The 72089-nt window shown below is 37.9% G+C and overlaps 2 protein-coding genes across 4 annotated transcripts in view; one reads left to right on the top strand and one right to left on the bottom strand.

Moving 5' to 3' along the window:
• OSMR (oncostatin M receptor) overlaps positions 1 to 17296 on the top strand; it is a 24031-nt gene extending 6735 nt beyond the window's left edge. The window contains exons 3-17 of the mRNA XM_009957900.2: positions 578 to 737; positions 2330 to 2611; positions 3215 to 3344; positions 4585 to 4742; positions 6787 to 6923; positions 7521 to 7680; positions 8191 to 8267; positions 8711 to 8927; positions 10072 to 10254; positions 11511 to 11612; positions 12042 to 12221; positions 13947 to 14111; positions 15627 to 15705; positions 15985 to 16057; positions 16847 to 17296. Coding sequence (XP_009956202.1) covers positions 578 to 737; positions 2330 to 2611; positions 3215 to 3344; positions 4585 to 4742; positions 6787 to 6923; positions 7521 to 7680; positions 8191 to 8267; positions 8711 to 8927; positions 10072 to 10254; positions 11511 to 11612; positions 12042 to 12221; positions 13947 to 14111; positions 15627 to 15705; positions 15985 to 16057; positions 16847 to 17296 — 2553 coding nt within the window. The remainder of the gene's footprint in view (positions 1 to 577; positions 738 to 2329; positions 2612 to 3214; positions 3345 to 4584; positions 4743 to 6786; positions 6924 to 7520; positions 7681 to 8190; positions 8268 to 8710; positions 8928 to 10071; positions 10255 to 11510; positions 11613 to 12041; positions 12222 to 13946; positions 14112 to 15626; positions 15706 to 15984; positions 16058 to 16846) is intronic.
• Positions 17297 to 24806: 7510 nt separating this feature from the next.
• Positions 24807 to 68138, bottom strand: RICTOR (RPTOR independent companion of MTOR complex 2). 3 transcript variants are annotated; one of them, XM_086480380.1, is made up of 30 exons: positions 68071 to 68138; positions 67065 to 67132; positions 64527 to 64609; positions 63802 to 63889; positions 62746 to 62836; positions 62545 to 62611; positions 62363 to 62443; positions 60415 to 60515; positions 57888 to 58050; positions 57391 to 57513; positions 54928 to 54974; positions 52488 to 52623; positions 51744 to 51943; positions 50565 to 50691; positions 43764 to 43928; positions 43230 to 43306; positions 43034 to 43112; positions 42070 to 42179; positions 39484 to 39571; positions 38636 to 38728; positions 37857 to 37963; positions 36974 to 37203; positions 35160 to 36186; positions 32104 to 32281; positions 30776 to 30860; positions 29242 to 29472; positions 27239 to 27391; positions 26381 to 26504; positions 25336 to 25474; positions 24807 to 25172 (listed from the first exon to the last, which is right to left on the bottom strand). In XM_086480380.1, exons 2-30 carry the CDS (start codon positions 67096 to 67098, stop codon positions 25098 to 25100), a joined length of 4302 nt encoding a protein of 1433 aa, XP_086336506.1. In that variant the 5' UTR covers positions 67099 to 67132; positions 68071 to 68138; the 3' UTR covers positions 24807 to 25097. The 3 variants fall into 3 exon arrangements, with proteins under 3 accessions (XP_086336506.1, XP_086336505.1, XP_086336507.1); XM_086480379.1 differs by having other exon boundaries at positions 57391 to 57492; XM_086480381.1 differs by having other exon boundaries at positions 29242 to 29358; positions 57391 to 57492.
• Between the last annotated feature and the right edge of the window lie 3951 nt (positions 68139 to 72089).

Genomic DNA, 72089 nt, shown 5'->3' with positions numbered 1-72089 from the left:
ATGTGTATATTACAGTAGTCAAGCATTTTGGGGAAAACAGCAGATATTTTTCTACTCTGCCTGTCACTGGTGGTAGTACTGTCCTCAGATGCTGTGCCTCAGAACTACAATGAGATCTGCATAAGTCCTTGCTGGCCAGTGCAGATTCCTGCCGTAATTCAGAGCCAGGGGTATGTAACCCAGAGCATTAGACAAGGTGTGCTTGCAGGCAGCAGCGTCCGTACATGGTATTGCTCAGGTAGTAACAGGTACAAATAACCCACTGAAAGTCTCTGAGAGCAAATCCATTTCATGAGAAGTGGGTCCTGACTCACAATACATTGTCAGAACCAAGTAGAACTTGCCAGCGCATCAGTCGCTCCACTGCTGCTAGTACAGATTTGTAAGTAGTTAGTTACTTTACTAGTTACTTAGTGTGAGATCACGTATAGCAAGTGGGATTTCAGAGATTTGTTTTTCAAAAGCATTTTCCTCCTTTGAGCTTTCTCTCTCTCTCAGTGCTTTTGATTGTACTTCCAAAGTGTCTACAGATCACACTGTGTTTTCAATAGTTTTCCTTGTGGGCCTTTGTTTGTAGGAGTTTCATAACATCACGCTTGATAAATCAGGAAAGCCTCTTCATTGGATATGGAATTCAGACTTACCTTTGGAGTGTATGTCACACTCAGTGAGAATAAGGAGCAAAGCAGAATCATCAAAAATCTGGAGTCAGTGGAGTGTGTGGGAGACTGTCCTGGGTAAGCAAAACAAGACTTGGCAATATCGCTTTTGTTTTTTTTTCCAGTACAAATCTAGATTGTAATTCACCGGTGACTGTAACGGTGAAGTCTAATTCAGGAGAGATGGCATCAAATCAAGAATCCATTTTGCACCCTTTCATCTCTAAGCACTAACCAACTTTTTTTTTTTTTTTCCCCTGGCAATAGTAGCAATGCATCAGCCATTGTTTTAATTTGCAGACCATCTTCCTAACCTAGTACACCAAAAGTTTTGCAGCTTCTCTTGCCCACTCACACATTAAAATAATGCAGTACATAGAGTGGCATGGGATCTTGGATGGGTTCTATCATCAGGTCAGACACAGCCCTGGCCCAGACAGGGGAAGAGGAAAGAAAGCACATAGCTATGGTTGCGTCGTCAGGTGCATGTGTTGCTTCTGTCTGGGGTTCATAGCTTTGGTTAGTATTAAAGAAGCAGGGAGAGAGGAGTGAGTGAGCTCCTTTTGTCACTTGGAATTAACTTCCATGAGTTACGTGAGAGTAAACAGGGAATGAACCAATAATGTAATTAATATCACAAAACCTTTTTTTTTTTTTTTTTTTTTTGGATTGCAATGTCTTAGTAGAACAGTTTGGTTTCCAGAGAATTTGGTTTAAAGAGTATGTAACTGCTTTAGAAAAAATGACTGTAGTGGTTTTGTAAAGAAATACTCTTCTTGTTTGGAGCAGCAAGGGCTTTTAGTTAAGGGGAGACATGATGGGTTGTAGAAGCATCACAGGTTGGTATAGTTGGATTGTGGCATGTAAATTGCTCATGTCTCTTATCTCATATAATGGGAAATAGGATGCAAGACTCCCTTTCTTTCTCACTAACCTCAATCTTGGAGAAATTTTTTTTTCAATTGAAATTGGATAGGGATCAGAAATACTATTTCTTTGTCACAAACTGATCCTGCATTACAGACCTGATTTAAAGTTCTCTGAAAGAGAGTGACTCTAGACTTCATCAGATTTTTGGATCAGATTCTTGAAAGTAGATCTTATCTCCAACCTGTGAGAAAGCCTGTGAGTCACTTAAATCCCACTAATTTTTGCCTCCAGCAAGGAGGACCGCCTTGAAAGCCATAGGAGTCTCGTTCCTAGTTGAGTATCCCCTTGCTGATCTGATACATTCAATGTTGACTCTTCTGAGCTGAGCTCTGCATGAGCTTCAGTACATGACATTTTTTCTAGCCCCCTGCTCATAATCTCTGAGAGCAGGCATTTTGACTGTAAGCATCAGCCTGTTCATAGGTGCAGGAGGTGGTGTTCATCTGTAAAGGCAGTTCTTGAACATACACTATTTGTTTCCCCTAAGTGAAAGGCAGTGAGATGGATTCAGCCTCTTGTGTAGTTTGTTGGATAACATGATATGTTTATGGGTTTAAGAGAAATATAGGTATTGTTACTTGTGAAGTTGATTTCTGTGTGGCAAAGAATACTAAATAAAAGGCCGTGAACGGGTACTGTAACATTAGCAGATTCTTGTGTAAATGCTTGGTTATGTGTTCTGGTTGAAGGCTGCTGCCATAAGCAGGTTTTGAAGTGTTTTGTTTTGTATTAATTTGCAGGCCTGGACACTTCAAATAACAGTAGACCACGAATCTTTCCAAATGAAAAAGTTGTAGAGGAAGGCTCTGACATCAGTCTTTGTTGCATTGGAAGGAAAGGTCAAATCATTAAGGAATTCTTTCTAGACCCAGCTGTTCATGTTTTCAGTCACACAAACAGTCAAGTTGGACTTCTCACTGTGAAAAATGTGGCACATCTAAAACGGCCTCACATCACTGTCTACTGTCAAGAGTCTTGCAGTGAAAAGCAATGCTATGATTATGCAGTTTTCTTTGTGGGTAGTAAGTGAATGCTTTATTACAGTTCTATTTTCCTGTTGTTAAGTCAAGAGCGGCTGTGAGGAACAGGGGTAGAAAATAAAAAGCTTACTGTAAGTTTTCATTGTCCTGTCATGTCCAGCTGAACTCTGTTTAATGTCTGACTTCGGATCTGTACACTTGCATATAGAAAGCATTGAAGAATAGCATTAAATGTGTTCAGATTAATCTCATTAGTTGATCCTAGGACAAGTGACTGATTTTTAAATATACCTACCCCTTTAGGAGGTCGGCTTTATTGTCTGTGGTAAAAACTCAGTACAGTCCCCCTTTTGAAGTCTGGTAGCAATTTTTCAGATAGAAAACAATACAGATTAAATTAATTAATGTATGAATATAACAAAAAATAATAACATGTAGAAGTGTTCAGATTGCAATTTCTGATGTTACCAGGATTTTCTGTGCAGAGTGGTCATTTAATAAGTATAATTGAAATAATAACATCTGTAGTAAACCAGACTTTGTGTATATCCATTGTTTCTAGTTTGTTAATATAGTAAAAAGGTTCATGACTTTTGCCTTGACTGCTATGCTGATGGTGGTTTTTTGGTTATTCCCTCTGACAAGAACCACCAGATACACCTAATGATTTTTCCTGCCAAACTCAAGACATGAGAATAGTAACATGTACTTGGAGCCAAGGAGGAGACACCTATCTTTATGGACGTAATTCTCCAAAGTACACCTTGTCTGAAGAGTAAGTCTCCTCATTCTTATATTAATTCTGGCCTGGGCTGTACAGAACAGACATGTTTTTCCTTTAAAATATGTGGAAATGTTTTTTATGTGTGTTGCAGTTAGCTGCTTGCCTCTTTCCAGCTCACTAATCAGCTTATTTAACAAAGTTTGAGTGGTGCAGATCTGCTGTGGATTAGACTATCTATAACAAAGTTGTGGGTCCGTCAGACCAGGTTCTGCTTGATGCAGCTTGCTCTAAACGTTCGTTTGGGATAATTTGTTTGGATATCTTTCTGTAGGTATGAAGATACCATGCAATCAGGATATAGATAACTTAAAAGTATAACATGATTATTGGGTCACACACACAGGCTAACTAGGATTTGATCAGCTGGTAGTCTGAGGATTAGTGTGTTCACTAACCATTGACCCTAATGCTTACTCAAACTGATGATTCCCAGCTGACCCTCAGTTAACTTGATTAGCCCCCTAGTTCTTTTTATTTAGGATTTTACAACTTTACATGTTGGTGTTTTCCTTCTTGAGTCCTTGAGCTACTGACAATCCTGTCTCAAAATTCCTGTAATTTCAGCCCCCCTTTTTTGGGGGGGCACTGTGTATAAAGTCTCTCTGAAGACTTTCTCACAGCTCGCTCTTAGCAGTCTGAGTCAAGGTTATGCAGCTGTGGCCTATCAGACCTGGCCCTTAGCTCCTTGCTGCAGAGACATCTAGATGGATGAGGCCTACAGAGAAAGGGGAACTCAGGACAGGTGCCTCATCATTACAATAAACTTTCATTGAAAGATCTCAGCAGAAGGCAGGTCATCATCGCCTATACCTTCATGGTCTCTGCATCATTCACTTCCATTAAGATATTATGATGGTGATTTAAAAATGGAAGGTTAGAAGATGCACTTGAAATTACTGCTTCATTTAAAAGCATAATGGTAGACATGTGAATGGTTTAATTCTTGGCAAATAATTCCCTAGTTTAGAATTTAGTAAATCACTAAAAGCAATTTAGCTGTATCTTAAAAGGGTAAAGTAAACTTAGACTTTGAAGAAAACTTTCGTCCAATTGTAAGAGTACCTATATTCATCCTACTTCAGGCTAGGGGAAAGAATTGGGTGGCTTCTTATAGTCCCCCTCAGCTTTATGTTTTATGATGCTGTATTCTAGTTGGGCATCAAAAATTGTACATTATGGAAAAATGTCTGTCTTTCTTTCCCTCCTCTTCCCCCCTGCCCTTCTTTGATAGGATTTCCCAAAAAACAGTTCCATGCGCAGTAAGTTGTTCCGAACAGTGCTCGTGTTCTTGGGATATAGGCCAGCAGAGGATCTGTAATATCACAGTGACTGTGGAAAACCCACTGGGAAAGAAAACTGCCACGGATGTTTTTGATTTAACTCACAGAAGTAAGGTCTTCTTTATGTCTTCATTGAAGGTTTTTTTTTGCTGCAGGCCTTGTCCTCCTTCTGATCGTGGTACTTGAGTGCCCTAGCTTGAAGTGTGGAAGTCCTTGATTTTTATTCTCACAGTTTTTGTGAATTATCTGTCCCTGTGCTACAGTTACCTGCTGGCTCTTCAGTTTCAGCTTTGCAAAGTTGTGTTAATGGTAGAATACAGATTCACTCCAAAGGTCAGATTTGATTATTCAAATGACCCCTTAATGCTTCAAAATCTGCTGCTTTGCTGAAGGTGGTTCGTAGTATAGGAAGCAACATGATAAAAGGATATAAAATGAGGAATTCAAGAAAAATATCTGTTTAGGTTACTTGGGAATTCAGTCCTTTCTCCAAAATATTGCTGATGTTACCATCTTTCCGAAATACAATGGAGGTACACATTTTGAAAAGTGGGTAAATAGAATTAACTAACACCTCTCCAAATGAGATGATATGGGTGTATGCAGCTGTGGCCAGGAAAGAGGTGATAGTGCTGTCTTGGTGCTAATATGGGACAGTAACATCCGCTGTGCTACTGTCATCAGTGAAATTAAGCAGGTTATTCTGTGAGCAGTAACTGATGGCTGTGGTTCCTTCTTCCCTGTTAGTTGTGTCCTCTGTCACAGTGTGCCCCAGGTCCCTTAAGTTCCTACCTACTCCTGCTTCAAAACACCTGGGTAGTTTCTGTGTCTCCAGCAGTTTTTCCAGTTCTCCTAGTGTCCTCTAGCGCCACCACATCCACCTCCGTGTTCCCAAGGTCCTGTGGCAGCCTTGCCTTTTTGAAGAAGCAGGAGGCAATACGTGCTTTGCTTAGTTCTGAAGCTGACAGGCTGATGGATGGAGAGGCTGCTGATGTAACTGCTGCGTTCTGGCAGCGTTTCCTTCCTCAGAGGCACTGATTACAGTTTTGCTAGACACGCTTTTTCATGTGACTTGTAGGAACATATGTTACATGCCTGTCTCTGTGAGAGGCATGAGAGTTCTGAAAGTTATTATATGATTTTTTGGGGATGGAAGAAATAGAGCAGGAAGAAGGTGGAGGAGTACACTGGCAGGTTGTAGTGAGACAACACGGTATTATAAACTAAGTTTTCATGGGAAATCAGGCTAAAATAGATTAGATTCAATGTGCTAAGTACGTTTAAGTTTTACTGCAGTTTTCTTTTTCCAGCTCTAGTGATAGTTACAAGTTAAAGAAATGATATGTGATATGTATGATGAGTTAACCTTTTAAGTAATGATTGCTGTGAATACCTTTGTGTTTTCTCTGATCCTGGACATACTTACAGTAGAATTTTTCTTACTTAAAGGGTGTCAGCCAGTAAAGGAAAACTGAAGTCCTTCATTTCCAATTCTGCATGTGGTAGCTGTGATACCTTCTGTATCAAGCACAAGACCTTTGAGTCTGGAAGTCCTCAAATTGTAATTCATGGTCATGAAGTTCTAGGATAATGGCCAAAGCTGTAAACATACCACTCGCTTGCATTGCTGTGTCTTACTCATTACAATTGGACTGATAATGCAGAGTTTGAGATCTGCTGCTCACTATGAATACTGCTTACATAGCAGTAAAGGATCTCAGAAGTCTTTTGAAAGCTGTAGTGTTGGCAGTGTTTACTAGAGGTAGCTACTGGCATGAGTCACTGTAAGAGTTGTGAATAAAATTTCTAGTGAAGAGGCTGGATTCTGGGGTGTAGAAATGAGGCAAACATTACTCACCATGCTACATCAGGAGCCTCTATCAGGTCCTAGATTAGAGAATTTTACTGTCTCTTTCTGTCGTTCATGATGTTCTAAAATATTTCCAAGTCAGTACAAGGGGTTTTTTTAATCTTGTATAACATTTACTTACATTTACATTCTGAAGTTAGTTTTTACTAATTTATATCTGCTTCTCCTAGACTGGCAGAAAAACCCCCTCTATTTCTTGCTTTTATTATTCAGCTAAAATACCTTAACATATTTCTGTGTTTTTTTTGTTTTACAAGAGCTAACTTAGATTTTCCATTGGCAGTTTATCCCACTGCACCTTTCCACCTGGCGGAAGACTGCAGAGATACAGAAGTCACATTATATTGGCAGCATCGAAATAAAGGAATTGAACTCTTTTGTCAGACTGAGTTGGTCCAGCCCGATGGGAAAGTAAAACTGGTATGAAACCTGACTTTCATACACAAAAACACAGCGAGTATCTTTTTGATGCAAGATTAAAAAATAACACCCTGGCATTATGAATACACTCTAAATCTTGTGAGTGTTTGATGTGTCTATTTTCTGGATTTGTAACCAAGCTCTACTGATGATGTGGCTGCATGGGTAGCCATTGCTGGCATTAATTCATAATCCCAACACTTTGTATACTGCTGGCTGAAGTGTGTGGTGTGACTGGTCTGCATATATGGCTCTGTCCTCTGGTGGATGGGTTCTGAAATCTCTGTAAATTCCCTCCTTGATGTAAAAGAGTAGTCATTTGACAGGCTGTGAGTGACTCCTACTCAGACAGTTACATAGAGAGGACTTGCAGACCTCTTTTTGGATCTCCCAGTCTTTTGATCTTGTGCATTTATTTTTTTTTTAAATTTTCCCCCTCTCTTTTTTTTTTGTTTACTATTTTTCCATGATTATCTTTTCCAAGTCAAGCTTAACTGGCTATCGTAGGATCTAGATGAATAATTATTTTTTCAGACAAAAAGCTCTTGGTAATGAAGCTGAACTGATCTCTGACTGTTCTGTTTTTCTGTCTTGCAGCATAATGTTTCAGGCACGCATCTCCATTCCGGCAGCATCACCTTGGGTGGGCTGCAGCCATACAGTGAATACACAGCTAGAGTACGCTGTGGGGCAGCTAAGCATTTCTGGAGGTGGAGTGAATGGAGTGAAGCCCGAACCTTCAGAACAAATGAAGCAAGTACGTCTGGCCTGTTGAGAAGGGGAGCTCGAAGGATGTTCTTCGCTTGCCAGCTCTGTTTGTTGTTTGTTGGTACTCTTCTGCTGTGTAGCTAAAGCAGAGGCCTGATGCATACACAAAAATAGAAGCATGCTAAGCAAACTTTAAGAAGGTGCCTTCTTAAACAACTCTCATCCTATCTGCCATTTTATCCAGTGTGGGCAGTGGGAAATCTGGATGGACAGACTGAGTTACAGTGTTCTGTGAGGGCTGGACGAAGGGTGGAGAGGTGGGAACAAGCACCTGGGAACTGTAAACAAAAAAAAGATTTTCTAGGGAAATGAACCAGACAATCATTTGGAAAAAAGAATGAAGGGAGAAAGAAATTAAAGGATAATTCTTTGGCAAGACCTAGGAGTGATGGGGCAAAAGATGTTTTGGGGTTGGGATTTCTTCAAATGGGAGGAAGCAATTTAAATGATTTATTCTTTCTGCACCTAGAGCATCTTTGTCTTGCTGTCTTTATTGCAGCTCCATCAGGGAAACTGGACATCTGGAGAGAAATTACACCAGTTCTCGGGGGGCGGACTGTGACCTTGTTCTGGAAGGTGAGGCATTGCTACAGAGGTGGAAACAAAGCACTTCATAAAGGAGTTGGAAAATTCTTCCATGAAATTTTAAAAGTTTCTGTGCACTTAATAGCAATTTGGTATGAAAATGTCTTTTAAGAATATAAGATATATAAGTATATATATATATATATACTATATATAACAGATTTCAGAACGTATGTAGCTGATGATGATGTGCTGTCCTGGCATTTCGAACATATAGTTCTGTTCTTGTAAGTATTACAAGACAAATCCCATTAACTGAGAGTTCTGCACTTCCATTTCAACCAGTATATGTATGCATGTGTGGCAACAAGTGTTTATATTCTTACGGAAATAATACATCTAATTAGTTACTTAAAGTTCTAAACACCGCTCTCGTATTTTTTCAGCAAAATCTACTAAGTAATTGGTGTCTAACCCCTTAACATTTTCCCCAGCAAGCCCCAAGTTTTCGAGCAAATGGAGGAAATATTTCATATGAAGTAACCTGGGAAAAAGTAAAAGATGGCTCTAAGCCTGAAAGCATCTCCTTTTCATCAGTCTACAATAGCACAAGGATTTCCATTGATAACCATTCCTACAGAATCAGTATCAAGGCAAAGAACAATGTTAATTATTCACTTCCTTCAGTATTGATCATCCCTAGAGCTACAGGTAACAGTAGGAGTATTTTCAGTTAGATTTCCATTACGAGAGTTTTGTTTCTACCTATTTTGAGTCAAGTGATAATTTATCATCTTAGGCGAATGTATTAACCTGGCCTGTTAATTCACATCACTGCTATCTGGAAATCATTACTGTATTTTTGCCTACGGGTTGGTAACTGTATGTATATTAAGCTTAAGTGCCTTGATCTGTCCTTTACAACAGAAATTCTGTTTTGTATAGAGAGTCTCTGCAGAGCCAAACACATTTAGCTTTAAACTGGGGCCTCAGGTGTGTGTCAGGTGCTGTGAAGGTGCAGCCAGTGCTTCGCAGGGAACTGTTGTGTGTGATTAACCTCTTGTGACTTTGTTTATAACTCCAGGTTTCGTAGAATCACAGAATGGTTTGGGTTGGAAGGGACCTTAAAGACCATCTAGTTCCAACCCCCCTGCCATGGGCAGGGACACCTCCCACCAGACCAGGTTGCTCCAAGCCCCATCCAGCCTGGCCTTGAACACTGCCAGGGAGGGGGCAGCCACGGCTTCTCTGGGCAACCTCTTCCAGTGCCTCACCACCCTCACAGGAAAGAACTTCTTCCTAATGTATAATCTAAGTCTACCCTTTTTCAGTTTGAAACCATTACCCCTTGTCCTGTCACCGCACTCCCTGATCAAGAGTCCCTCCCCACCTTTTCTGTAGGCCCCCTTTAAGTACTGGAAGGCCACTACAAGGTCTCCCCAGAGCCTTTTCTTCTCCAGGCACAACAACCCCAACTCTCTCAGCCTGTCCTCATAGGGGAGCTGCTCCAGCCCCCTGATCATCTTTGTGGCCTCTTCTGGACCTGCTCCAGCAGGTCCCTATCTTACACTGGGGGCCCCAGAGGTGAATGCAGTACTCCAAGTGAAGTTTCTGCAGTTGAGTTCTTTTTATGAATATATGGTAGTAATTACTGGATGCTTTTTGAGCTGTCAGCTTTCAGCATACAGAGAGATCAGCTTTCAGCATGTGAAAGATCCCATGTATCTGGTAGTGAAGGAATGCAACTGTTTTATTATTATTTTAACAGCTTAGCATAGAAATTATATTGATATTAATTTATGAATCTGAGGTTTTATGCAGGAAATAATAGAGACTCTGTTTTGTTCATTCCTAGGCACTGAAGAGCTTAAAGAAGAACAGGTTAATGGTACAGATGATGGCATTTTCATTTCCTGGGAGCCCAGACATACATATGACAGTTACATTATCGATTGGTGTAACTTTCCCATGTTGCAGCCTTGTGATTTACAGTGGAAGATATTTGGGCCCAACACTTCCAGTGCTCTGATCAACTCAGGTGAAAGCCGAACAATTTTTCTTTCTCATGTCTGTGCAGCAATCTTTCATGCTGTGGGCGTTAACCAAATTTAGGAAACAAATCCTGTGGAATATTGAAGTCTGTGCAGTGCAGGTGTAATTCTTCAATGGTGTGTGGCATCATGTTTTGCCTAACAAATGAATTAGATACCACAGATGTGCTGGTTCCATTAAACCCTGGAAGTCTGCATAGCATTTTAGAAAAGTCAGCGTAGTATTTTAGAAAAAAACCTCTTCTGAGTAGCTTGTGGTAACACCTTGAAGGAGCATGGTGAAGATAATGAAGGAGTTAAAAATCTTTTAGCAAGAGAGATGCAAAATGGAGCTCTGCATTATCTGTAACATGGGTCAGAAATTTAGACTTGGGCAATTTAACATCCACTGTGTAGTGAGATGTTTAGTGCTGTCAGTGTGCCACAAATAAAGCATCTCAGCCCCAGTCCTTGCTTGGGACCAGTTTTGTGGTTTTTATCCCAGTGGTGGCCATTAGACCTAAATCCTTTCTGGCTGTGTGAAGGTTCCTCTGATAAACCTCCGCAGCTGCAGGAATATAGCCTTCCTGGGGTTGCTCCAGCTGAGAGTTCACTTTGGAATGAGAGGCGGTTGAACAAAATTTCACTGAATGCATTTCAATATGCAATAAAGGAACAGCACTTAAATTCATACAAACACATGTGAGCCCGCATCCTTACTGAAGGAGTGTGGCAACACATGGAAAAAGTGTTGTCCAGTTCTTCAGTTGGACTGCACTTCGTTCATCCAAGTGCGAGTGAATGTCAGTGAGGACAACATGGAGTCCTGATGCCTGGGTATGGCAGGGGGCTTGGAGCTAGGTGATCTTTAAGGTCGCTTCCAACCCAAACTGTTCTGTGATTCTGTGATACATTAAACAGTCCAAAACTTGACCTTTGCCTGTGCCAGAAGTGGAAATGAAATTATCTTGCTCTCTGATGTATTCAGAGACTATGGTACACTCATCTTGAATACTCTAGGGCAACAAAAATATATTAACCACCCCTGTTATTTATCTTTCAGACAGAATAAATGTGTTCAATTCACATTATGCAGACTAAGAATTTGATTTACCCTGTGTCTTCTTCAGTTCCTTTAATAGCACGATAGCACACAAAGATCATTTCTAATGGATTAAAGACCTCTATAGAAAGCAGTTAAGTAAAAGCAAAACCAGAAGACAAATCATAACCTGTTTTTGTAATCAGTTTCACTATTTTCTAGCTGCTTTTGTTCCGGGGGTGAGATACAACTTCCACATCTATGGATCTGTTGCTAATAGAGCCTCCTTACTGGAGAAGAAGACTGGTTATCTCAGGGAGCTACGTAAGTTGGCAACATACTTTGGGTTTGTGTATTTGCTAAATTAATCTGTCACAAACAGATGAATTCCACAGCCTTCCCCTGCAACTAGCTAAAAATGTCTTTGTCATGTTGTTTCCATATCATCAGTGAAACATCTGAAAGTTGTAGAACAACATACATGGCCTTGTGTCGAGGGGTGTAGTGACCAGATGGAGTCCATGCTAATCAGAATAGCTAAACAAAGCTGTGGTTAGTAGTCACTGCTTTGTGTATAATGTGAACTGTGTGAAGACTATGTGAAGTTGACAGTTTTTGTGGAGTGCTTTGGCTTTGTTCAGCTTTTAAATACAAGATAGAAACACCATGTGGGAATTTAGATGTTTTTCAAGTGAGAAGATAAGTGTTCTTGAAGAATAATGGCAAGTTTAACTTTATTTTCCCTTCTTCTAGCTCCTCTGCTTGACCCCATTGTGGAAAAAGTTGAACTGACTTTCAATACAGTGACAGTATCTTGGGATTCTTATCCCACAAATGAGTCACAGTCTGGTTTTGTAAGAGGCTACCATGTTTATGTGTCACCTATACAAGAGGACTGCAGTTTGAAAGGATCCAAAAAACATGTTCTTCCAGGTAACTGAGCTCTGGGATTTAGGAAGTTGTCGTTGACATAGGTGAAAGACTTTGCAGCTGTTGCAGATATTTCAGCCTCTTGGAAAGTTCACATTAGGGAGGCAAATGGGCTCATTAGGCAGTACGTAGATTACAGCATCATCTGCTTTTTGTTCCTCTCTAATGCGTGAGGGGCTAATGGGCAGAAGTGGGTCCTGGCTTTATACGGATTAATAGTCCCCATCCTGTTTTCCGGAGCTCCTTTTAACTCCAGTGTGAGCTCGAGAAAATATTCTTGCAGTACTGTAGGTGGAGTCAAGTTTCTACTTCTTGTGATCTGAGTTCTGGATGAATTTCGAAAACATCTGTTTGCGGTCAGTCTACTTGGATGAGAGTCATAGGAAGTGTGTTAGTTTTACTAGGATTTGAGGTATTTTAGAAACAGATGGGATACAATTTATTTCCTTCAGAGTTGGAGCACTGTGTAAATTCCCTGTTTAAATTCTTTTGTAGCAAAAGTATTTGTGGCTGTGCTCTACAGTAGAGTTCCTTCAGCAGAACTGAGCTGTGGGGTGACACAAAGCCACATTTAAACTTTTGTATCTGATCTTCCTGCTCTGCACTCAAAACTGCTCCAGATGACTTTGGTATATTATAATTTTCAGATGCTTACTACATGTTCAAGGAATTATTTAATTTTTTCCTTGCCTCTTCTTCCAGTTGTGTCATATCCTGTATCAGATCCTTCTGCTGATTAGATTAATACCAGGCTGAAAAGCTTAGTTTGAACTGAAGGAGGCTTATGTAGGAGTTCCTGTCAGATACAACTGTCAGAACTAAATGAACCATAGAATTACCATAATTCTGCAAATAATCCCAGTTAGACTTTAAAATGTTTAAATTGAAGATTTCCTGCTTCCCAGTTTGTCTGAGCTAACAGACAAGGGGTGTGGCTGGGAACAGGAGGAATAAGCTAACTCTTTTCTCCCTGGGGTCTGGGAGTTGCACAGTAGAGAGGCAAAAGTGTGTTTTTTTTCAGGCAGAGAATTCTTGCTTTTGATTATTTGCGAAGAACTTGACTTAAGGGCTACAGGATTCTGGTGAAAAAGGAAATGGCAAAATCCAAATAATTCTGTTTAAAAGCTCTAGTAAAAGGATATTAATGTAAACAGTTGCAGCTTTTGACCGCAAGTTGTTGGGTGGCCTGCCAGAGGATAGGCAATACTATCAGCAGTCCAGTTAGAAGGGATGAGAGTTCAGCCCAGTGGCAATGAGTCAGGATGCATCATCCTTCTCAGAAGAAAGTGTGCAAATTACAAAGAAGGTGGGTTGCAAATGTTCTATTATTTCAGTCATTTAGTATTCTCAGTTAAGCTGATTTGTAACATTTTGAGGAGACCTTGTTGCAAGTTTTTAATACTTAAAGGGGGCTTATAAGAAAGATGGAGAGAGACTTTTTACCAGGGCCTGTAGTGATAGGACAAGAGGTAATGGCTTCAAACTGAAAGAGGGTGGGTTTAGATTAGATACAAGGAAGAAGTTCTTCACTGTGATGGTGGTGAGGCACTGGCACAGGTTGCCCAGAGAAGCTGTGGCTGCCCCCTCCCTGGCAGTGTCCAAGGCCAGGCTGGATGGGGCTTGGAGCAACCTGGTCTGGTGGAAGGTGTCCCTGCCCATGGTCCCTTCCAACCCAACCGTTCTGTGATTCTGTGATTCTCTGATTCTATCTTATCTGTTTCATTTTAGACGGTTCCGTGCTATGTAAATACACAATTAAAAACCCAGAAGAAAAGAGATACACTGTGAAACACCTGTTGTCAAACACAAAATACAAACTAGTGGTTAAAGCATATACAGGTGGAGGAGAGACTCCCGCTGTTAACTTTATATACGTAGATACACCGTTTAACTGTGAGTATTGGCTGTGGAAAGGATGGGATGATTTAAAAGGTTAAAATAATTGTCCTTTCTCAAGGGAAAACCTTTAATTCAATGTAACATGCACTTCATAAAGAATCTGACTGAGAAAAAAGAATGTGCATACCAACACAGCATTTTAATACTTTTAAGTAGCTATGTTTATTTTTTATTTTAGAATGAAAATAATTTTACATCTTTATTTCAGTCTTACATCTTTCTGGAAAATAGCTTAATATATGCACATTGGCATGACTAGTAAGTCCTGTTTGCTAGAATGCAGTGAAGAATTGCATTTGGATTTGACTAGTTTTCTAATTATGGCAAAAACTACACACCTGTGTGCAAACAGGTAATTTCTGTGTGGCTTCTTGAACTTCTGATGTTGATTCTTATTCTCATCAGTCTTTAAAGCTGTTGCCAAGTTAACTTCGTAAGTCAATAAGAAAGGGTTGTTGGCTTGAGCACTGTAGTTTGCTAACTGGGCAGATTTGATCATCAAAGCAGAACAGGAAGTCTCTTGCCTGTAGTTCTATTCCCTTGAAAATACCACTCAGCAGTCGTGGTTGTGGAACTCATGATCCAAATCAAGATGCCTGGTTTTGAAAAATTTTTTGGGGATGGAGGTGAAGAGGGAGGGGTAGGAAAGAGCGAAGCATTGGTTCTTGCAAGGAGACTTCATGTTTTAGGCTAACTGGCAGAACAGTATCTAAACTCTCATGTTCCCTCACAGAGGCAATTCTGCCTCTTAGACCCGTGTTCCAGCTCCCATTAGCCAGCCTTCTCTTGTGCAGGCACAGACATTTGTACAGTCATGCAGGGAATCAAAATGGGGGCTTAATTAACACAGAAGAGATAAAAGGAGAGTGTAACATGTCCATTCCCTGTTGTGGTGTGTGGCAGGGACACACAAACTCGCTGGTGCAGGGCAAGGGGGCACTGGCCAGGGCAGAGGGAGAGTGAGCCCTAACCAGTGTTCTCCCTCAGCCTGCTTACTGTAGCCTCACCGATTTGTGGGAAAGTAGCCCAAGGCCGTGTCTTCCAACAAGAAGGAAATACTGAGATTCTTGTTTTGGCATAAATCCTACAAGAGTGTGAACACTTGTGTATTGTCTCTCTTACTATGTTCTGTCAACACCTCATGGTGAAAATCTGTTTTCTTTGGGGATCTGAGAGAAAACGTGAAACAAATAGTTAAGTGAAGTTACCATTGTCTTAGCTTTTGGAAGTGTACCCTTATAGTTAAGATGCCAACATGAGAGGAAATTAAAAGCAATCTAGTAACAATTCAATTTTGGTAAAGAAAATGAAGGTCCAAAGAATTACAGCTGTATCCCAGAACTTCCAGCTGAAGTATCTTGCAACCGTGGACCACACAGTTTTACTGCTGAGTCAGTGGCAGGTACCCCATGTAGGCTTGATGTTATTTTTGTCCCAAAAACTCAGGCTGTATTGACTTTAACAGGTAAGAAGCTGAAAACAAATTTTTAAAGTATTTTTCTTTCACAGCTAACGTGCTGTACCTTCTAGTTCTGCTAGTGATAGTTCCGTCACTAGTAGCTGCCATGTGCGGCTGGAAGATGAAGTGGTGAGTTATAGTGCATTTTTCTGTTGTAAACAGAGAACGTAACTAGCGTAATTCACAAACCACAGCTGCAGCTTGTTGCTTCCAGCCTGTTGTAATGCCTCATTCATTTTTTCCTTTGGCTGTCGAGCTGTGGGGTTGTTTTAAGTATTTGGCTTGCAGCGTTTCTGAGACACGCATCATCTGCTGCTGCTTTGCACATGCCTAAGTGTGGCTTCTGCTAGTAGAATATACTTTGATGAGAGAACAAAAACTTCATTTGTTTTGCTTTCTTATTTCCAGGGTGAAGGAGTGCTGCTGTCCTGTAATTCCTAGTCCTAACAAGAGCAAAGTGCTGTCATTCAAAGAGTTTAAGGTAAGATCACTGAAAATCTAGTATTTTTAACTTTTCCATTCTTCAATTAGTAAAGTTTCAGATAAATATTTTTCTTGTGTTGGCTACATTTCAAAAGGAGTGACGCTTATACAGAAATTAACAAAATTTAATATCGTCATTTAATGGAAGATTCTCCTTTTGATATTCATGTGGCTGTGCAGTGATCAGTTTATTCTGCTGTCTGTTACTGCAAAAAGCAAAAGCATAACTGGAGAATAAATGAGATCATTTGATACAGTGGGGCTTCTTCCAGTATCAGTGTTCAAAACCCAGCGCTGTCTGAACACAACAGACCAGACCATACTGCACTTTGCTGCAGCCTGTGAACTGTATCTGCCCGCTCCTCCTGCTCCACACGCCCCTCTGCGGTTGGACACTGCAGAGTGATGCACTTGCTGGCCCTTGGGAGGATGCAGGGGGTTCTGCCAGGCACTGCCAGGTCTGGCTGGGAGGAAGAGACTGGCAGAAGGCCTTCAGCTACTTCTGGAGGCCCTTCGAACTGGGAGCTGCTGGTTTCGCTGCTGGTGTCCACTGAACACTAGCACCAGTGGGAGTCATCTGTACAACCCAACAGCCCCTGCTGCTGCCCTCCAGTTCCTAGTGGTTCCAGCTAAAATATATGTTTTCCTTCAAATTCTGTTCATTTATTTGAAAAATCTAAACCAAACAAATTTGAGACAATATTAGAAGTGCTTGAAGTAATTGCTCCCTTTTCTTTACCCTGGGCTTTTTTCATTGAGTAACTAACTGCTTTGTTTTCTGTTGTAGATCAGCTCTGAGGAAGTATTGAAAACAAGTGACTGCATTCCTGACATGCTAGCAGTGGACAATAAGGCCGAAGCCCAGAAATTACATCCATGGAGCCAGTTGTCTTCAACGCCAACGGAAGATAAGATCAGCAGTCACAATTCTTCCTGGATTTACCCTCATGAAAATGAAGAGAGGGACTTTGCACCCACACCTACACCTCAAACTCATACTTGGTTTGAAAATTTTGCTTATTCTTCTCATCTTGCAGTTGAATCTGATCCCTATCAAATACCGGAGACCCTAGAAGCAAGCATGCCAGAACTGTCAGTAGTGCTGTACCAGCCACACTACTACTTTGATATTTTTAATGATGATGCTGCCTCAACACCCAGAGAAACAGCTGGCAGAAAGACCAGTCTAAGATACATTTCACAAACAGATGTGCACTGCCTAGGCCAGGGGCTTTGATGTACTCTTCTCTAGTGAGTCCATCCAGTGTTTGGTTACACAATATAATTAAGAATTTCCCAAACCACAACTTCTTGTGATGAAGGCTTTCACAAGCCCAACTGCCTTACTTCTGGTAATGCTGCAAGGCTCTTCCTTCAGGACTAGCGTTAAAATATTGACTTTTGCACGTGGAATGATGCATGCTATGGTTTCATCACAAGTTATGGGCATTATATAAGATTTACAGGCTGGTTTGTGGCCCGTATTATGTAGAAGGCTAGATTGCATCAGGCTATGAGAAACTGCTGTGAAGAACTACTATATTTTGCAGAGATTAAAACTTTATTCAGAAAGTAGAGGAGCAAGTTAACCAAGGAGGTAGGTTGTTGTGCTCAAGGAGTGTATTGTTTCACTTGCAGTATTCTGTGTGCACTTAGTACATGCTGTGGCCACCCCTAGCCAGTGTGTATTGTGCAGCTGTGCGTGGAGCCTTACCCAGCTTTGGAGTCTGCCTCAGCCCAGTAACGTTGTGGGAGGGTGGGCTGTACTTTCTGTCTAGTGATGGGTTACCTGGATGCAGTGTGGTGCGTTACTGAAAGATGAGGAGGAACTCTGACTTCTCTAAGTGCTACCCTGTGCACCAAAATCCAGTGATTGTCCTGCTTTTACTTCACCTGCCTTGGTGGGCAAAAAAGCACAGAAATCAGATTTTTATAGTACAGGCCCTGTTAGTGGGTGCTCTTCCCATTTCTGGTAACTGGGGCTCCTCACCCTTCTGCCTTCTCTGCCTGGAAGAACGACCCTTGAACATCCTAAACAAAGTCCTCTTAACTTCCCCCATTCCTTTCTTTAGTTACGTAGAAAGGAACCATTTTTCAGCAGGACAGCTGTTTGCAGAGGTGTTGCCACTTGTGCACATGAATTTAATGACAAAAGAAGTTAACCCCTGCAAGCCCCAACCAGCTGAGCAGGCACAGTAGTCAGATGCATATTGTGTATGAATCCCGTCTGTGAAGAACATCATATTCAAGCTGCATATCAGCTAGATCTTTCAATACTACTTTTGCATGTATTAAAAAAAAAAAATTGTTGTAATGCTCAGAGCCCCTACAGCAGGCAGCAGTGAATTTGGTCTTCCATTTTGATTTAAAAAAAATTGTAAGTTGTAGTGAAGCAGAATAGTTAGAACTGCAGCTGAAAGTCTCATCAGAATAACCTTCTTAGTGCACAAGGAACCCTTTGGTTTTGCCTAATTACAATGCTGTCTGGAATCTTTTGCAAATAAAAGAATTCAACTTAAGAGCACAGACTAAGCAGCTCTCAAAAGGGGAACAAATGAAGTGTTTTTTACAATGTGATCTTCAGTTAATTTGTTAAAATGCACTTACTCAGCTGCCCTCTGTTCAACTAGCTAATCACACTTCCTAGAAACTCAGCAGCTGCAGACAGTATCAAAACTCATTTCTGAACCACACCTCGGTTTTATACTGCTGCTTATAGGGAGTGTTGTAATGTCCATGAGCTGTGTTGCAACAGGAAAACCAACAAGACCTTACATAGACTTTGGCTGAGACAAGCGTTGACTGCAAACAGAGGGAGAAGTCTTCAGGCAGGCAAAGGTGAGGTACAAGCAAAGGTACGACCAGCAGATGGCTAACTGTGGTTAGAGGTGCCTGGTCAGCGCACACTGTGCTGTCTCCACGTGTAAGTCACCCAGATTTACTCAAGAAGTAGAGGAAAAAATGCAGTATGGTCTGTCCTTTCAGCCGTCAGGGGAGCAGAAAGCAGGGCTGGTCATATTTAGCAGAACTACAGTTTGACAGGGAACAGGGAAGTAAGAGAGGAGGCTGATGGTATTTGATGGAGACATCCCAGAGAAACTTTTCCTCACTTTAGGTTACTCTCCTTTGAGTTACAGTGAATATGAAAGTCTGATACCACAGCATCTTTGTGACTTAGAACATTTTGTTCTCCAGAGTGTTTCATCACATCATACGTACTTGTGTAGTTTAAAACTTTACTGCTGGAAAAAAGGCCAATAAACAGAAGGGAGCAGTTCTGCCATTACCGAAATAAAACCTCCTAGCTGTGCATTTCAACAAAAGTCCTGTTTATTTAAAAAGGTCTGAAAGGTATCCTACATTGAGAGTTACACATCTAAGGAATTCCGAGTCAGTCAAGAAAGTCAGACTATCCCACAAAGCACCAAGTTTCAGCATGCAGCAGTTCCTCATGCCAGAGGACAACTGTAACACAGCACAAATTCCTATTTTTGGAAAAGCTGCTGTCACTGGGGCTCAGCTGTGGTAATTCAGCCCAAGGAGTGAGGAGGGGGTCTGTGTGGGTGGGGGCAACATAGCCAGTTGTGCCTCCCTGGGGGTGGGGTCAGACAGGGCCTGTGCAGAGTCCCCACCTCAGCTCCCCTGGTCTTTCTCAGGGAGATCTGTACTTCATTATCTGGAAGCAGGGCAACACTTCACCAGGTACCAGAGTGCTTGGCCAGCTGATGGGGAGTTCAGTGCTCTCCGTCTGTCACCTTTTCTGCTCGCTGGCTGTGGTGGGGGCTGTCTCATGAAAGCACCTGTGCTTAAAAACATAGCAACAGAGGATTCCAAGGAGGATAATGCCTTCGTGCCAGTCAGAGGGTACAGGCCAAGCACTAGAACCAGAAATAAGGTTGGAAAAGTATTTTTGCCTGGGTGGGGAGGCCTGTATGCTTTTTGTATTTTTTAAAGATATCTGTCTTGCATTAATAGTTGAATGACTTCAAAACTGTAAACTTTGTTTATAATTCAACTCACAGCTGTTGTTGAAATGCTAATACTTAAAGCATCACATAATGGAAAATTATTAATTCTCAGTATCAATATGCTAGATTTTTAAAATAAAAAATAATGTATAACCTATTAAAGAGTCCCCTTCTATTTTTGTAAGACATGCTACAAAGCATTACCTGGAAAGCTTCAGGTTGTTCTAGTTGATTAGTAACTTGCAAATAGAAATAAAATTCCAACACGTTTCTAGTGCTGAGAGGTACATATGAGACCAGAACAACTATAAGAAGTTTAAGTACATTTTATTAACAATGCATCCCTTTGATAAGATTACGCTTCGGAGGCTTTTAATGCCCATTGACATGAACTGTACACACTATACAAAAAAAAAAAAGAAAAAACACACAAAAAAAATCAAGGTGGGCAATACCATTTTGGGACAAGCCTCTGTTTAAATTATACACAGCTCAATGCAATATTCTTATGGAAAATATATAAATACTTTTTCTTTCTATGTTACAGGTATACAATATAAATCAGATTTCAATGTCTGTTCAGTGACCTACAAACACTAGAACCTCCAAATATGTAGCAGCGTATTACTAAATAAAAAAAGACCACATGGGACAGGGAGAGTAAGTCTTGAGATTTTCCTTGATCCCTTCCCTCCTCAGAATGATTAATTTAGATAATCTCTCATAATGCAGTTTTAGGGATGCTGACAGCCCAGTATTGGAACAACTTCTCAAATCTACAAAAGCTCTGCCTTTCCTCCCCTTCCTTAGACATTGCATCTTGTGCTAAAACACTATTCAGTGGCAAAATGGCATGTTACACTTTTTGGCATAAATTACATTTTTCAAATAAAATAGTGTATTTTACAAAGCAACTCAAGCAAAATGTGCAATTTCTGCATGCTGTGGCATCACTGTCCATCTTATGGTGCAAAAAGAGTCCAAAGAAAATCCACATTCTTTACTGAACATACACAACTGTTGAAAACAAAACTATCCAGAACAAAAATCCAAGGAGATTGAGGGCTTCTACTGAAATACAAACATGGTTTCTAGCATGTTACCAAAAGTCTTTCACAGTTCTCAGATTTTACTCTCACCTAGCGTACCTTTAATAAGCAAACAATAACAGAAGTGAAACTTAAAAGTTTTGGGACATGCTTTCAACTGGCTCCAGCAAAGCTGCGAGTGGCAGGACTTCTGCGCAGCCCTGCTGAGAGGTGAGCAGTAACCTTGGAGACACTCCGAAGCCTGACAAGAATTCTTCCACTGCGACTGGTCAGCACAAGCTCACATGCACTGACAAGGTAACACCAGCTTCCTGCAGTCCAAACAGCCAAATACTAAGACCAGGACACAGATTAAGATGAAGCAACAACTCTTTCATCCTCATTAGGCTTCCATTATCACCTGTTTCTCAAACAGCAACTGCTCCCTGCAGGCACCAAGTAAAGGTGCTATAGGTTTTTTCAGTCTCTCACTGCAAATTGCAACTCTTGTTCAAGACCACTACATATGTTTCAGAATAAAATGACAAAGAGGTGAGCAGGAATGTCTCTGCTGCCTTTTAAAATGTTTGTAAGGGCAGCTTACCTCAGCGTGCCAAGTCACTGTGCCCTAAACTACCGAATACTTCAGCACCTCATTGTGCGTTTAGAAAAAAAAACAACAGAACCCAACTGGAGCACACTCAGGGTACATATGTCAGGTCAAGTAAAAACTGTCACACGATGAAAAGCATCTCTTTCAAGCACAGCAGGCCAGGGGCCCCACATAGAAGTCAGGCACCTCAAAGCCCGACCACCTCCAGCTCCAAGTGATGTCCACGACTGCTGAGAGCATTCTGCATCTCAATTTCAGACAGCTGAAAAGGCGTCTCTCTCTCCAGAAGGACGCTCGCAGCACCCAGTTTTGTCCTCCTCCTCACTCAGTGGACAGAAACAGGCCCTCAGGGAAGTAAGTGGGAGCCCTTTAGTTAGCTCACTGCCCTTTGGGAAGGGCTAGCCCTTCCCACTGACTGCAAAAGGAGACTCGGAAAACAAGCCAGCTAACCTAGCAGGCTAAACACAACCGGTTTCACAGCCAGCCTCTCCTTCCCACAAAGGCTTTCTCCTCAGAGCTGCATATTTTGTGTTAGAGTGCTGAATCATTCAGGAGTTTTCTTTGCCACAGCAACCAAACTATCTGTATGCGGGGTAAGCGAACGCTATCTGCTTTACCATTTATTCGACAGTATCACCAATTGTTTGGACTGGAAAAATACAAAGTGGGTGGTCTGTCAGCTTCCCTTGCAAACCTTTACCGTGAGAAGTGGAAGGATTCTTTACCAGGGTTAATATAAGCACAATTTATTTACTACTGTTTTCTTTTGAAGTTTTATTGTGAAGCAAATAAAACCCCAAAATACGAATTTTGAAAGGGATATTTTAAAAAAGAAACCTATAGAATTAGAAATTCACAGTTTATAACTAGGCCAGTATCAAATTCCTTCAATAACAGTATCCCTTCATTTGCCAATTAAAATGAAACATTAATGTGAGCTTAATGTAAATATGGAAATTAATTCTAGAAATGTTATGTTATGTACAGTACAGACTTTACATCCTTGATGCATACTTGTTGAAATCTACTGACACTCATACACTTTCAGAAAAAAAAAATCACGTTTTATAACTGAATTTGCAGCCATAATTTGTACATCAAGTTTCTGTTGTCATGGATCCCCACACAAGCAAGTACTTCAGAACACACAAGCATTTCAGGATGAAGATTCTTTCAGAAGTACTTTGACATTGCTTTTGCTTACCTTTTTATAATCAGAGGCCTTCCTACGGCGTTTTCTACATTAAGTGCTATGGGTTAAACTGGTAAAAAATGAACAAAAGTGTTTTTTTAACTACAGGTGATAAAACTTATTTTGCTTTAACTGCAGAAAAATAACACGGAGTTCTTTGATGTAACCCCATCTAGTTACTAAAACAAATCTCTTACACTCTAGCCTAACTGAGGTAGTGTTTGAAACTACGGTATAAGATATGCAAGCCCCATTTTTGGGAAAACTACACTATTTCCTTTGGAGTTTATACCACTATTTGGTCTACTGTGATTGACATTTTGGTTTTACAGAAGAATTTACTCCTTATGAGCAGAGAAGTCTAATAGTTACTAGTGTGGTATGTTTTCAGATCATTTCAAACATGCCTTGACACAGAAGTGTATTATTTGTGTCACTAACCATGGAAGAGTTGAATCAATTTCTTTTTACTCCTTCTTTTAGTGGGAACTCATGAAAAGATAATTTTAGGAACTAAATTTCACTATGAGCAGCAACTTACAGTCTGCTTTACCAGAACCTGATGGTATGCAGTGCACATAAAAACTCAGTGAAGTGATAGCTGCAAAGCAGTGCCTATGTGGCAAGATGGAAGTTCCAGTAAGAACAAATAAATTCTGCATTTCACTAGGAGTTGTGTTTTACTGTTCACAGGACTACTTACTGAAATCCCCAGTAGCATAGCTAGTAAGAACAGAGTTATGAGCATCAGGATAAATTTCACTTTTCTTCACCTAAGTATTAATCTGACAATTATAAAAAATGGGAAAAGTGAATGGATAAAAATACGTTCTACTTAGTACAGTCCAGCTGAATTATTCACCTATATCAAAATCAAAGGGTAATCCCTTCTATTACAGGCATTCTAACAAAGGTGGCCATGCTACTGTATATACACATTTGCATATATTTATACTACCTTCGTATAAAGGCTTCTGAATCCTCACATCCATTAAAAGTGATGGGGACTCTTTTTTCTTTTTAAGCTTCCACTCATTAATTTAGAAACCTCATTACTAACATTATAGAGGCAACTATTTCACTCATTAACAGTCACTGTATAATTTCACTTTTGCAACAAGTCTTAAACACCAGCATAACATTATAAGTACTGGTGCTCCAAAGTTTGGTACTTAAGGCTTTTCACTACAATTATTAGTACTATCTGATGCTTGATCACTCATCCATTGAAAATTCAAATAAACCTTTGTTTTTATAAAAGGCTGTTTCCATGGAACGTGGAAACCACACGTATTATGTCTTCTCACAAAAGCAGCAATGATTAAATGTCTTCAAGTTTAGGTTACACAATAGTCATTTATCTGACACAAATCATGCTTTTTAAAGGATTTTAGTTAAGAGTAAGACCGACATTTGTACTATATGAGCATGAATGTAGAAACTGCAAACACATGCATATCATTTAGGGACAATCTGATTTCAGCATTTTAAGTTTAAATGTTTTGTTATTTTTAAAATCAAACTGTAGTGAAAATCCTTAACTGCTTCAGGTAAAATACATATATGTAAATGTAATGAAATTGGAGAGACTGCTAATAAAATGACTTACAACTACAGCAATATTAAAATAACTTAAGGAAACCTCAAATTCACAGAGGCTTTTCTTTCTGTCTGAAGTTACAAACTCCGAAGTAGTGTTATAAACAGTACAAAAATCAACAGAGAACGGCTAACATTAATCCCCTGGTGTCCATGATTACAGCATGGCTCCCCATTGCTGGCAATGGAATGCACCCTCATCTCTGATTCCTGGTATCCAGAGTTTAAAAAGCAAGGCATTGTTCTGCTTCTCTGGAATAGAATCAGAAGTCAATCAAAAAAAGATGTCTCTGAATGCTGTCCTGTGTTTTTTTTTTGTTTGTTTGTTTTTGTTTTTTTTTTTTTAATTTATGGTAGAAAATGAAATGAAAACTTGTGGAGGTGTTCAGTGCTCAGCTCTTGCATATACTGGTAATAACTATTATTAAAACTATGGTAATGTTTAATAACTCCCCAAGGGGCTCAAAAGACTGGGGCAGTAATTGGTTGAAGAAGAAAAAGTTTTCAGGTCAGTCTTCAGGTACCAGTAGCTTCTGGAATGGTCCAGAAGATGATGTTCCAAGCTTTTTATCCAGTCAGTCGGAGGTCGTCTAAGGATTTCAGAAAGTCTATACGCAATGCACCGTGTGAGACAGAGGTCAGGATTCAGCTGATGTATTGATTAATGGCTGTTTTGCTGGTGTTGCTAAAATAGCCTCTGCTTCTTCATGCATCTAAAAGAAAAAGACAAATGATGTTGTTAGGGTTTTTACTAGACAGACATTATAAAATGGTGTCCTTTAAGACGTATCTGAAAGCACCTTTTATTCAGAACATGAAATCTGCACCCAGCTGGCTCACTTTGGTGCATTCAACATGTTTGAACCCTCCACTCACTTGTAAGAACTGTACATCTTGAAATAGCTCCTGAATGAACCTTCGAGATGGAAGTCGAAATGTACAATGTGCTAATAGGTAGGACACCTCAGAGTAAAGGCATATATCATCAAATGCTTGGGGATACTTCTCCTTAATTCTGAAAAACAGAAAAAACCAAAATTTTCTAAGTCTTGAACAGATTTCCACCATATTTTAATCGTCATATGTTCGATTAGATTTTGACTGTCATGATCAACAAAGTAGAACTCTTCAGTAATAGGCATTATAAATCCTGGATTTGATGAAGCAAGAAAATCAGAACAGACAGCGTTATTTTGTACCACACTGGAGGAAATTATGTTAATGAGATGAAACAGAATACACGATTTGAAAGTGCTGAGACCGCCTAGTCTTAAAATAATAGATGCAGAAAGAGAATAGTGTATCAAATAATTGGCAACTGCATGTACAACAGTAATAAAAAATATGGCAAAGCTAACTTAATTATCTGCAAGCATTTCTGAAGCTAAAATGAGCATTTCTGCATTTTCCTTTTAGCAGTTGTATGTCAGTTTCCAATGTCACTAGCCCAGAAACCAACAGGTTTTATTATGACATTTGCTCCCTGGATTTAAATTGCTACATTTTAACATGTTTTTTTCTATAAATTAATTCCCGTAACTCTTGCTCAAAGCACACCTGTGTTTCTCAAGAAGTCACTTTCAGTTTGTTATTCTGCTTATGTGACATACGTTATTTGGCACAAATAACAAAAAAGAACTACTGGGTTTTTTTTTTTTAAACATCCAGGATATACTGGGTATGTTATGAAATATCACTACAGTTGAATTACTGATTTTAAAAAGACTGAGGAAGAGTAAGAAAGAGCAAAAATATTAAAAGGAAAATTCTTTGTCTGGCTTCTACGTTACATCCAATCATTCAATCATATCTGCTTGACAATTTTTTGAGAAGTCAAAACTCAGGTTAATCACTATGCCCGAGATCTTAGAGAATACACACAAATAAATGTTGCTAACACATCTGTACGTATTGAACTTACGTCAAGAGTCCAGTTTCATGGCCCTTAGTTCCTACTGAACTACTCAAATTGATCACTAAACGTAAGACTTCTTTCCGCAGAAGTATTCTGCACACTGGTGTATCATCTGGGATAGATTTTACTCCTGGAAAAAAAATTAAACCTTATGGAGTTTAAACAGAACAGTCTTTGATTGTGCTGATCTTATGCCACATAAGTCTGTTTCAGCCTTCCACAAACATGAACCCACATGTATTTATGTGTGTATTCTGAATTACCAACAAATATTTCCATTGAAAACAAAATGTAACAAAATACTATTTTCAGGAATTTTAACGTACAAGTATTTTAAAAAAAGTTGAAGTACCACTTCATAAATGGAAAAACCTGTAAGATTCAATTACAGTACTGTCTCTACCACTACACCATGCAGCAAACTGGGCAAGTGATTACCTGCTCTGTTTCTATCAGACACTGGATAAGTTAGCAACCAGCTACTTCGTAAGAAATTACGATAATTCAAAATGTAAAACACAAGCCTAAGAAAGAAATCTCTTTCACTACAGAAATTGCAATATTTGTTTTTCCCCCAAGCTAACACCAGTGTGGAAAAAAAAAAAGGTAATCAATCTGCTTGTAATGTCAGACACAGAGCTATTTAATAACCTGCAGAAACGCTGTATAGCAAAAGGAGAGTTTAAAAGTATGTTCTCCCTATCTGGACATGGTTGCTGGTTTTATCCTTTTGTTGTAGAGTGGTTTTTTTTGAGCACTACTTTGTTGCAGTATGCATAAATTAAACATTATTTTTTCCACAATACCCAAAAAATAGTTTTAGGAGTTATTAGTCTCTAATAATCATAAGGCTTTCAAACTTACCTAGTACAAGCTCTGTACTCTTGGTGCTGCTAGCTGAACCATGGGATACTGCATCACTACAGCCTGAAATTCCAGAAAATTTGGAGGAATGCACATCTAAGTGATTGTGTATGGTCTGCCCACACCAGTCAGTATATGGAATGTCTGAAAAATCTGGCATAAACAAGATGTTGCATCTTTGTTATTCACACCCTTCCTCACTTCAAACGCTTTTCTTACTTTTGCAGCAGTGATAAGCATGGAAGACACAGACGCACTAAGTACTGTGCATACAAACCAGCTAGAAACTAGACGCTGAATTTGGGGCAAACCATACTCAAAATGTCTAAAAATCACTTTTTATGATTCTTAATATACTCGAGTGAAATTCTTTTAGACACTGACCCTAAAAACTGTCTTCACACATACAGCTCTTATTGATGTATCTGCATCCGACACTCTTGCATGCACATAATTTTTTTGTTGTTCATGCAATTATCACAGGTACTGCAAGAAGGGCTCTGACTAAACCAAAAGAAAGATGTGACAAGCAAGATTCTTCTGGGAGGTTTCACTATCCACAGCCTTTGGCATTCAGGATTTAAAGAGATTAATATACAATGCAAGCTTTTGATTGTTGCACAGCTAACAGCTCCCTGGGACTGGGGCACCTTCCCTGTGATGGCACACTGAGAGAATTGGGGTTGTTCAGCCTGGAGAAGAGAAGGCTCCGGGGAGACCTTCTAGTGGCCTTCCAGTACTTAAAGGGGACTACAGACAGGTGGGGAGGGACTCTCGATCAGGGAATGCAGTGACAGGACAAGGGGTAATGGTTTCAAACTGAAAGAGGGGAGATTTAGACAAGATATTAGGAAGAAGTTCTTTCCTGTGAGGGTGCTCAGGCACTGGCACAGGTTGCCCAGAGAAGCTGTGGCTGCCCCCTCCCTGGCAGTGTTCAAGGCCAGGCTGGATGAGGCTTGGAGCACTTGCTGTAGTGGGAGGTGTCACTGTCCATGGCAGGGGGGTTGGAACTGGATGGTCTTTAAGGTCCCTTCAAACCCAAACCATTCTATTATTCTAACCACAGAAAAACAGGTCTGAAGGGACTCCTTGAGATCACCTAGTTGAACTCCTTGCTCAAAGCAGGGTCCACCTCAAAATAAGATTAGATTACACTGCGAAATTTCCTCTTATGTTAAACTGGAATTTCTATTCCTACAGCACATGTTTGTAGCCTCTTGTCATCTGGCTTTGTGTCTTCACAAGAGCTTGTCTCTGCCACACCTGTAATCCCCTTATGCTATTTGAAGACTACAGTTGGGATTTTATCTGCCATCCCTTGTCGATACCGAACGCAAGCTCAAACTCAGGTCCCTGGGCCATTCCTCACATTTTGTACATCATCCTCCTTTGTCAACAGTACTCTTTATGTGCTACTAGGTGAATGTGTAACACTTGTAAAACGGTGAGGATTCCTATTAAGCATCCGTTACTGGATTATCTTTTTATTACAGACATTGCAAAAAGACATTTAACTGCAAGCTCTGCAGAGGAGGTTAGGCAAAAGTAATTCTGAATCTGATCCAAATCTCAAAACATGAAAGAAGAAGACTAAATTCCAGAAATTACAGCTCAATTTCAACAGACTCACATTTCCTTTTTGTTTGGTTTTATAGTACAGACTTGCTTTGAAGTCAGACTTTTGATTAGTTTGACAGCAAGCGTCACTTTTCAGGACATCAATTTTAAGTACTAAGTAAGGTTTCAAACTTTATACTTTGATAAGCTCTCAGAAATATTTAAAAAACATACATGCAAGCTAGTCATACTAACACCATTAGAAATCAAAAAGCTGGAAATGACCATAGAAATACCATTGGTTGCACAGTGAGCTTATTACAGAGAATTAATTTCAAGTTCAATAGTCAGTATGAAAAAAATCTTACTGATTAATCAATTTAAAGATGAACAAAATTCAATCTTTTCATTCAGTTTTATCACACTTCCCCACAAGGAACACTAACCTGTACGACTGTAAGAGTTCACTTTGTTGTTAGGCTGATAACCCAGTATTTGAATACAGACACAGTAAAGGCAGTTCTCATCTGTGTGCTCCTGTAGCCCTGTATCCTCTGTATTTTCTAAAAACTGAGAGGCATCTGAACGGCTGGTATTCATTATTTCTGTGAGACTGATCTGCTGTCGGAGCATCTGAAAAGGGCTTTTGACAACATCACTTGCACCTGATGGAAGACCTGTAGATAAGCAATTAGACATCAGAAAAAAAAACAAAACCAAGCAACCAACGTTATTTCAATTAAATTTCCCCTTTTGAGCCTTTCGTGTGTGAAGATCTAGAAACTTTGAGTGGTCGAGCTCCCAGGATTGCCAGCGTTTTAGTCCTTGCTCACCATATACAACAAAACATTGCAAAGGACAGAATTCCACCTCTAAACACACACAGTGTAAGAAGATATGTTGTAAATCCTGACATTATATCAACATTAGTAATACCCATGTAACGCTAATGCGTCGCCAATTTTCATAGTGTTAAACAAGATTAGTACAATATACCAGATGTTTAAATTACAGATGCACCAATGAACATGGAAACACAGTTTAAAAACCCTGTAACTTGGTGCCTGTAATAGGAAGAAACTAGATTCAACAATGCAGAAACAAGCCGAACACACCTTAGTGACATACTCGGTCCCTGGGTGGAAAATACCAACAAATACAATTTTGAACAAGACTTACTTTACACTGAAACTTAGCAAGTGACACTAGAAACACACTTTCAGGAAAATAAGCTTTATATGTTACATTAACAGCATGAAAGAAAAAAAAAAAATCAGTAAGGAGTGTCTACTTGGATGTTCACAGTGCTCGAAATAAAGTTCCAGTTAACTAGGAGGCAAGACAACAGCTATCCTATACTACTTTAGTACCAGTTTCAATGCTTCTTTTTCAGTTGTCCTACTGAAAAGACACATATTGACGCTGTACAGATTTCTGACTACTCTGGAGTAAGAAGGAAGTGCATTCCAGAACAAGACTGACATTACAGAGCACTTGCAATTCTCTTGTACCATGTCCCATCACCTCTGCTTATCAATTGTCATGGAAACATTCCAGAAAAATGAAATTTAATTCCTGAAATACACAGCTAATACCTTTATTGGTTCTTATAAATTCACGTTTAATCAAAGGAAGTCAAAATGTAACACCTCAATATGTGGCATACATATTTTATCTTAGCTTAAATTTTACTACTTGCTTTAATGCAGTACCAACTACCAGTCTTCAATTAGTATTAGCTCATATTAATCAAAGATATGTAAACTTTCCTGCTTCATTTATTAGAGCAGGACCAAGCTTATGTTGCTTTGAAGCAACACTATATTATCTCAAACTAAATAAACAGGGAATTAATAGCCTGCTAGCTCTCAAAACCTAAACTAAAAATAACTTTTTCTGTAAGGAAAAGTCAAAAACTAACACCCCACCCAATGTACAAATAAACACCATAAAGGTACAGGAGAGGAACAAAACCAGTACCTCCTGCATCAGGTGCAAAGACCCTAGCTCCACGGTCATCAAATGGAGGTGTGGTTTTCTTCTGGAAATATGGAGTTTCCTTTACCTGGAATATTCAAGTGAAAATTAAAATTAGCACAGCTGACAATCATACACAAAGGAAAAATACATTTTATGAGGAAATAAAATGTTGTCCATTTTTTACTTCAGGAAAAAGACTTAATTAGAGGAGGAAATTAAGAATGGGCTCCTGAGTGCTAAAGAAACGAAAAAACATTTGTTTGTGAATGAACATTTATTAAGTAAGGCTTATGAACAATCAGTAAATGTTAAAACAGTGATGATGGGCTGTAAGGAAACCAGTGGCCCTGAAATGGCTATCACTGATCTGTTCATGATCACTTTACACCACTGGAGATCTTGGGAGAGCAGTGCAAAAACACCCAGGACATCTAAAATGGTGCCTGTAAGATGCTGTAGAGTCAAGATGTGTCTCAACTCTACAAAAAGAGTTGAGAGAGAAAAGAGGCAACATATATATCCCACAAAGTCTGTGAAGGAGAAAGAAAAAGCAGTCATTTCATCAAGGGGGAACAGAAACAGGTATGATGGAAAGTCTTGCCTTTGCTCTAGCTTCAGTAATTTCTTGAGATTAGTAATAAAGTATTCAGATTTGAAAGGCAAAGACTAAGTAAACTGAAGATAAGAAAGGTCACTGATTCACCTTTCCCATGGACCATACCCTGGTTTTGATAATCAAGAAACAGACTATTAAACCCTGTGATGCATCAGTTTGTTAGATGAGAATGTGTTTTAACCAACTAGAAAGAGGAAGGCAATTGATGAGACACTGAAAATCATCTGCTTTAACTTATATATAGATATATCTGGGAGGTTAGGTAAAGACAAGGCAATTTAATGCTATGAAGATATATATAAATAAACTAATATTTAATCAAGATCATGGTAGCAGGAAGTTAATTGCGTCTATGCACACCATTTATGGTTGACCAATGAACATATCAATTAGTTAAAGAGGTACGAACAAACGTCCGCAGACTATGATGATTTTAGTACATAAACTAAAAATCTTAGGACACCATATTTATGCTACCTTCTAACACTCTTCTGACCTAGTCTGTGTCAGTATTTGCCTAATACAAAACAGACTAGTGATTTTCTGTAAATGGGGTTAGAAAAGAAACTCTTGTTCTTCAAAACATATTCCTTGAAAGTACATCCGATTTTCCTCATTTCTCTAGATCTAATCTATTCTGATGAAAATGCAACAGTTGATCACCTTTCAGTATGGAGATGCAAATTAACCCAGTAAGTTATCACATACATACCTGAAATATTTCATTAATATCCACTGGGAGAGCAAGGCCAATGTAATCATCAGAGCTACCATATGTAGCATTAGAAACCATGGAGCGAACAGAAGAGGAACGCTGAAGTGTGTTTTGGTTAATAGGACTCAGTAAATCTTCTTTATCTAACGAAGCGTAACTTAAAGCTTTCATGAACCTGTAACATTGAAATAATAAGTCACAATCTTGGTAACTCTCTCATTCTGGCACATTAAAAGCAAGAAGGACTGCTGGCACAAAGACTATCCCCATCTTCCCATTGTACAACAGAGTTTGTTACTCTGTCAAATTACAGCTACAGGCTCATTGCTTTTTTCTGCCTCATACTGAATTGCGCAGTTTGGCAATTTCTCAGGTAAAAAAATTTTCTTTCAAAGTCCTGGGTCAGGGACTTCAAAGACAGCAGGATGGAACTTCTGCTTGAGGGGCTGCCAACCCCGCAAAACCACAAATTTTCTCCAATTTATCAGGCTTTGAAGATTTACAGCCCATACATGGTCAGTAAAGATTTAGGCTTTTAAACTGCTAACTGCCTCATTTTGAAATGTACCTAAACCCTGAACGTACCTTCCCTGGATGACCATGTAAGGCTCAAGACATTTTTACACAACAGGAATGTGCAGCACAAATTCTAACCTAACTAATTCTGACCAATGCTAATGACAGTACCAGTGGACTTACAATAAAAAGTCAAGATGTACTTCAAAAGGATGAGAGCAAGTGACCTCAAGTTGCACCAGGGGAGGTTTAGATCAGACATTAGAAAAAATTTAATCACTGTAAGAGTTGTCAAGCATGGGAACAGGCTGCCCAGGGAAGTGGTGGAGTCACCATCCCTGGAGGTATTTAAAAGACATGTAGATGTAGTGCTTAGGGACACGGTTTAGTGGTGGACTTGGCAGTGTTATGTTTACAGTTGCAGTGGATGATCTTAAAGGTCTTTTCCAACCCAAATGATTCCATGATTCTAAACCGCCAGAGTTACTAATTATGTTAGATATTTCATAATAAAGCATCCTACAATTATTCTCAATATAAAAACTAAAAGTAGAAGTATAATCCTAAATATGTGTCCCTGCTAACAGATGTATCATTAGTAGTGATAAACACTGGAAAGTTTTCATGAAAGCATTTCTACAGGTAAGAGTCATAATCAGGATTTGAGACATGCACATTAACATTTTTGTTTGGTTTTTAGAAGTAAAGGCGGAAAATTTAGCCTCACAAAATAAATTATGCAAAGAAATAAGCTTTTCAATGCTTTGAATAACAAGAACAACTAGAAACATCACAAAAATAAATTTCGAGCTTCTAGTTGCAATGAACACACGGATTTGTCAATGAAGCATGAATCAAAAATTTTTCTGAAGACTGACAGAAAAATAGCCTTGGCAGACAAGAACAACAGAGTATTTTTTTCCAATTAATTACTTAAACAGCAATCAAGGACAGGATTTAGCTGGAAGTAGTAACATACTCCGAAATTAAAAGGACCACAATTATTCAGTGCAGACACTCAGCTATAAACAGTCAGAAAAGTCTTTCCAATCAATTATATTAGTAACCAACACAATCTGACAATCTCTTGTAATATGTATGTCTCCAGTTTTTTAACCTTCTCACAGACATGAGCACTCCAACCATTTCAGTTCAATGTTAAACAGGTCAGCTCAAATCCTTGACCCTAACCACCACAGAAGAGATCATGAACAGCTAAGCACCAGGAACGCTGTTAGCATTACACCATGCAGAGTGTCAGGATGAAAGTCCACTGCAGCAATGGTGCTTTGCACATCAAGGGCACGACTGCAAGGAATGGTACCATTACGACAGCCACAACAGAACCTGTATTGCCACTGAAGTGACACTGATGTTTTCCTGCATTAGCACAGGAAGCCAGTGACAGAGCAAGGAAAAGCACTTCTGATTTCCAGGATAGTGCAGCTTAACTACTGAATCACTCTTAATCCAATCAGCACACTCCGTCTAGTTCTAACTTAATTGAACACAGGCAACTGATCTTTTATGGCATCTTTGCAGAATCATGTGAAAATATCAACAAATGAATGTTGACCTTAATCAGGACTAATATGCATACTAAACCAGCCACTACATACACCCAACTGCAGAGTGCAGTTCAGGGACTGGGCATTTGCTCTTCTGTGCAGTAAGCAGATGACCAAAGTACTGGTAGCTTCGCCGCTTTCACTCACCCAAGAGAGGATGTTTACGTAAGAACAGAGATAGAACGTGCCTTTTCCCTTTCAATACTAACGTGAAAATCCAGTGCACTAGCTAAAAGATGATTTGAAAGGAAAATTTGGTAGAAGAGCTTTTAAGAGGAAGTTGTTAAGCATTGACTGTAGCTGCTGGGAACAGTGTCAATGTCATGAGTGAGATATCTTACGTAACTATACAATTAGTCTTCAGAACATCTAATATTACTCAAAAAAAAAAAGGTGACACTGCCATCTAAAAATAAATGCTATGAGTAAAATGTATGCTCTGTTGTAGCTAAGAAGCCAAACTGACATTCCTATCAACGGTACCAGTATCTCACCACTGGCCTCAATGTCACAGTGAACACGAATATAGCACATTGGCAGGAGCCCCTGTCCTAAAACCTCACCAAGGGACATCGAGAAAATTCTCTTCTCAAATATAGCTCTGACTACACGGGCAATTTTGTGACTGCAACTTTAGTAACATTAGCAGTGTAATTGCATTTAAATATTAAAAAAAGTTAAACAGGAAGCAAATGTGATAAAAGGAAGCATTTTCCTTTGTCACTATCAGCATTAAAGGGTCTGAGCACAGCTATGAAAGCCAGGCTTCTCTGACAGCACTTAGAAAGTTGAGAAATCTCACTCTATTATATTATTCTCCTAATAGCGATACTGCTTTCAGTGAAGTTATGAATCATCCTGCAACAACTGTTACTTTCAGGTGAAGTTGGAAAAAAGAAATTAGAAAGATACTTATTTAATTGCTCTTACAGCTTTGAAGTCAAAAATGAGCACATAATAATACCCTACCGGCTTGGGGTTAGCCGAGAATCCAGGCTGCCAGACTTCATGGTAATAGTGTCAGTAAACAGCACGTCCTTTGCTGGAGATGCTAGGGCTTCCGAGTGAGACAGTGAAGGATGCATCCTCTGCTGTTGTAAGCGTTTTAGTGTAGCATAGCCAAAGGCATCTCGAGAACTTGTGTAGCTGAAGTTATAGTCCGCAAGACTTTTTATCGTAGCAAGAGAAGGAGCTTTAAGAGACTGGGCTCTTCGGGGAAGTGTATGAGAAGACCCTGGCAGTACCAGTGATACAGAGTTGGATTTTGAGAGAGGCAGGTGGTTAGACTGTGGTGTTGAACAGTGACTTGGTTTAACTGTTTTTGTGCTTACCACAGTACTCAAACTTCCGCAGTCAGTATCTACATTTGTAGTGTCCACACCTACAGTCTCCCTTGAAGGGCTAGAGCTCATTGAGCTTATGCCACTTGTGGTGGTATCTGTATTAAAACTTAAGCTACGACTCTTGAAATGTGTTTGTGTAGTACCATCTCCTATTAGCCTTTCTCTGCTTGTGTTTTCCCGGTGAATTTCATTTCCAAGACTTTTTGGCAGCTTCAGATCATTTTCTCCGATACTTGGGGTACTATCAGTATCTTCCATGTGCTTACTTCCAACAAAAGAAGTTTCTAATCGTAGAGTCTGGATTTTAGGAACTCTGAAAACAGGGTTGAATTCTTCTCCAGCAGGAAAGTCTATACTACCAGAAGGTTCTGTTACTGTACGATTTCGCCTCATGCCTGATTTACTGTCAGATGTCACCTTTCCTCCTTTTGGATCACTGCTGCTTCTGTGTTTTTTATTTGGTAGAGTAAGAGAGTTTAGAATGCGATTTTTCACAAGCCTACTAGAAGAAAAAAAAGGAAAGGGACTACGGTCTTTGTCCTTTGAAGGTCCAGGTTTGTCATAAAATATTTGTTCTGCATCTTCAGTAATATCTAGGAAAAATGTACTAGTGGAAGTACTACCAAAACGGTCATCCTCCATGATGAACATACCTGAAATTATATGAGACACTGTCACTTAAAACAGACATTTCTTCAAAATGTATAAACTACGTTGTGAAAAAGTAAGCAATTTTACAGAAGCCAAAGTGGGAGACTATACGATTTACTGCAATTTTAATTTTTCTGCATAACTTAGTAGTATAAATTAAGTGTCTTGGGGAGCACCTGAGCTGAAGGTCTCACTGCTTCAAAACAAAAGCCACACTATCTTATTTCAGTGCAAATATCAAGCTACTAGGATTACAACTAATGGACTCCTTTAATGATATCTAAATATGCTATATTTCTGGATTTGAATTCCAAATATCCGTAGCAAAATTAAAATGTGTTACGATACTAAAATATACAAGAATTTAGATACAGCAATACTCTGTGTGTGTATACATATACACACAGAATATATGTATTTATATTCTAGAATATTCCTTTGAGGACAACCAAGCAAATGCATCTTTATACCTAAGCACAGAGGTATCTGCAGGGTATTACAGCAAGCTGCCATGACTTGACAGAAAAACTAGTAACTTATCCTGATGTTAACATTTCTTCTATACGAAATGTAAACCTAAGACACTGTTCTTTTCCCTTCTCACTTATCTACATCTCTCTGAATGCATATAACTCTCTGCCCTTACTTGCACTCTTCTTTCTTGCAATAACGCTGTTACACCATTTGCCTGAACTTCATCCTCCCAAAAAGTAACACCACCAAACTGCAGTTTTGTGGTGTGTTTTAGGGTTTTGTTTGTTTGCTTGTTTTGTTGTTGTTTCTACTTACTTGAAGGAGCAGATTCGCTTTCACTGTTATGCCTAGAACTGGTGGACTCTGAGTTCAAGCTAAGAGTGCTGGGTATAGAAGAAAGTTCATTGCAGAGCTGCTCCATGTCATCAGGGACCACTGGCCAAGGCTGTCTACGACTGTGTCGCACTGCATCCCAGTTATGATGCTTCAAAATGTCACATCCTTGTTTAGTTTTGGCTATTAGACCAAGCACGTAGACACAGGTTCTGTATTTAATGTACATACAGAAAAAAGAGCAACAATCATAGCATCTAATTTAACTAAACTTATTTCTCTTTTGAAAAGAAACAGTTTCAAAAGCAGAAACTTCACAAAACTGCCAAGTAGCTCTTTGTCCATTTTTATTTGTAAATCAACGGAAGCTTAAGAAATGCACTGAAGAATGTGAGAACAATACACTATTAAAAAATAAAAACTAATTACTACAAAAGACCAATTACATAAAGTGGAAAAGTACCCTTTTTTTTAAAAAAACCCAAACATTAATGTAGTAGCAGTATTAGGCAAGAGGCCCTCTACGCTTTTAAAGATTCAAAACAAAAAAGATACTGAATAAGAATTTGGAATAATAAATTGATTCCAGAGATGCAAGTAGCAAATATTTTAATTGTTTTCTAAAAAAGGAGAAAAGTAGTATCTACCCTTTTTCATAGGTTTCATTTGCTTACTGCATGTTCTTTCAGACTTCCTATACAATTCAGTGATGGTACATGACTGACATTGATACTCTGTCCATGACCTTTGATAACTGATTTTCAAGTAAGTGCAAAGCTATATTCACATAAAACAGGTAAGGCTATTTGAAAATCTATGGCAACTACCATTTGGAAATTTTACGCATGAATCAGATAACACATACCCTCTAACAGAGAGAACCTCACAATGTTGGGCAAGTGCCATTATATCAGGAATTACATTCTCCTCTTGAAGCAAGTTAAGACCCCAATTTGATGATCCAATATTGCCCTAGAATAAAAGTTTGTCATGTAAGTTTTGGTTTTGATGCGATCTCCAGCACAATGAGTGTAAAACTTCTGAGTTTTTTACTATATACTTACAATATCTTCCACTAATAGTCACCTTAGAGAAATGTTCCAAAATACACTTTGGGGAAAGACAAGAAAGAAGCAGGCGAACAGTTGAGGTGACAAAGCAAATTTAGACGTGTAGCTTGGATAGCCACAGACACTAGGTTTTCACCTAACCCAAGTACCAAGAGTATCCTGACCATATGTATTTACATGCATCAATAGTGGCAGCCAACTTTCTTCCAGAAATTGAATTTCAGACCACCACAGTAAATACATTAAAATCAGACCACAGCAACTTGTAACTACTGGTTCCATAATAATATTGTTGCTACATGTGGCAATCTATTCTCTTTATTTGTTAAAAAAAAAAAATCAAAAAGAAAAAAGACACAGTGACACTATTGAAAAACCTTAGAACAAAAAAGGTACAGTTAAACATTTGCAACTTAAAGCCCAGTTAGAGTACAGAAAGCCAACTTGGAAAAAGTGTTTATGACAAAAACCCTAACTAGTTATTTTATGGGATTTTGCTTATTTTTTTTTTTCAGAATCAAGAGCTGTAACAGAACTCAAACAACTGCAAAAAGTTTGTAAATCTATTACTAACCAAGGCCCAAAGGGCTGCTTTCAGCTGCTTAATTCCTTCCCACTTATCCAGCATTGGGGAACGAACAGTGTAACTTAGGTCTGTAACAATACTCTGAAGGAGAAAAACAGAAGGAAAAAAAACAACTTCAGTTAAAAATGAAACGGAGACCTCAGTCAAACAGGTTCTCTTACATTTTTTAATAAATGGTAAAGCACTAATTTAAAGTATGCACCCTAAAATGAACAGTGGTAGTTCAGGAATAATAAGCATAAAACAGTAATGCAAGTGGAAAATTTTAATGTATTCATTGATTGCATCAAGTTATTTCAGATTTTATAAAGCTAAGAGATTAATCACACTAACACACCACAATATATAAGCTTTCTCTTGAACTTTTAAACTATTTCAATTCATTACATCATCTTGTAAACCTACATTAAAATTGAATCCATTTAGGCAACTATGAGCTGGCTTAGGGTATGTTATCTTAGCTTTTCAGGATATTAGAAAGAAGAATTTACTCCCTCATCCATTAAAGGCCAGTTTTACTTGTAATATACACATTCACTCACACACAGACTGAAAAGTGATTTCTACTGCTGAGTTGCTTTAAATTCCAAGATTTTGCTAGCCATTTTAAGAAAAATGTTGCAAGGTATTTCTCTGATACTTCAGTGTTGGAAAGGAATTTTACGTGAGGCTGGACGGCAAAGACAGTCTTTGTAACTTTTTGGACCCATATAACTTAAGACTTTCATAACAAACTTACTTTGCAATGACTGTTTAAATACTATCTCTTAAAACGTATTTTAAAAGGGTTACAGTACTCTAAAATCTTTCAAGTTATAAATAGTTATTATCCTCACCTGAGACTCCAATAAATGGCAGCCCGTTTTATGGTGTACCAGTTGGCCATAGAGGTGAACTGGCAGGTAGACGTGTGGTCGCTGTAATCTGGCAGAAAGATAAATCACATGCATTCCCAGCAATTCTGACATTTTCTTTTAAAATAAATTACACTGCAGTGTAGTGTAATGAGTTACTCTTGAGTTTTTTCAAAGAGGATTCTTTCAGAGAATTTAGAATAGAATACAATATTTCAGCTGGAAGGGACCTACACCAATCATCTAGTCCAACTTGCCGACCACTTCACGGCTGTCCAAAGGTTACAGCATGTTATTAAGGGTGTTGTCCAGGTGCCTCTGAAACACTGACAGGCTTGGGGCATCGACCACCTCTCTAGGGAGCCTGTTCCAGAGTTTGACCACCCTCTCAGTAAAGAAACGGTTCCTCATGTCCAGCCTAAACCTCCCCTGGCGCAGCTTTGAACCATTCCCATGCGTCCTGTCACTGGATCCCAGGGAGAAGAGATCAGCACCTCCTTCTCCACATCCCCTCCTCAGGAAGCTGCAGAGAGCGATGAGGTCGCCCCTCAGCCTCCTTGGCTCCAAACCAGAGAAGCCCAGACTCCTCAGCCACTCCTCCCAGGACCTGCCTCCCAGCCCTTTCACCGGCTTTGTTGCCCTCCTCTGGAGGCGTTCAAGGACCTTCACGTCCTTCTGAAATGGTGGGGCCCAGAACTGCACACGGTGCTCAAGGGGAGGCCGCACCAGCGCTGAGTACAGCGGGACAACCAGCTCTTTAGGCCGGCTGGCCGTGCCGTGGGTGATGCACCCCGGGATGCGGTTTGCCCTCTGGGCTGCCAGGCCACCTGCTGATTCACACGGAGCCTGCTGTCGGCCAGCACCCCCAGAGCCCTTTCTGCAGGGCTGCTCTCCAGCCACTCCTCTCCCAGTCTATACCTGTGCCTGACATTATCCTGTCCCAGGTGCAGAATCTGGTGTTTGTGCTTGATAAATTTCATGCCATTAATCATTGACCAATGCTCCAATTTACCCAGATCCCTCTGCAAGGCCTCCTGTCTCTCAAGAGAGTCAACAGCACCTCCCAGTTTGGTACCATCAGCTAATGGCACATTCAACTCCTGCATCCAGATCATTGATAAATTTATTGAAGAGCTTTCGGTCAGCAGGGACCTCCCCAGACTCCCAAGACCTTTGAAGATGATTGAGAGTGGTCCTGCCCTAACATCTGCTTCACCTTCAGCACTCTGGAATGAATTCAATCAGGCCCCAAGGATTTGTGAACATGCAGCTGATCCCTTACTTCAGTCACTGTTCCCACATATTAGCCAGGTGAGCAGCTTCAACAAGTACTGAATGTTTTATTTAGACCTCCTCTTGCTATTGACATACTTAAAAATGCCCTTGTTACCTGACACAACAGCGAACAGTTTCAATTCTAATTCAGCTTTGGCCTTTGTGTCTCCTCCCTGCAAATATGAACCACAGCTCTGTAATTTTCCTGTGAAGCCTGACCTTGCTTTCAGAGATCATACAACTTCTTTTTCCTCTTGAGCTCCATAAGGAGTTCCCTGTTCAGCCAAACTGGTCTTTTGCCCCACTTCCTTGACCTGCAACACGATGGGATTGCCTGCTCCTTTTTAAAGGGTGGTTCTTAAAAACTGATCAGCACTCCTGGATGCCTAAGGGCTCAAAAGCAGTTTCCCAGCAGTTCCCTGACTTTGCTCTCCTGAAGTCCAGGATAGCAACTCTCCTGTGCTTTTTTCTCATTACACCGAAATCTTAACCTCAACCATTTCATGATCACACATCTGCCACCCCATGTCCCACAAGTCCTTCTCTACTCACAAACAGGAAGTCTAGGAGAGCTTCTTTCCTAGTTGGCTCACTGAGTACTTGTGATAAGAAGTTATTTCCTACAAACTTCACGAGTTTCCAAGACCTGCTCATCACAGCAGTATGGTATTCCCAGTTGATGTCTGGAATTTGAAATCTCCACAAGGGCTACCAATGCAGAAATTTAATTGCCTACAGAATAACTCATCAGTACTAATATCCTGGTTGATCTATCAGTAGTAGACACCCACTACAACACTCCTTTGTTTCCCATCCTCCTAATCTTCACCCAGAAGCTCTCAACCACACCATCACTAACTGTAAGGGCTGTACAATCTCCCTTACACACAAAGTGACACCTCCACCTTGCCTGCCCTGCCCATCCCTCCTGAACAGCCTGCAGCCCTCCATCCCAGCACTCCATCTCGTGGGACTCACTCCACCAAGTCTCACTAATACCAATGATATCATAGCTCTGGGAACTGACCAACGCTTCCAGTTCATTGTGTTTGTTTCTCATAACTGTGTGCACTAGTGTACAAGCATTTCAGATAACGCTCCTGAGCCCTCCACTACTCCCAGGAGCAGTGTAAATGTTCCCACTAGCATTGCCACCCTCAGGCGACGACATGCTAACCCTTGGCTTACCTACTGTAAACCTGTTGGCATCCCCTTCCCCCATAGAGTCTAGTTTAAAGCTCTCTCCATCAGTTCCACCAGCTTATGCCCAAAGACACATCTTCCCAAATTTACCTTTGGTTGCTCCGACGAACATAGTTATCACCATCAACAGGTTTGCGGTATGTTGTAAGTGCTTCATTAAGTTGTTCTTCAATCAATTCAACATACTTTAAGTTATATTCCTAAAATCAGACAGACAAAGGTTGACAATACACTTAGTGGTTTATGAATTTAATTGCATGGTACTCTATAAAGAATAATTGAAGTAATTCTTAAGGTAGGCTGAATTTCTTTATGATCTGAAAATGGGGCTCACCAAAACTACTGCTCTTCATACATACAGTGAGTGTGCACAGTTTACAATTGATTTCATAATTATTTCAGTGAATTTGTTAAAAAAGGAAGGAAAGAAGGAAATAGTTCACATCTGACTTTTTAACCCTAATAATCTCAACAGACCACCATGCATTTCAGTATTCCTAGAGAAGTGACAGCTTAAGTTAGTAAAAAAATTACCAACAGGAATGAGACCAAGCACTTATAATCAATTACAAAAACAAAATAATGTATGAAGAGTTTTATTCTAGTCATGATGATGATACCTTTTTCTTAGAGGTCTTGTGTTCCTATTTACTTCCTAACAGCATAAACTAATTCTATCTTCAGGAGTTCCAGGTTTAATTAGCAGTAACCAGAGGTAACAGGTATCTTGAAAAGTAGTATTCATTTACACACTTCTCTAGGTAAGACCTTACACAACAGCCTATTTTAGAAACACTTGCTGAAATATTAAAATTATGTAAAAGGCCTGGGTAAATCAAAAGCAGGTAAATCAAAAGAGGAGCTATGGAACTGTAAGACCCTGTCAACCATCTTCAGCAAAATCGTTTTAAGTCACTGGGGCAATAAATGTATTGGCACTAGCAATACACATATATGAATATGCAATATTTCTAAGAATCTTTGACCTTCTATACTTCATATTCACACCCTTCCTCTTCCTAATACTGAGCACATTTCTTATTCTTAGCATTACCTTTTGCCACTTCTCCATTTGTTTTGTTACATAACCTCTTTCATTCAGATAGGAAAACCCCTTTGGGATGGACAGAAATCTGCAAAGTAACACCAAGACAGTTAGTCCTCCACTTAAAACAAATCATGGAATTTGAGTAAGAACAAACAGTTATTTGTCTGTACAGTGTAAAGTCAAACAGCACGTTCAACATTACCTTAGGAGCAGAAGCAGACCCTTGTCTCCAAGATGAGAAAGAGCTGGTTTCATTTGGATAAGGGCATGAAGATTGGCCTAAAATAATTAAAAACGCGTAAGGAGTATCTGAGCACTATACAATTCTGAAAACTGTAATTACAAATTACAATCTGCCAGCAATGAAGTAGCAAGTTTTTCACAAAAGGAATTATCAAACAGCACTAACCTCATCCTGGTATTATGCACTTTAGGTACCTTCTGTCATTAAATACATACTACTTCACAAAAAGTATAATGATAAAAATAGCTGAATTAGTCCAAATTCGTATTGAAAAGTAGGCATAATCCAGAAGTCGACACTATCTTGTCATTAATACTGCAGTATTTTCAGCAAAGGGGTCTATGAACTGTTACGAAGTCCATCAACGATGATCAGGAAACAAAACCATCAGCAGCTTCTTGCGTACTTTTACTTTGCTGCTGGAGGAGGGGGTGGGGAACAGCTTACCGAGTAGCATACTAAAGAGAGGTTGAAAAGGGAAAGGATGCTCACCTTGTCTTCACATGCCTCATCTAGAATATCAAGTGCCTCAGCAGAAATAGTTTTATTTTTATCATGTAACTGGGTCACTAGTAACTCAATCCCCCAGTTACTGAAGAACTCTACATTTGCTCTCAGCAATACTCGTAAGTGTTTTGTTGCATACAACCGGCAGCTCTGCAAAAGTAAGGAAAACGCTTTTTTGAATGGAAGAAAAATAGCTATAATGTAGTTAATTTATCACTTTTAAACACACATTTCAATTACCATATTATACAGCAAACAGCTGTGATGTACACTTTACGTATTAGAACTACAGTCTATTAGAGCTATGTCTGTCTTATCAAATGGGAAACTTGCATCTGACATCACAAGTCATCTGGTCACTTCAAGTCTCCTTGGAAAGCCCTTATCCATCAGTCATTCACTGTTGATAGCCCCACACAAAATCATCAGGACTATCAGGAAAAAGACCTTACAAATGGCCAGTGCAATTGCATGTACTTTCATGTATGCTATGTTTTGCAAAAAACTTTAACATGCAAATCCTAGAATCTCTGGGGAATTTATTTTAATAAATTTTAAATTGTTTCCCAGAAGTATCTGATCTTCAAAACTTCTCAGAAGACCTTCTAAACAGAAAAGTGTTATTTTCTAAGACAGTTTCCCCAATACTTTACTACCATGAATTTCTCCAAGAGACAGCAGAATGAAGTGAGCACCCTGTCATTTCCTGTACTGCTGTTTAAAACTTGTTGAATAAACAACATAAACTGATTAACACCATTTTCTATTAGGAAAAAATACACACAGAAGCAAACAGGCTTAATCTACAAGAAGCTGCATTGTCCTGAGATAAGTCCAGAACAACCCTGACAATGTATGCTCATTAGGAAAGGTACTCAAAAGCTTTCCTCAGGTCTTCAGTCCCTACACCTTTAAAGCTGTGATAGCTACAACTATGTACATTTTCTATATGTTAAAATAAGAACGATCTATCCGGGATGCTGAGAGTATCTGTACTCCAAGAGACAGGTGAATTTGCCCCAGTTGGACAGCACTACCCAGGTTAACCATATCTTCTAGACTTTTTCTTTCCCCCTCCAGAAATGTTTGGCAAGCAGGACTCGAAAGAAAATGAGTAGAAAATATGAACATGCACAGTTCATTTCAAAAACCTCATCTCATTCTTTCAACTTCAAATATCATGTGCACATTTCTACTTATTCAATACACATAGGCTTATTTTTTGGAGGGGGGGCAGGAATGACATAACACACTTGCCAAGACCTGTTAGTGGTATGCCTTATACTTGGAATAGATGACTAGCAGCATATTTATTAAAAATGAGAACAAGAGGTATTATGCTGAAATGATCACTTCATCTAGATGTTAAGCCTGTAGAATAACAGAATAATATGAAACCAGAATTCCGCGTCATGTAGTTCAAGTGTTAAAAATCTGTTCATGAAGAACTGTTGTCACTATTGTAACCACATCGAGTGTGATACAGACAACAAAAGATTACAATGTTCACTTCCTGAAATACTTCCTAAACATGGATGCATCTATCCAGATAGCTAGTACAGAATTAGAACAATTTTTATTTTCTGTTTGGAGAAGTAAAAGATAAGAAGGAACTTACGATTCTGATTGGACAATAAAATGGCAAATAAAATTCACTGCAGATAAGTTTGAAACAATGAGCTAAAGTGAAAAAATAATCCCAGCTTTACACACACAATAGGCTCTAAGCCAGCTCTTGGGGCTAATATTAGATTGAAGTTTAATGGCAACCAACACGACTGAAAGTAAACAGAACAAAATGCATCAGCATTGTAACTAGGTAAATCCACTGGGTACTGACATCTTGGACACTGTGTACAGTTCTAGTTTTCCTACCACCATCAGAAGGAAAAGAACAATAATTAAAAAGATGTAAGGAACATCAGAACACAGTTGTAAGTAATTGAAGGTATGGAAAACGGTCTTTACAACAAGAAATGACTCAACAGACGAAGATGTTGAAACCTCAGACCTGGGGCTGAAAAGCCACTGCATTAATTTCCAACAGTCCTGAAGTCTTCAAGCGGGGCCACATCCTTTGTGCAGCAAGATCACCTGTATGCATTTCCCACATCAGAGCCACGAAGCCCATCACTGCTTTTCCAGATGAAGTAAAATCCTGGAATGTTTTTATTTTAAGAATTGATAGGAAAACCAGTGTAGAAGACATCTGAGGAAACAGACATTCCCCGCTTTCCTTCATGCATGAACTACATGAAAAACATAGATAAAAGCCCTGTACACTAAAGCTGTCAGAAGATTCTTACTTTAACTATTAAAGGGCTTTGAGACCCTTAGAAGTGAAGAAGCAAGTCAGATGTCACTATGCTCAGCTTATGACATACAGCTCAGCATAGATGCCGGTAGATGTAGGCACTATGAAGATAAAATTTTAGGTCATGAACTGCAGCACTTGAGGACACAGTGGCTACACTGCTGTTTCTACCATGAACTGGCAGAAAGGCAGCTGAGACAGTATTACTTTGCTTTAGCATGAATGTCCAAAGTACATCTGGAAGTAGGTTAAGATGTGCTTCTGCTTCACTGATCTGCAAGGATATTGCTCTGTAAATGTTTTCATTGTATAGTCATGCCAAAATACTACTCTTCCCTTCTAATGCTAAGCTGGCTACAGAAATTACTTCTCCTTGTTTAGAGACACTCATTTACAAATGGCTAACAAACCTGCTTCACAAACCTGGGTAGCGTTAAAAGGTGTATGACGCTTTAACCTCAGTTAACCCAAGAAAAAGAGCATCTTCAGCTTTTGAAATAAACAGATACGGTGTTTCATCAACAAATGCCTCAGGGAATTAAAATTTCTGAAGGGAAGAAGCCTTACTGGAGATGGTATTTTTGCCTTACAAAACACAGCTTTTCAGAAATTATGTCCGGTCCCATAATTTTTTATTGCTTTTAAACAGAATTTAGAAGCCAGAGCAGCATACAGAATCAAAATCACCATTTATCTTCTGGATTATGAATTAATACAAATCCTTTCAGAGGCTTACTACACAGGCTCCACTCATCCTATGAGATCCTCATTAGAAGTCCTTGAAAAGGGAAGGTGGAAGGCCTTGTAAGTGCCTTATTTGAACTGAACTGCATGTTCATTTTTAATCTCAGTATTCACTTGTCTTGTACAAGGTGACAGAATGTCAGTTCTAGTAATATTTAAAAATATATTCTTCTGGGACAGAGCAGTGAGTGGTATAAACTGTGCCATGTTTCAGTTTTTTTCCTATCATGCTTGCTAATTTTTTTTTTTTTACTTTTTTTTTGCTGTTGACAATGGTCGTGTCTGAGAATTCCAGATCGTAAAACCCAGAAAATGGCAGATACCTTCCCCTAACATCTGAACAGAGGCACTTCCAAATTACTCCTCAGTCATAAGCTGCCCATGCAAACAGCTCAGTTCAGTACTTTCATATTCTTTCACATATCTTATCCTCTCAGAATTGACAACTACTTTCACCTCACATGAAGATTTTAATTTCTTGAAGAGACTTATAGTTTTGCCAACTGCAGTTGTTCAAAAATACCACTTATACCACTAAGGATATAGGTAATGCCAGAATAATCAAAAAGTTTTAACCTCTGGATTAGCTTTTTACACTTTGATTTTCTGTTGGGAGCATAAACACCATTAACACTGAAGACACACATTTTGTCGAAGAGATGACAGCGGCAATATTGTGGACACAAAGCATCGCCAAGGGGTTCTTGGACAGGTCAAACATTTTGCCTTTTTGTCAAGCAGTACTCAGAAATTCTCTTCAAAATCCCATCAGTTCAATTTCCACCATATGAACATATGGGGTTAGGCACATAGTAGAACAGGAAAATAATTTCTTAAGGAACTGTTATCCAAGTATGAAATCATCTGTGGTTCATGCAAACACAAGACTTATTTCTGCTGGCGAAGCCAGTCCATTCTCCTCTTTTAGATGAGGTACACAAAATATTTCCCTATGTATTCCAAGACTACCAAGCAGATCAACTAATTGATCAGTGTTCAGTATGTTTCACAATGGAAGTCAGGCTCTATTTAAGAGGTTCAAATAGTAAATTTTCCTTCTTTTTTAGTATTCTGAACTTAAAAGATCCATTTACATTTGTGATGAATAAGCAAGATTTAACTTTTATGGTAATATGTTTAAGAAATATAAAAAAATTCTTTAAGAAAAAGAAAATAAAATCTTGAAGGCATTCTCATGGTATTGCAGCATACAAAAACTGGCGCACAGTCTCATTCAGTGCAACACTGAAGTCCAAACAGTAGAATTTAAGTCACAACACCTCTCAGTTATGGACTTGCTGGAGATTGTTATGGTTAGAAAACTGCTATCCCTGAATTCACATCTAACTCTGATACTAAGGACTACTCACCCATATTGTGCACCTGTGAGAAAGGTTACACTTTTACTTATAGAGTAAGTCAGTGCTCGGCTGTTGAGAAGATATATCCTAATAATTTCTACTCTTTTACATTTCCAGTGACAGCCAAAAAGTAGACAGTTACTTAACCTCTGCCTTTTACCTAGACAATGTTGCTAAATCCATGCATCCATAAGAGACTGCAAAATGGAAGCATTAGAACTCAGTAGACACAGGCAGCTAACGCAGGCTGAAACCTTAAGATATCACGGATGTGAGAAGGTATCAGTGCATATGGCAAGAAAGATCTTTAACTCTGAACTCCAAAACTTGCATTCTCAAGTTTCTGAGCCTGTCGAATGTCTCTTAGCTTTCTCCAAAGACTTCTACTTTGACATCTGTCAAGGTCTGGCACTAAACAGTCAAGGTAATGCCACTAATCAGATCATTTCTAATCCTTTTCAGAATCCCAAACAGACCAGAACTGAAATGGGTAAAACTGGAGGCTCTGCAAGATTTCTTAATTTCTAAGATGCTGAAGACCGACATCTATCCTATTCACATCCGAAGTACAAGAAGTGTTTAGTAGCTATTGTTCATTAAGCTCAATTACAAATAGGTGGAAGTAGTATTTTTAGTTATCATCACTAACAGCAGCAGTAGCTCTCAACTGCTTTCTGGCTTTGCACATGCTTGGGACAATATGTTCAGACAGTATCTGCACCCCACTTCGTCAGTTTGCTCACAGCTAGTGATACCTGTATCAGAGTTGAACACATTGGTTTGTTGTTTTGTGCCCCCCCCCCACCTCCCAAGAGAAAGTAGAAAAGTAGGTCTTTATGGAACATTTGGAAGGAGATCAACCCACTCCTACCTACATAAAGCTTCTGCTGTAAGTACTGGATGCTTGAAAACATTTGCAAGTATCTCTCTCAAAACAGAATTTAAGTCTTCATACCTTAGATACCAGAATCAAGAAATCTTTCCTGAAGTCTAAACCATAATCATAAATTCATAATAAAAATATCTCAAATTATTAGTGTAATATATATAAACTGTATACTTTGTTGAGGGCATGTGACAGCATGCCTGGACTTTTTTCTAATTGTTAACTAGCTGCATTTGGAAGAACCTGAAATGCTGGAGTGCTCTCTCCACCATGTATGGCCAACTTTTGAGGTAAAAATATCTGGGAGGTGGTGGAGGGGGGCAGGGGACAGTACTCATTGACACAATTTCAGTAGAAACAGCTAAATTAAGTTCCACAGTTAAATTGCTCTTAATTGACAGTCATCTAACAGGAGCTTAGAAGTCTAAGAAAGACACAGGCATGTGTCCTCACAAGATACTAATTTCTGTTTTCTTGCTCAGACTAAGCATAAAATAACTTCAGAGAAAGGATATCAAAGTCATAACTCCATTGAAAGATTACTTAAAAATTGTTCAGTAGCAAGACTCACACTCTTCTTTTCAATGAGTCATTCCTTCAACCCCAACTATATTTGTTACTTTCAGACTCCACTCTTTACCCATAAGAATCATCAAATCTTTGACAGTCTCAGAGAAATATCCTCAACTTCTTTCCCTCTCCTCCTCCAAAATACAATGAGACATTTAAAGCTAGCATCTACCTTACTGCCTCTTGTATCCACTCTAGAATGTATTCTGCGTTGTCCAGACGAGAGAAATAGCTGTCCCTGAAGTAATGAAAATTCTTTCCTAGCTAGATTTCAGCTTACCTATTTTCATTTCCCTGACATCAATTCTTGCTTGTCTACTATGTTACGCTTCAATGATTTATCTTTTCTTGAAAGTTCCAAGAGCTTCCTCTCCCAAGTCTATGTAAGCCTGTGTTTCATTTCCACTCACCTTCGATTCAGAAGTACAAATCCCAATGCCTGTTACTGAACCACTCCCTTATTCCAGAAGCTGTGGCTTCTACTCAGCTGTGCCACAGTAACCTCAATCATTACCAAACCAATATCTAACACTGGAAGGTTAACTTGTTTATTACTGCTAGAAACACACATTTCTGTTTGTTAAAACAATGCTTTCACAATTGATTCAGGATGTCCACTGACCTAGACAATAACATTACACTTTGTTTATGCATTTAAAGACTTTAAAACCCTTTCACACATGAGCGAAACCTCTATTTGAAATTTTAATTTCTTGAGCACAAATACAATACATGGTGTGAAGTTCACAGGAAATTCAAAAGCTACATAAGCAGGATTTTAATTTCTCTGAATACAAAACCAAAAACATTTCTGGATATATAATAGCTTAAAAAGAAAATCATATACCTTGAATAACAAAATAGATATCTAGCAGCAATTAACAACAGAACATAAGTTGAATTGAACTTACATCAGTAGCTGCTGTCAGGATTTTAGAAAGGATGACCCTTGCTAACCCATCTCTGCTGTAATCCAAACTAGAAACAGTCAATTTTAACAAGTGATCCTGGTTCTTCAAAGAACAAAGATTAAGAAGACTAAGGGAGGAAGGGGAGGGAGAAAAAAAAAATTAGTATTTGAGCCCAAACACACTTACTTATTCAATCAATAGTTTAAAATTAAGTACTTTGAATTTGACTTTCAGTTCTATTAATGCAGAATACAAAGTAAGCTCTCAAATGAAATGGAGTAACTTCAAACTGTTACAGATATACGAATCAAATGGGGACCGAATAATGCACTGCAAGAGGAAAAACCCCAAACCAGTATTTTTTTATAATTGCTCTGTAATAATTTTGTCAGCATAATTTAATTAGTGATTATGAGTACAAAAAATAATGTTCACGAAGCTCCACGAACAATTCCTCATTGTAAAACATTCTCTGTATAAAGCTTGCCATAAGGTTAACTGTCTAGATTTTATCCTAAACCAAGTTTTCTGAAGCCAGTAAAAAAAAAAAGCATTCTAATAATCAATGAAAGCAATTAAAAAAACCCAAAGAGTTCATCAAAACACCCGAATTTTTGCTCGAAGTTTACTATGTTAAAAATAAACCGGTATTAGCCAGTAGCAAATCTACTCCCAGAGGAAGGTATTTTGTACCTGAACAAAATTTTGAACTTCAAATTGAGCTTCACTCAAACATATTGGACTGAAGTTTAGGTACAACAGTAGAATACCTGACACTTTTTGGCGGTTTGTGTTTTGTTTTCTCAGGGTTTTAGTTTGTTGTTGGGGTTTTTTTCTTGTTTGTTTGTTTTTTTCCTTTGGGTCGTGTGTCCCCCCCATCTTTTCAGTACAGTATCATCCTTCCTAATACTGATTTCTCTCAGATAGGTGTAGACAGGAAAAAGCAAGCTATTTGTGACAAAATCACACATATCTGTTCAGTAATGACAGACTAAAAGACAACTCCTTAAATAAACCCCCCCCCACTGAAAAAACCCACAACTGGGGATCATTACTTGTAAGTAAATCAACAGAACTTTAAAGTTTTCAGCTTTACAGATGGTGGTCCTCATGCACAGTTTACAATTTTTGTATCTATTATACCTGTAAGCACAATTCAAACAGGATAAAAATACTCACCACTGAAACACATTACATTTTTCAAGCATTTTCACTCCATGAGGGTGACAAGAGAGAGTACCAAAAAACAGAAAGTAGTGCTGGCTAAGGGTATTTAGTAACCCATTATTTTGAAGACTACGTTCAGGTTTCACTCCTGATGAAGAGTTGAGCCAATGTACAATATCTTTAACCAATTCCTCCAGGTAACCTTGCCCATCCTAATGAAACAAAGAGTAATAGCATTTACCAGTAACCGAACTGTGTCTTTACTGAAATTGGTAATTTTGAATTTCTTAACATGTACAAACACAATACAGATACAAAATAGAAATGCTGGCTGGGAAACACAATTCAGACTAAAGAAAAAGGTTCAAAGCAAGTAAAAGTTCAGCTTGGAGACACCTTAGGACCAATTCTATTATTTCCAGGAAAAGGATTGTTCAATGACATTTTCCTGTAGTCCGAGGCATAGAAGTCTTTAGCATGCAAGAAGAAAGGAGGTAAAGAAAGGAAGAACATACATAGCAAAAATTAAACACACTCCAAAACCCCAAGTTGCACTTAATAAAGCTGCACAGTCTTCCTCAGTGTCTCATCTAGACAGTTCAAGATTTTAAGTTCTATTTCTTAATCACACCGATCATTTTAGATTTAACATCCACAGTCTACAGAAGTCTTTACTAAAATTAGGGGGTTTGCTCTAAGTGGCATAGAGCAGCACTATTTATTCTACCTCCAGTCTTGTAGCTGAAAATTTCTTACCTCTTCTGATTCGAGAAGAAATTCAGTAAATTGACAACCCACCACAGTGAGCTGCTTAGCCTTGGTGTAGTCCAGATCCAGGTTGGCATACAGTTTACTGCTAGGCTTGTAAAAATATAGCAATCTCCTTACAAATCTATGGAAAGTAAAAAAAAGAATTCACTATTTTTCAGTAAGAAAAGGACAGTCTCACAGCATAAAATGATTCTGGTAGAAAAGACATGTTATCACTAAATTAACTTATTGGCAATAATATTTCGAAAGTTAAGAGTAGCAGGTAGCAGTAATGAGTCTATCCAGACACGATTTCAGAGATGCAGCTGTACTGTGTGTATAATGAGTTTTCTATGCTGTAACTTAAAATAAGCAAAGGAACTCAAAATCTCTGCTTTTAGAAGCCATAGCTTGCTTCTCATTCTCATGCTTATAATTTATTCTGCTGTAATTTATTCTGTAATGAGTTTCAAAAACTATAATATCTGGACTTACAAAGACATAAAAAAGAATCTGAGATGTGAGTTTTCTTCAGCTGTAATAGTTATTGCTACTGTGAAAAACACATTTTTGTGTTCTGCCAGGAAAAGGCTGTATTTATTCAGCAATAGTATTTTCATTCACCTCACTTAAGCATTTCTGAAACATAACACACTGATTCCAAACACAGACTCTCACTTGGACTTTTTGAAATCATGGTGAGCAATATAGCTTGAGTTTTGCATTGCAGGAATAAATCTTAAAAATGTTCAGCAAAGAGCTTCCCCTTGCCAATTCTTCATCAAAAATTAAACACACGTTTGTGGTTTAAAATAACACAGAATGTTCTGTCTGAAGGTAGATACGTCAAGCATTAAGAAAACTTAATGAAAGCACTGTGCCTTTACTTAAAAAAAATGAGACTTTTAAACTCCAAACACAAGACCAATTATAAAGGAAATTTTGAGGGCTTCTTTAAGTTTGGTCAAATGTAGTTTATTCTGGTTTATTAGCAATAAATATATTACACATATTGTCGCACACATTTATAAGCGTACATATATATGTTTTTACGTAAGTGTGTATATACGCACATTGCATTAACTGTATCTCTATGAAATGAAGGAATCTGTACCAAAAATATCTGGAATTTCAGTTTAACAGCCATGAGATCATCACAAGAACACTACCAGTAAAAAAAAAATCATCAACTTATGAAGGGACAACAAACCTACTTTACACTTCAAAAACAAAGTGGCTGAAAATTTTTCATGGTCAGCGGTGAAACTAGAAAGATTCAGAGCTTCATTTTTTATAATTAAATAAGAGCAACAGCATTTTAGGGCCATTAAAGCATGTAATACGCAATCCTGCAAAAACGGTCACTGAACTGTGAAAGTTTTACACTAACTAAATCCTAGATTTTCTCAATTTATCTGGAATTAAGTTATTTAGGCACTAAGCAATGCTCAAGTGCAGCATAAAACTAGGGAACAAGAACTGTCCCAGGTAGGTAGGTAGAGGGGTGGGCATGGGTGTCACAGCCAGGACTGCAGACATTGCTTTAGAGAAGCAATGTTATAAATCAGATTTGCAAAAATAATCCTTTACTACAAAGTACAGACTGGCAATTAATGTCTGGGGAAGAAAAAACAAACCCAGAAAAAATACAGATGCAAAAATAAATTATGGCTATGATTACAACGGGGCTACCACTTATGCTGGGGACACTATGTAAAAAGTAGCCTGATTACTTTTTAGTAAAAATTTAAAATGGAGCAGCGTGAGCCTTTCGGCATGTTTTTAGCTTTAGGTTTTTCCTCAAATTCCTGTAGAAGTAGCTTTCCATGCCTACAAATACAGAATTGCTCTTCAAAATAGTTTAATAAATTTCTCAAGTGCACGTTAAAAGAGACATCCAAGAACTAATCAGTAACACTATTACCACACATACACAAAAGTAATAAAAATGTCTTTATGCCAACAGACATGAAAGGAACTAGAGCTGTACTCTTTAAAGTTTTTTAAAAATCACACATGCTTTCCTTTCCATTAATAGCAACCAGAAGTAACTTCCTCTTGTTTTGATGAAAAGTATATAACTGTACAACTGTGGACCCATTCTACCAAATCTTGTCAAGTGCTGACATCAAACACTAATGTATGAAATAAAGAGGCAATACTGTAAGGTTTCAAATGAAATAGGGTGTTTGCAAAGCTGGTATGATTCCTGTTAAGGGAATAAATATAGAAAGTATCCATGCATTGAAAAGAAACAGCTAAAGCTTAAAGACTTGCTTATTTAAAGAAATATTGCAACCTAGTTATGTAAACTTTCATTTTTTGCTTTTTATCTATAGATTAAGTTTAGAAATGTGACATATCCAAGGAGTAGTTTATTGCAATATTAAAACCCCATTTTTCCAAACTTCTTTCTTCATAGGAAATCTATGTAATTTTTACATACCTGTGCAATTGTTCGTCTTTATAGTTCCTTAGATTTACATTTGGCCACTAGAAAAACAGCAAATATAGCATTATATGCAACTTGTACATCAGTCCTTGATTCGTCACTAAAATTTACTCATTTCTATTGTACTTGTATTTACCTAATTTAATTAGAAGTGTAAGTTTTCTTGAATCTAATGTTAACTAAAAAAAACCCCCACCTTTTTCTGTTTTTTGAAAAGCTCACACTTCTTGCTCCAAGAACTGTTCTATATTTTTCTAGAGAAGGACAGGGACTATGTGTACAAGGCCGTAATTCTCATGAAAACAGCCAACTATGAAAAACCAATGAAAAGTAAACAATTTTGTTCAGTTTCTTCTCCACAGATAACAAAAAAATTTTGATAGGCATAATATGGAATTTTTTTTTTCCTTTTCACTATTAAACAATCATTGTTCTCTAATAACTCACTTAAAAACTCCTTATTAAAATGCTATTTAAACTCTTCTGTTGATACTTCTATGTTTTAAGAAGGATCACATAAAGTCATAATACTCTCTTCTGGACCTACCCTTTCTTTCTATTATACTTTCCTCTGTTTTTACAGCCATCTCATGTCTCTACAGTTTCAGATTTATTTTTGTTGCTACTAGTAAGTATCTTCTTGGAAGGGATGGTAAAAAATGCATCAAACATTCTTCTTTCCTACCTAAGTGATACAGTTCTACATTTCTAATTGGTATACTAGTATCAAGACATCCAGTGCACTAGTTCATGATTAGTAAAACTAACTACACTAGATATGTGCCAGACAAAGAGGCTCTGTTGTTGATGATAAAGTCATAATTCCTCCATCCTGACCGCTTTACTTTTGCTGCTCTTTTAGCAGCTTAGACAGCAAGCTGAGCAAGTAAAAAAGGCAGTAAGGGACCACGTGAGAAGCAAGTAGTAAGGTGAGTAGAAAGCTGATGCTCCACAGCTGTAAAGCTGCGACAAAGGGGAGGTGAGTAGCCACATGAGATAGCGAAGTCCAAACACTGGAATCTGGATCCTGCTCTTTTGAGGACTAAAGATGGACCACCCTAACTCTGTCTTGGTTTATGCTGGTGTTGGCCAGTTTGATTCTAACCACTTGTATTACTGTTAAACTAGAAAACACATATGCTTCTTACTCCTTTCAGAATGTCCCTGATTTGAGACACTAGCAGCTGTTTGACAGGACACTAGAAAATATACTGTTGGGGAGGTTTGAGATAGCAGGGAAACTAACAAGTTCGACCTAAATTTCAGGTAAAAAGCACCAACATCTTAAAACTTCTGTTGTCAAGGTACTACACAGACTTATTAACAGCATGCTTCTGAAAAACAGTTCCTTGATAATAACTAATACTGAAAAGGTAAAAATTTCTACGATTAATAATCATAGATACGCAGTAAACCAGTAAATCTAGTAATTGCAGTAAGAAGCCTGTAAACAGTAAAATTTGGTGGAGCAAAGCTTCTGTCATATACATATTCAGGTCTTTACACCAGACAGATACTTGCTCTCTCTCAAGTCTACAGGTCCCTGAAAAAAATGCAGAGAAATACTTAGGTTTTTAAAAAATATTATTATTATTTTCATTTATTTTTTTTTAAATGTATAATCTTGATTATGATTGTCACCATTAATCCTTTTTTGTACTTTCACCCTCTTCATAACAACACAGTAAAGAAGACAGTAAGAAAATGTTACTTGGAAGTAACAACAGAAGGATGCACAGAATGACGAGCTATTTTGGTTTGAAGATTATACTGAGTACTCACTCAAAGTTTTCTTACTCAAAGAAAGTGAGTTTTCTGCTTAAAAAAAAAAGTCAGTCTCTTAAACGCTGCGCATTAAATATATTTGAGATAATGCCCTCCCTGTCTGAGATACTTCCTTTATTTTGTAAAAACAAACTTCATAGTGCACTTAATGCCACATGTGTATTTGTATTACTTCAAAACATACAACGAGATTGCATACTACTGAAGTTTTCATATGTGTCTCAGTTTAAGCATCTCAAGTTTGATCTATAACCCACCTCCAGCCTTAACCTTCAGTTCAGCTCACATTGTATTAAAAAAATCTACTATGAAACTGAACTAGACAGTATCCCTGGGTAGTCTTGACTGAAATAAAGTATTAGCAGCTTTGAAGTTGTTATAGCTAATTCTGTAAAGTCTATTTCTATACAAATAAAGTAATATAAATTTAATTCATGCTTACTAAGAAATTTGTGAATTTAACGGTGGTGTCATTTTTGCATATAGCTTCAAAGTATATACAAAGAGACTTTGTCAGGACTGATTAAACCTGTAAGATACTGATTTTCTGAAATAAAACAGATTATGGGATATACTATGAAATAAACAATAGAAAGTCAAAGTTCACATGTGAAATGGAGACTTTTTTCAAAGCATTTCATAAAAGTAGTATCACGCCCTTTTCAATCTCACCTTCAGTATAGTCCCTATTAGATTCCAATTCCAGTCAAGGTTCTCTTTATGATTGAGAACTTGGCTGTCTCGAAGATTCATGACAAGTGCTTCTTCTGTATCCTGGAATACAGGCATGAAAAACTACAGTAAGTTTCCTTGCATCATTTTTTTCAGTCCTGTCACATGATACACTTACTGTTCATGTAATAATCATGAAAAGGGCTATGCTCCACAGTAATCTGCATTTGAAAGTAAATTGCATGTTTATAGTACTGCATTAAGAATCTAATAGTAAGGGATCATAATTGGTCCTAAAAAGCAATTTTATTCCTCAATTTCTAGATATGCAGCACAGTATTCACAAATACCTACAAGACAATTAAATGAAAAAATATTACAAAGAAATCACATAAATGGCTCTGAATTAGATAAGAGAGAGAAGTTTGGGGGGCAGGATTTAAGTTTCCAAAATACAAAGTCAAATTCAGTTTTGAAAAAATCAATAATGATAATACCTTTAAAATAAAGATGTCTTTCTGCACACGGTACTGATCCCTTTTTTGGTGCGTTGAGATTGCTTTCTGAATAATATGATCTAAATGGAGGCTGTAGGGTTTAGGTCCCCTTTTCTTCATCTCATGAAAACGTTTTAAGCAGTTGAGGGCAGCACTTGCTCGTCTAAAAGAAAAAAAATACTATATCAGTATTTGGCAACTGTTATCCAACTAAGGAGTGCAACTGCTGTATCTTGAGCAAATAAACATAGCTCAAGAAAGAAGTGAGCAACAATTCTGAAGCAAATGAAAACAATTCTCTTGAAAAGAGCAAAACTTGTATCAAGTTTTCATTCATCCATAGGCCTCAGTCTCGTACCGAATTACATAGAAAATTACCTTTCAGAATTTCTAGTACTGAAGAATGAGCCTTATTGACACCTTTTCTTCTACTCTGCAATTCATGCAATCCACAGGTCATACAAGATATTGTAAAGTTTGAAGTTGGTAAGTATTGTGAGGTGACACAGTAGATCAGTGTTCTGCAGTAAAGCTGAGAGTTAAGGCAGCTAGCTTCAACTTTGACTAAAAGTATTTGTTGCTTTTGTTTTTATTTCCCCCAGAGGGTGGCAGAAGCATCAGTAGTATGTTTCCTGCACTTTGTATCTAAACTGTTCAGCAACAGCATTTAAGAAGTTTCCCAGGAAAACATAGGAAGTAATAGAAATTACAGTTGACAAGGGCAAAACCAGTCAATTCCAACATAGTGGAGGCAGAAAAAAAGCAGCCTGCTGAGTAAACAAAATAAGGTAGTCTGAAAATGAGGAGATAAATTTACCTTTCTTCTCCATAAACAAAAACTCTCATAGGTAGGAGAGTGTTTTTATTTTATATTATCTTCAAACAAACAAATACCTTTGAATTTGTTCACTTACCTAAATTACAGAAATTTAGTAAGTAACAGGGCTTACAATTTTTCAGAGTATGAAACAACAGAGTGTTACTCAAAACCAAGATCCCCCTGCCTACATACTTCTACAAAAACACTTATTTCCATCAAAACTGGGAATTCTTACTGCTTTATCAGGTATGTCCACAAATGCCAAAACAAAAAAACACCTCTAGGTAATACACAAATGTACCCCTTCTGCTCTCTGTCCCTTCTCTCATCCCACAGCTTTGACCAAGTGAAATATCCTGCAACAGAATTTCAGATATGCCTGTTTTGAAAAATAACTGTTTTCACACACCAAAATCTTCTACTGACAGATAATAAACCTTCAAAACTAAAAAGCAGAAGAGCACTACCTTTCTTGGAAGTACTCTGCAAGTATCATGTACCATTTTGCAGAAGCAGCTCAGAAAGATTCTGTAATTTATCACTGACAAGACAAAATTGGAAGTTTTGATATATTTATCAGAATCTGCCTTGTCAGATCAGGAATGGCAACAGTAATTAACAAAAACATTTCCTATCATTTACTATCAGAAAAAAAACCCCACCACATTCAATGAAATGGTCTTCTATGAAGAAAGAAATTATGTCAAGCACCTAGGAAAGGGTATATTATGACAGAGCACTTCAGAGGTTAAATTGCAAGATTAATAGATGCACAAAGAAATCCTAAAAAATATCTAAAATAAAATAAAAAAGCCTATAGGTTTTTACAATCTCAAAAATCAGTTATTCTAGTTCAAAGAGGAATAAAAAAGCTTCTATACACTTTTTTTTTTTACTTGGATGCCTAAATATACCTTATTTCATTGGCAATGTGACTGCAAAACAGTCCCTAATACTGCTTAACCACATGCCACTACAGAATGCTGCACTAAATTTAAAATTTCTGTTCCTACCTTCTTATATTTAAATGGAATTGAAAAAATTATCAGTGCAAACTTCGAACAAAAGCACCAGAAAGTTTTAACATAAATACTACTGTTACAATCACCATTTTCTTCTGAAGAAAAAAAAATGGTTTAAAAATAATTATATAAACCCCAGAAAACTAGCTCCATGCCAGTATTACAAATTTTGCTCTTGCTCACACTAATGACGACTCACTGATTTGGTCTACTACTATTTAATTAGCTACAGAAAAACAACAACAGAAGAAAAAAAATGGTTCAGGCTTTTTTACTTTTGAAAGCTTAATAGCTTCAAAAGGCCAAAAAAGAAGTGTGAAACAACGGAGAGGTTCAAACACACAGAACACCTCTTGGATGTTGCTTGGTCAAACGGTGCCTTAGACCTCATTTAAGAAAAATTCTGTGTAAAAATCTTGCAATCTATGCAAAAATGTTCTGAAATCTACCATCAAAACTCTTTTCAAATTTCAAACTTGTTACTGTAAACACTTTTGGAACGATGTACTGGAAATTATTTCCCTAGTAAGTGTGACAAAGCACTTCTATATGCACATGTTTGTTTTTAATTAAAGACAGCAGTAGTTTCAGTCACCAGAAAGTTGTATGGCAGGTTTTTCGCTCAACTGCAGGGGGAAGACAGATGCAAATATTTTTGCTTTTAAGTGTAACTTAGAATTCTTACAGTCTTTTCTCTTTCATGATGTCAAAAGATGCTGCCATATTCATTAGCGTTGGCAAGCAGTGCAGGTGATGGCTGTGAGAATGAGGAAGAATTGTGTTTGCCTAAAAAACAATAGAAGACCAGTTAGAATAACTTACTACAACATTTTCAGCCATCTCTTTAGGATCAACATTTGAAGAATGTATCACTTTTCACCAGACTTTCACAAATGCATGAAAATAAAACTATCTTTTGCATAATGTCACAGAAATAATTCCACACACCATTTTGAATATTTGATCTAACTACTCAATCAGAAACACAACTGAAAGTAACTTAAGACAATTTTAGATTTCAGAGTCTTCTAATCTCTATTGTTTGCATTGGTGATTTTTTAAGTGGTAACATGCAAAAACATGCAAAGCATCAGATATCTTTATGTCATCTGTATAAAAGTGCTAAAAAAAGAAATCTAAAGTCAGAAATACAATTTAAGATGATGATTTCTATTAAAAACTTTCTGCACAAAAAAGTAATACGATGAATTACCATAAATTCTTAAGTTACTAGACATTTAGTTGCCTTTATTTTGGGAAACAGGTAGTTCTGCAAATATTTTTGGAAACTAAAGAATAATTAATATAAAGAAGTTACTTCAATCTCTTAAAACTAAATAAAAGTACAAATATTTCTTCAGTATTCTGATAAAGTCATCTCTGACTAACGAATCACCTCTTCAGAAAACCAAAAAATGCCTATGATTTGCAGCATACTCAAATGTCAGTAACAGTCACTCTTATTCAAAAATATTTTGGAAGACAGAAAAATAGCAAGAATTATTACAGATTCCTCTTTTTAAACTACATGGCTAACTGAATACTCAAGGAATTCCATTGATTATTTAAAGAAAAATCACCAGAGAGACTAAAGAACAGATTTGTTACACACACACACACACACTCTGGAATTATAAGCAATCCTATATCTGAAGACTGATCTTGGGTTTTGGAGCATAAGCACCATTGAAATGAGCTGACAGTCTGAAAATACAGACCATGTCTGATAAATCATATTCAAATTTTTGCAATATAAGGTTGTATTCCACAATCTTACCCTCTCTTATAGTTTATTTGGAAAAAAAAAAGATTAAAAAGACCACAAGAAAACTGATCAAAAAGTGCTCTGCTGCATATGCTATTCTTGTCATTAAGAGAGGATGTGAAAAATGAAAAAACTGTTTTGCAAGAAAGGTAAATCATATCACTTTGCATATGACTAACAGCTCCTTGGGGAGCTGAAAGGTAGCACTGAAGTGGATATGAAAACAGTAATACCATCTCCATACCAAAATAGTTTAGGTTAAGAGAGAGAAGCTACTACAAAAGATACGTTAGGTAGAGGGAAGCAGAATGAAGCAAGGTCCTTTCAGCTTCTCTGTAGCAGGGACCACCCACAGCAGTGCTGAAAGAGCACCCCACTAAGTTAAGAGTTGCCTGAACAAATAATATCAAGTGAACCAGTCAAAGCTGAACATGAAAAAAATTTCATCTGCCTAGCCTGTGATGCAGGAAGCTAAACACACTGCCAGAGGGCTACCATCTTTCTAAGAAAAGCAAAGATCAGCAACAGTCCTGTTCCCAAACATAGTAACTGACGGCTGAGTTTGCAGGACTCCAGCTTAAAAATACTACTGACCACCAAGGCAAGAAAGTGTATGGGTGGGAGTCTGAGAGCCAAGGATTACCCTTGGAGCAGAATCTCCAGCACTTTCAGTACTTTCCAAACAGCCTTCCTATTGATTCATAGTTTTTAATATATGAAGTGCCAAAGATGTAATTTAAATTAACCCACTATTCTGATAAAAAGTAGATATTCCAAGTTTCTAACACAAATTCAAAGCTATAATAGGAAACATCTATTTACAACTAGCTACTAATACTACTTATTCTCAGCAAAATGTTTTACTTACCATGTGCAAAAGTTCTCCTAAAAGGATAGTTGCTCTGACAGATACATGGTCATCACTACTTGTGATCACTTCAACCAGTCCCTTCAAAAGTTACAAAATTATTACAACATTTAATGTATAATAGCTTATTTTAATGTTTATAGGAAAAAAGTCACAAGGATCTAGTCAAACTTATTAGTTACCTCTAGAAGTCCATTAGTAATAAAAGCTGAAAGCACTAAAGCCAAATAATTATCCATGAGATCAGGCCTAAGGAGACAAAAAGTATGGGAACAGTTTAGAAAGTTCATTTCTTATCATGTCTGCAAGACAAGAACAAGTATTTTGTCAGCAATACCACGAAACAAAAACAGAGGTTGAGACTAAGTTCATTAAATGCTCACCTTGACCTGGCTCGATGGGGTAATACAGTTTTAGCTTCAGCAGCTACAAAGCCATCAGAAAGTCTCCAGCAGTCCTGAAACCTGCTTGGATCTAAAATAAGAAAATATGGATAATGGTAAATATAACATTGGATTTTATAGTGTTATTTTAATGCCAGTAGGCAAATAACAGTTCTTGCCAACAAATGTTATTTCAGGTTTCAAATTATAGAAAATTTTGTCAGAAGGGATTTCCAACAAGTGATCTAATCCACACTCCTGAACAAAATGTGGCTAACTTCAAAGTTTGGACAAAGATTGTATCTAAGTATCAACCAAAATAGTGACGTTTCCAATTCGTAAACACGTTAAACTTGTTTAACAGAAAGTACCACAACACCTGAAATTTTAAAATGTACATTCATATGTCACAAAGTAGCAACTTTGCAACAAAGAATGATTTATTTACTGGTAACAGCTGAAGAAGGGTTAAGCTTTTATCAACTGCAAGACAAAACATTTATAACCAGAGCGTGGAGAACTGCTGTAACATTAAAGGCTGAAACTTGCTCCTTTTAGGCTCATACTTTTGCACTGTGAGACAACGTAGAGGATATTTTTGGGTTTACAAGAGTAATTTTAAAGATAAAAGACTAACTCTGTTAAGTATAAAGACATGAAAAAGCATACACTTGCTCTAGAAAAAGTAAAGCTCTGCTAAGGTGCAGTAGAGATAGCTAGCAGACACACGATATATAGAAAAGACTCTGTTCAATAACTTTTCTGTAACATTCACTAACACTTCTACATTACTAACGCTTCTAACACTTCAAAGATGCCTAATTTGTAGTAATATGTTTACCGTGTCTTCTGCATAAATGCTCCATTATGCTCCACTGTTGATCTCTTACCTAACGTACATCACTTAACATAAACAGGACTTCAGAGCACCCAAAAACTCAGTGATGAAACACTTAATATTGACGTAATTTACAACACAGAAGACAGTGAAAGGTTCAAATTTGCAGAAGAGCTTAACAGACAGAATTCTTATGTGAACTGGTTCTAAATACTTACCTACACTGAGAAGTGCCTCAATAAACTCTTCTGCAATAACAGGGAGAGGAAGGCGAAATATATCATAGAGAACTTCAAGCAGACCTCGCTACCAAAAAAAAACCACAACAGGAATTTTATAGATTTACAAAAATTGTCATTTTGTTCACAATTAATAATTGAAGTTGAGATTTCTCTAGAATGCTAAAATCGGTGTACTTGTTTCAGTGTTTCTTTTTCTGGAAATATGCTTATTTTCATAAACTGAAATACTCTGGAGAAGAGAAGGGAAGGAGCTTGTTTACTTTAGAACTGTGTCTTACTGTCACCAGGAATTGTACAGGAGCTCAGGCTACTTGGATTTGAGATTTTTAGAACAGCTACTTCTGTCAACACCAACTTCTTGGTTTAACAGATAATTGGAAAGAATCTTTATCTCTGATTCAACTCTTGATTATTATGCTTTAAACTCGTAACTGCAGCTAATGTGAATTTGCTTTGACTTGTGACCACAGTAAGAAATTAGTTTATGTACTTTTCTCTCCTCCATTCTCTCCTCTTAGAGCGTGTGCTTCCATTCTCACAGGAGTTTTATAATGGACTTGAACCTGGGGGTCAAATAAACTTGAGGGTAATGTGCTCATAATTGGTGTCTGCGTTCAAACCATAACATAAATTGTTAAGAATAAGTTAATTAAAAACATCCCATATTATTCCTACATCAGTACTAAATATTTTCCACCTACCCGTATTTCCATATTTGGTATACAGAGTACCCCAATAAGAGACTGAATCCCAGAATTTCCAGGTTTGCACAGGCTGATAATACCTAGAAAACATTAAATTCATAGTAACATTCCCTCACCAAACAAAAAAGCATTAGACACATTATTAAATTTGATTTCCAGTTTGAGTACAAGCACAGATGACAAAAATTATTAATTAAACATTTTCACCTTTATCTCATCTTCTTTCCAATCAATAATATTTAACAAAAATTTCTAATCACAAAACTGTTTCCTCATTAAAAACTGTAGCTATTTTTGCCCTTTCTACTGTGAACAGTATTTTCAGATCATCTGCAAAACCAACATTTACAGGGAAGAAATGGCAGAAAGAAAAGACAACTGTCAATAAAGAAAGAATCTTAAACCTGAAAGATCTGCACCATCTTGGCAGAACTGTGAGAATTTTCTGCATCAAAAGCTGTACCTTTAACTAAAAAATTATTCAGTTCATTTTAGTATCAGGTGAATTCGAAACAGCAAGTTTAAACATACGTGGAATAACATTTTCTGTCAATCGTTTTAAAACACCTTTTTCTGAATAACCAGTGCTTATCTCCAGAAGTTTCAAAACAGCAGATTTTACTTTGCATAAAATCTCAGAGCCTCTCTTTCAGTTTGGTCCTTTTACACTGTATTTTTACTCAATCAGTTTAGTATTTCAATATTAATAGGGAAAAGTTTCAAATCATTACAGAATACCACCTAAGGCTTATATTGATTTTCAGCCTCAATTCATATAGTCTCTTCATTAAGAATGTGGCTGCAAAGACAGTAAGTTTACTCACTTCCTTGACTACTTCTCTCCATGCTTCACAGAAATTAAAACTTACAGAAACACACCATCCAGAAAACAAACAAGGTTCTCCAAAATGCAACTTTAAATGAACAAAAAGAATCCAGGTTTGCACACCTTTTTGTCTTAACATATCATAAAGACACCCAAAGCTTTACTGTTTAAGAATCACCAAGAGATGAAAAGTATCACCTACTCATCTGTTCATTTTCACTCATACAAATTTAACTTTAATGACATGTGCTTTATATGAACTTGAAGAAAGTCTTCAATTTCAAAACTTCCATGTCACAAAAACTTAAGACATGCACATGTGGCCACAGACACACTAAGGGCATTTACATGTCCCACAGTGCACCTCAGAGGCCTTTTCCAGGAGCAAGTCGTGGCCACATGCCCACAGCAGTGCAGAAATAGATTTGGGTGCATGCAGGCATTGCTGTACACCCCAGTTTTATCTCTAAGGATATGATCACACATGAGAATAAAGGATATCGTAACCATCAGTTCTGAAGAATAACCCAGTCTGGAAAATAAGGAGAGCAGAACAGTAGAACACAGGCAAAAAAACCCACCCAAAAAGCCAGAACAAAAAGAGCAACACCCTCAAGCCTGTTTTAGCTACAGTTCCTTTGGGAAGGCTGATAGTGTAAGGACATTTTTGGACTAAAAATATTTAAGATGTTGGTCTCCAACATAACATGCAATATAAAATAAGATGAATGTGTAACAATGAAAGTGCCATGGCAAGTAACATATCCCTAGACATTTGTTCTTCAGTCACTTGACCTTTTAGGCATATGCTACTAGTTCTAAGTGTTTGAGTAAGGGAAGATGCAGCAACACTCCTATCAGAAACTTCTTTCTAGAAGTTTCAAAGGAGTCACAAAGTTCCCAAGCTTCCTTTCCAAACAAGTGAGAACAGATGTGAGAAACTTCTGAAGGACACCTGGATATTAAATTAAGCTTAGTAATCATTTTCAGAACATTAAAAATAAAGCAAACAGTTTTACAATGAAAAAGGCTTTCTATATAGCTCTGAATCTTTCCTAAGTATAGCCTGTAAAAATCCTACTCAAAATTTTGGTAAATGGTAATATCAACCAGTTTAATTTATTTGCAAGACCTGACTAAAAGAATGAGCAGTCCCTGGGGCGGTATCTTCATATTAAATATGGTAATACTGGAGAGAAAGTATTTAGAAAAATGTAAACCACTGCTTTTTCTCATTTACTAATGTCTTTACATAAGAAATCCTGAACTCTATCTGCAATTTCTCTTCAGCTATGACACCTAGTAAAAGCAGGTGCTAGTGAAACTATTCTGTTTCTATCTCTTCACATAGGCAAAAGATTCTTATTTACAGTGGCAGAACCATCTTAAAGGCAAACTCTTATCATATGATGTTATTTTCAGCATCCTCTCACCCATCAAACATCTGTAAGCACCATCAAGGTACAACTTACATGGTATCATATATGAGAGGGGAAAAACTGCATCTTGTCAGTAGAGTTAGTCAAAGAAACCTATGTATGCGTCCTCCAATATTACAATATCAAAACATATCTTAGTAGCATTGTAGGAAGGTATTATCAAAAATCAGACACATCAAATGAGACAGATTCTGTGTTCAAAACCAGCACTCTTATACTAGGAAGTCAAATTCCCCTTCCAATCATCCAGCTTCAAACAAAAAATCTTACCTGCCCATGATCGAAATGCTGCCACTATTCCCATTTTACTAGCTAGGAATCGTGCTTCTCTGTCCTCCCTGTCATTAAAACAACAAACGTCACAATACAGTTAATTACTATAAAATAAACAGTGTAATTAATATAGCAAGTAAAGAGTAGTTAACTGAGGTTTTAGATGGGGGACAAAACCCAGAGTAAGAGAAATCTTTTATGTATGCATGTATGTGTGTGTATGTATTTATGCAATGTCCATACACACACACAAAGATTAGAATTTTTAAGTATTGTTACTTTTCCTTTTTCAAGGGAGTTCCCATGGTAGGAGGATAACATTGCAGAGCAAACACCTATATATGGTCAGGTGAATCACTCTGTTCCTCCACTGACAGTGAGTCTACAGCAGGGACCTAAAGATTTGGACCATACTCAGTTACCCAGACTTAAGCATATATGGCTATTTGATAGTCAAAAAAATCTGAATATTTCAAGTTGGAAACGATCTCAGGAAGTCTCTAGTCCAAATTCCTGCACACAGAAGTTGTCAGCTATGAGACCTGACCAAGTCACATTCAAGGCTGGGTCTCAAAAGCTAGCAAGCACAAAGGCTGCCAGACCTCTCCCGGACAGTCTGTTCTAACACTTGTCTGGCCTCTCAGAAAATTCCCACCCCTGCCCTTATATCAGGTTGAAACCTCTCATGTTTCAATTTCCTCTGTTGCTTCTTGTCCGTCCACCTTTTACCACCATGAAAGGCAACTGCTACATCTTCTTGATAGGTATTAGAAGGGCTGCTATTTGGGGGAGGGGTTCCCCCAATCTTCTTCAGCCTAAACAAGCCCTTTTAAATCTTAAATCCTCAACAATATTTTTGGAAACTGCATTGTAACCTACTGTATTCAACCTCAAGTAGCTTAGTATTATGCCATTGCTTTTATTTTCACTTTGAAAAGAAAAATATCTTAATTCCAATACCATGAACACAACTGGTAGCACAAATAGCAGCACTAACACTTACTTGAGTTGTCCTTCTGCTGTGTCTGGATTATGCCTGTAGTGAAAATCTGTGTAAGGAGCTAAAATTCGCTAAACAAAAGAAAGACATGCATTACTTTCACATGAGAATACAGTTAAATGGGTCTTGCCCGTTCCTCAGACCCACTCCAATCTGTCATGTTATTCCTGTTTTGTAAATCATCATGCTCTTAGCCTAAAATATTTTAAACATTTTGCACTAACACAGAGGGTGAAATCTGAGATAAAAATTAAACATCTTCATTAGTAATACAATGTTTAATTTCTGTCACTAAACAAGTAAAACTGAACCCACCTCTAATTCTACATCTGCTCGCACATACTGTCGGGTCTTTGGATGATTAATGAGGTGCAAAACTGTAGTTATCAGAGCCTCATTTATTCGGCTTAGCTGACAATCAATCACATTTTTCAAGATGGTACTTAAACCACCCCGAAGAGCCACCACCTCGGGATTCTGAAGTGCTAAATAAAGAAAAACAGGTCACTTTGGCCAGTGATAAGAGAGAAAACATTTCACAGCTTCCAATATGACAAACTTGTCATCTCTTCAGTACACACATCTTTTTCTTCCTGAACACTGCTGAGGCACATGTAAAGTTTTTAACGGAACTGACTGACATTAACAACAAATTGAGGAACTGGACTAATTTATCATGAAAAAAAATACTGGTCAGTCAGTCACCATGATGTAGCAACTTCCCAACCAAGTTTCCATACAGTGGTTTCTGGACTGGACTGACCTAGATAAAATATTTACACTAGAATATAAAAGAGTAACAGATTGTTTATTCCTTTAAAATAGAAGTTTGCATCTTGAAAACATTGCTGAAGTTATTTCTCATTAATAGATTCTGAAAATACTTCAATGATCAGTACCCACATAAAAATACATGGAGTTAGTATAAACCACTGTCTAGACAGCCTTTACATGGACACAAATACTGACTTCCAGAAGCCAGCTAACCACAGCACCCACTGTAAAAAAATTTTAAAGGAAAATGTTATGTAGTTCTCTGAACACTTGTACATTTGTCAACATCTCATGTATGGAGTTCTCCCTACTTGCAATCCATTAGTTTTAGGGACATCAGCTGCAGCAGGGAAACATCTTTAAGGTAAATAAAAAACTGGCAAGTCTTAAAGGGAAGAACAGCACCTGAAATCTTCAGGTACTTATTTAAGATATTTTGATTTTATGTTAAAGTGATTTTGTTTTCTATCAAACTGATGACTAAAATCCATGAAACGGACATTAAGAACATTTAGCATCTAATTCATTATTAAACAAATACCCTTAATTATTTGAATACAATCTATTTAATACGAACCCATAGAAGAGAATTACTTCAAAAACTGATGATAACTGCATCAAAAATTTTTCTTACTTAGCTTTCAGTTATCTTACCTAGTTCACAGATAATGGCTATACACGCTCGAACCATTCTGTCTCTTTCTTGAAGACCATCATTTCCAACTGCTATCAAAGAATTAGTAATAGAACTGGGGAACAATGAAGCATTCACAGTGATCATCTGCCAAAAATAAAAGAAAAAGCCCTCTGGTTTCTTCATAATATTTCTCTAAATATACTCACAGATTCACCAGCATTCTGTTTCCTAGATACAGCCAGACAGATCACTTCCATCTATTACTTGGTTGTACCTGGCAAATCCTCAAAACTATTTCTTTTGTTCTTCAAATTCTTTGTTTGTCAATGCACTTTATCATTCTCTTCCTGCTTCAGATTTTCATTTTTGTATTATTTTATCATAATAGGAAAGGGTTAGAAAGATGACTATTGCAGAGAACTATGGCTACTTTTTTGATTTTCTTTCCCCCCCCAAGAATTTCTTTATCAACAAGGAATGCTATCCAATGACAGAGCAGATTACAAACTCTTCTACAGGATTCATTCATACTGCAGCAGATTCTTCAATATCTATTCAACTGTTTAACTAGCCAGGACTAAAATCTCCTGTTTTGTAGACAGATCCCGAGATTGGTACAGACTACAGAAAGTAAGAGTCAACAGAAGAAGCTGCTATAGTATTTGGAAGGCAACTCTGAGTAACACCCCTATATCCTCTTGCATAGTACCTGATCTTCCTATAACTGCAGTGTAATTCAACTTAATCGTAAATCTATGGCACAAAAATAAAATTAAAAAAAAAAAATCATACACACATGTTAAACTGGAAAGATGAAAAGAAGACCTGCATCCATTAACCAAGTCACTTTTCAATTAAAAAAAAATGCAGTTAATTTCAGACTGAATAGAAGAACAGATTTTAGTAAGTCAATGCTCCTCTGCACTATTGAAGAGGTCCTGCACCATAGAAATCCTCAGCTGCTAGTTCAGGACAATTGGAATTTACACTAGATTAAGGAGTAAGACCCTGTGCACAAATTAAAGGCAAAAACCCCCACTCCAAAACAACCAATCAATACCACGACTCCTTGCTCTCCCCCAAACGAGGCTTTGACTACCAAGGCTGAGTAGCTGTTTGTTCACATTTTTTCCATAGTTTGCAAAAATTAAATATATATATCCTCTGCGCTATGGAATATGAACATCACAAAACAGATATATCCTTAAGGAGGAAGTAAGATTTTGTCCATCTGACTGCTTAAAAAGGGAACAACGTAATATGTTATAGCCCACTCAACCATGTCACATTTTTTCTCTACTAATAAATGAGATGCAAAAAAATACTAAATATCCATCAAACACCTAAAAACTTAAGGCTAGTTTTCCAAGGTTTTGTTTAATATCCCTTTTATTTCCAACAAAAGCAGGCTTATCTTCATTATTTTTCCAAAATTGTTTTGTCCTGTATTCATTTTAGAAAGCTCTCTTAGATGTCTTACAGATATTTGTCCAGACAGAGTGGATTAATGGTTTCACCTTCTTTGCAACGGATGTTAAAAAGAGAAGAGATCAACCATTATGACAAATATACTGGAACTCTTTAACAAGTTTACTTGTAAGACATGTTTTTGAGAAACTTCTCATACACAATGTTGTCACCCACAAAACAGGAAGCTTTAAGATAGGAGTCTAAGAAAAAAAAACAAACAAACTCTTCCCCACTCACGCAGTCTTTCACTTTTACAATGGCATGAAGCAACAAGAATTAGCAATAGAATGAGTGTACCAATCCACTCTACAAAATCGCAACCTTTCTGCTACTGATACTGACATGCACCTAGTGCAAGGACACAAACAGCCTCTTAAGGCTGTTCTGCTTCATTGTTTTCTTTGGTTTTAAGACACGAGAAAGAAAGATTTCTTTCTTTTAGTATCAGTTTCCAAGTACATCAGTAGAATGAATAAAGACTCCTGCATTTGCTTTCATTCTGCTCTAGATATTGAAATGCAGTTCTAAACACAAAGGGCAGGTGATGTAAGGCTACTTACAAGCAGCTATGATGAAATAAGTAACAAAGACTCGAATTTGGTCTTTAAAGATTCCTTTAAAAAAGAGGAAGAAAGAAGAAGGTTCATATTGTATCTAACCCTGACTTCTGCTTTGAAAATAAACAACTTGCCTATTAAATTATTAAAAAAATGGGTCTTACTGACACTTGTTAGATAGAAAGACACTTTCTGAAGCAACTTTATGCCATTCTTTTCATGGCTGAGATGCTGCTAAATCGCAAAGGTCTTACTGGGAAATGTAGAGATGATTACTGTCTCTTTTGACTTCAAAAAACCCCCAAAACTGAAACCAAGCTTAAAAAGTTTAAAGTTACTCTTCCTTTCTCTTCCTACACTACTTAAACCTGCACATATTTTTTAAACAAGTTTATCATTAAGTGCCTTTTACAAATTCATTTTGTTCTACTCCATATAAAGGAAAAGAAGAAAGCAAGAGAATGTTTTAATTTTAAACTTTTATATCCATGGTATTCTTATGTAGGCATTTTTGCCGTCAAGAGGCAAAGGTTAAAGAACTGCATCCACACTCTGAAACTGATAACAGTAGTTCTGTGATGCTG

Source organism: Leptosomus discolor, chromosome Z (genome assembly GCF_034619465.1).
Source record: "Leptosomus discolor isolate bLepDis1 chromosome Z, bLepDis1.hap2, whole genome shotgun sequence".
In the NCBI taxonomy this organism is placed as follows: Eukaryota; Metazoa; Chordata; class Aves; order Leptosomiformes; family Leptosomidae; genus Leptosomus; species Leptosomus discolor.
This window is presented reverse-complemented; position numbering and strand designations above follow the sequence as displayed.

What these genes read in the sequence shown, in the direction of transcription:
- RICTOR (XM_086480380.1), bottom strand. Translation starts at nt 67,098, where the DNA reads ATGGGAATAGTGGCAGCATTTCGATCATGGGCAG. An exon ending in ATCATGAAAGAGAAAAGACT is followed by an intron (nt 58,051 to 60,414) that starts GTAAGAATTCTA and finishes TTTTTCTTTTAG; the next exon opens with ACGAGCAAGTGCTGCCCTCA. An exon ending in TCTCGGCTAACCCCAAGCCG is followed by an intron (nt 32,282 to 35,159) that starts GTAGGGTATTAT and finishes TCAATGTTACAG; the next exon opens with GTTCATGAAAGCTTTAAGTT.